Source organism: Triticum urartu, chromosome 6, assembly GCF_003073215.2.
Source record: "Triticum urartu cultivar G1812 chromosome 6, Tu2.1, whole genome shotgun sequence".
NCBI classification, from domain to species: domain Eukaryota; kingdom Viridiplantae; phylum Streptophyta; class Magnoliopsida; order Poales; family Poaceae; genus Triticum; species Triticum urartu.
The window spans coordinates 323575651-323647739 of NC_053027.1; the positions used below are offsets into that span (position 1 = coordinate 323575651).

The 72089-nt window shown below is 46.1% G+C and overlaps 1 protein-coding gene across 3 annotated transcripts in view; it reads left to right on the top strand.

The window, feature by feature from the left end:
* Positions 1 to 70073: 70073 nt before the first annotated feature.
* Positions 70074 to 72089, top strand: part of LOC125513375 — a 6312-nt gene continuing 4296 nt past the window's right edge. Inside the window, exons 1-2 of one of the 3 annotated variants that reach the window (XM_048678480.1) lie at positions 70074 to 70651; positions 70750 to 71108. In XM_048678480.1, coding sequence (XP_048534437.1) covers positions 70291 to 70651; positions 70750 to 70799 — 411 coding nt within the window. In that variant the 5' untranslated portion in view covers positions 70074 to 70290 and the 3' untranslated portion in view covers positions 70800 to 71108. Of the gene's footprint in view, positions 70652 to 70749; positions 71109 to 72089 lie in introns of those variants that run through there. The other 2 variants (XM_048678481.1, XR_007285882.1) reach the window with 2 other exon arrangements.

Here is a 72089-nt window from a genome sequence, read left to right on the forward strand (position 1 = left end):
TTAGGTGCTCCTTGTAGCTTAATTACCCTCTACGGTGATTGGAGTAGTTGTGGGCCGAATGCTACGAAAATATAATCTAAACCGACCAGAATAAATGCCTACACAAATTAATCCAAGGTTGGAGTGCCCCTTGCAATGTAAATAGCTCCGGCTTTGTGAGGGATGGAGAGGTAGTAGCTTCAACGCGTGGAAGATACGGTGTGAGAAAGTGAGGTCAATCGAGAGACATATAGATAGAGAGATAAAGTGAGTGTGGTCCGACATTCATTGAACAAATATATATGCTCTGGAGAGATATTGTCCGATTGAGCTTTTTGGCAAGGGTGAGGGCTGTAAGATAGAGCTTGAGAGATGATCCAGTCACAGACGTGTAGATATATTTTGTGCGTGAGAGGAAGCAAGGTCAACCGATCACATAGGGTCGCCGTGCGATCGAAAGAATGAGACGGGTTGGAGAGAGTGACCTAGATAGACGATGTGCGTGAGAGAGTATACAATGTGAATAGGTCGAATTGGGCTCAACATGGTGATATATCGTTTTTGTCCGAGAAAGAGCGAGGTCAATCGAGACATACGGAGAGAGAGAGAGAGAGAGAGATTGAGTGAGCGTGGCCCACCATGAGGTCGAAAGAGTGGTGGCGGCTTGGATGGACTGACCTAGATAGACAATTTGTGTGAGAGAGTATAGAGTGTGTCGATCGAGGCCTGAACGGGGAGATATATCATTTGTGTGTAAAAGAAAACGAGGTTAAACGAGACTCAGATAAAGAGAGCGAGATTGAGCGAGTGTGGACCGCCGTGTGGAAGAAAGAGTGAGACAGTCTCGAGGGAGTGACCTAGATATACAACGTGTGTGCGTGCGCATGCACGAGAGGTTGGGGGGCTAGATAGGCAATGCATGTATTTAGCGCGAGAGGGTGAGAGGGAGAGGGGGAGAGAGAGAGAGCTCGGCATGGGGTGCAATGGCAGGTGTGTGAGGTAAATACATTTGGTAATAGAGTGGAAAAAGGGGTTGTGTAGTTGAGAGACTAAGAGATCGAAACATGGAGAGAAAGAATGAACGTGTGTTGGAAACCGATAGCTTCCTAAGGTGGTTAGGAGAGGAAGATTGACCGATACAGGAAGTATGTAGGGTTTGTGCGGGGGGGCTAAAAACAACATTTGAATGTACATAGTACGAGACTTAATATCGATGTTTCAATTCGGTGTACATTGTAAGATTTGAACCGAGGACCAGGCATACGGGTAATTATTTCGAATTCATGCCATACTAAGTTTTGAAAAGTTGACATTGACTCAGTTTGTTGTGCTATTTTGTAGGTCATATGTTTGAATCCATCCAAAAGTTTTCTCACTACCATGGTGTTCATCATATACATATGAATTTGTATTTAAAAAGTAGCGTGGATACAGTGAAATGTGAAATCCATGTTAGAATTGGAGATCGCTACGTGACACACACTCTAATTCAAATAACTAACTACGTGACACACACTCTAATTCAAATAACTAATTATGTGACACACACTCTAATCCACATTAGCGTGGGTACCGTTTTGATTTTTTTTCAAATAACTCCTCATTAATTAATTTATAGTACTCCCTCTGTTCACTTTTATAAGACCTTGAAGACATTTTAGACAATGTGCAAAATAGTTCATTTTAAGTTGTCTGAAACGACTTACAAAAGTGAACGGATGGGGTATCTCGTTTCGAATGACTAATTATTGCAAGGAAAACACGGGCATGGTAATACATACAGATTCCTTTGCAAATGAAAGAAGATTCATTTGCATTCTCAAATGTAGGCGCACTAGGCAAACCAGGGTCATGTCGGGGTGGATGCTGCTTCGGTGCCTTAAAGGCAACTGCCTTTGGGTCACTGACATGTGGGCCAGCCACCTGTTGGGCCCATATGTCATGGACACAAAGGCAGGTACCTTAAGGCACCGAAGCATAGTCCTGTCGGGGGGTTGCGTGTGTCGGACGGACGCATAGCACCCAGCCACCCACCCCCCCTCCGCCCCAAAAAAGAACGACGACAATATAAGTTCACACTTCCACGTTTCAGATTGAAATATCTGGCGGCCCCAATTCCACCCCTGCAAAATCTCTCTTCTCCACCGTCCCCTTCCGCGCCCAGATTGCTCAAATCCCTAATTCGCTGCCAACCCTCGAATCGCCCCTCGTCTCGTCTCTTTCCCAACCGTTCCCCACCTCGGTGCTGGATGACGACGACGAAGACGACGGTCGCGCTTCACCACCGCACCGGAGCTACCTCATCTACGCCCTCGTCCACCGCACTGGGTGGTCCACTGACAATGTCGGCCGCCGCAACCGACGTGCCTCACAGACACCGAGTTCCACCGCATCAGGTGCGCTTCACCGACGCTATCTCCCAGCTCACCGGGGCTACTTCACCGAGCACATCGTCGCACCTCTGCCCCCCGAGGCCGTTGGGGCTTCACCAACGGTCTCGTCCACCGCATCGTAGCGCTCTGCTGCCACTCAAGATCTGCATCCGTGCGCGGCCAGCCAACGCCAGTGCATCACCCTCAACGGCTCTGAAGTGACCCGCACTCTAGCTAGGCAAGCATGCCCAAACGCCGGCCCGAACTAGGTATCCACACATCACTCCCTTGTGCACTGTTTCGACGATGTTTGGATATCCTTTCACTGCTCTCTTAGCTTACACGCCTATGCAACTCTAACCTTAACTCTTATTTCTTCTGGAGATATCATCTGAAACAAGCAAATCCATATTTTAGCAAAGCATGACGGTGCTACGGGATCTGGTACACATCCTGCACACCCGTATAACCTTGTAAGTATTTGTCCTCCAGTACAACATCAAGGTCGATTCCTCTTATTTGATCAACCATTCGCCGTGTCAAAAATGTAGAGGGGGGTGCAAGGAGCACAAGGCCTGCACATCCAAGCAAGTGGTAACATGGACTTGTACATGGAACATCCCAAGCACAAGCAGAGCTGCAGTGAGCCTGTACAACGAGCTAGCGTAAGTCCCTGCATTTCATTTAATTCGTACTGGCATTCGTGTATGATTTGTGTGCAGTGGCTGATCCACAAATTCAAGTTACCAGGGGCGAACATTTAACTTAAAAAATACGAAGGCACTTGCACTCCGGAAATCAACATAACTTGAGAAATGTGAAGCTACATGCACTTTGAAAACCAGCTAATGATCCAAAGTAGTTCAGATTATAAACACTAAATGATGCAAGCACCAAAAAACACAAAATGCAACATGGTGTACAAGGACTACAAACATGGTATGTACCTGCTTGAATTATTCGTTCTCTAGTTGAAAATATCGAAGTGTAATTGCACGTATAACCAGTGCGCAAACTGCATATCAATATATCTATCCTGCACAAGTCTGCCAATAGTTTCAAACAACAGATTAGAAAAGTATTTATGCTATGTTGTCATGATACGGGCACTTTCTGGTAGATGGCCTCGACGTTTCCTCAAGCTATGAAAATGCACTATAATTTGCTTGTCATCAATGCCTGCAAATCTCTGTCGCTCTCAACATAGTAGATCATCATTAGACACTAAATCCTTCAATGAGCTTGCAAAATGCTTACATTAGATCCCTCATTAGACACTATATGTTCATCACCAGGAGCATGTAAAATTTTTGCATCAAATCCTTCATTAGTAGTCTCTTCATTAGACACTTCAGGCTCAAGAACAACATGAGCTTGTATGTTTGCACCGAAAACTTGATTAGATACATCAGATTCAGTCAGTTCAGTATTGATTGGGGGATTTATAAAATAAGTAGAAATTGGTTTCATTTTCTCATAGATTCCCTACATACAAGCAGTTTTACAACACCGTCAGGTTTAACTATTGGCCAGAAATTGAAGAGTTGAATTAGATATAATCAGGGATGTGATGTACCTGCTCATTCCGCATGCTACTCTTGCAAGCTGCGACTGTCCGTTTGCGCAAGCTCGATGCCATGCCCATGCTGCCACCGCTGTCTCCCACGCAGGCTACACCTAGGGTTGGATCTTCATCTTCTTGTCCTTCCGTTCGCTTGAAGCCCGGCGACCGCCCTCCAACGAGGACGCGAGGAAGTGTTGTGTCGATCTGTCCAGTGGCGGCTAGGTTAGGAGCGAACCAGACTGGAGGCTGGAGCGAATGAATTGAGATTTTTCCTGTTGTCGATCGATATGGGAGGCGATCGTTTGGGCCACGAGCCTGCTATAGAGCCTGCCTTGCACTTATGTTATTGGCCCATCCAAATTGAAACATTTTTCTTCATTTTTTACATTGCCTGCTCGTGCGTTGGGACGAACAAAACTAGCATGGGCCAACCTGGACGACTCAAACTAGGTGCACACTTTCCAGCCACCTGAGGCGGCCGCCCATACCAGCTCCTATGGTGGCGTCGCCCCTTTTTGCGTGTATGATTGGATAGTGAAAAATATTCCAGTGGCGCTTTTGATTTACCCACAGAATGGTTGAATTGCTTGTTTCTATGAACTGAGTTCGCCAATAATGTGAAGGATGCCAGTCTTTTCATCCTATTGTAGATTGCTTAGATCTCGATATGCCAAAAGTAATCGCATGAAATATACAGTAAAAGCAAGTGTGATGTGTTTGGCTACAACTAGTCTGACTACACATCCTCATATAACATATCAAGGATGCACCATCTTACCAGATTAACCATTCGACTTACCCATGTAGTGTGGGAAGAAAGAAGTATTGGGACTGCGTATCCAAGCAATTGATGACATGGACTCCTTCGTACAACCTTGTAAGCAAAAAAGAAGTTGCAGTGTGCCTGTACAAAGAACTAGCGTAAGTTCAGTTACCTGCTTCTCGGAATTTTAGTTAGCCACTTATTGCAAAATTGTTCAATTACGTTGCTTGGCTTAATTTAGTTTGCTACTGATTACATAATGGCACATCCTGTTAATCATATTGTAGACTGCGCCTATATATGTGTTTGATACTTACTGTTAAGAATTACCTGTTTGCCTTTACTTAAATATCTACTTGTTTGTTTAACTGCTTTGCTGCTGCAACAGCGGGTTACAATGATGTTAATAACTACTTTTCAGCATCCAATTGAAACTCTTTAATTCCTTGTTTGTTTAACTGGTTTGCTGTTATAACTCCCAGTTGAGATGTTTTGCTAACTTCAACTTTTTTGAATCCAATCGGAACTTTAATGGCAAAACAGGTTAGCCCAAGATCAAAGAGCGAGGTCCCCATGGACGTTGCATCATCCCACAGCAGTGGCACCGGCCCAATCGTGCATTATGAATTGCCAACTACTGATGCTCTAGAGGCTAAACTAGTGGTAGAAAGAGATTCTGCTTCTGCACTTAGAGATGAAGTTGACATGTTGAGGAAGCAAACAGCACAATCACAAGTAGTACTCAAGACAACCATTAAATATTTGGTGGATTTAAAAACGAAGCAAGCTGAGACTGACCAGATTGTTAAGGTCCTGAAGGAAAAAAGGAAATTAAATTCCTACCTAGTAAATCATAGGTGAAATGTTCTTTCCATAGTTGAATAACCTTTGTGTTGTCTGTTCATGTAATCAATCAAACCATTTGTTTTAGAGATCATGTAATAATTGTTTTTTTTGTTTGTAATTTTATTTGAGCACAAGTCTGTATTAATTGATAAGACTCGGAGACATTTCATTTGGATTGCTGTGCCAGACCTACAAATATGCCAATCGGGCTGAATGTGCATTCAGCAATAGTAGTATAGATGGACCATAAGTGGCACGCATCGGAAAGGGCCAAGATGCTGGCGAAAAAAGGATGTTGTTGTAGCCAAAAAAAGTACAGCGGCCTGGCTTATGTATGTTAGTTGATATTATTGATCCATATACTCTATAAGTGTTTATATGTCTGTTAGTTCCGTACATTCTTGGTTGATTGACTCGGTATTTGAATCTTGATACATCACTTGTGTACATATCTAAATGGGAGTACACATTATGCTGTGTGTGGCATTTGAGTTGGACATGAAGTGTTCCAAATATTCGAATTCACCTTAAACTGGATTCTAGTTTCTGAATTTGAGTATCGGCATTTGTAAACCATATTCATATATGACACTGGAATACATCTTTGTCGTCCTTTTGAAGATATATAAAAACACATAGAATGATTTATAAAGATTCATATAGGAATACAAAATGGATTCGAATTTAGTTGCCAGGGTAAACGTGGATGCTTATTGTCCCAAAATTCGAAAGAAACAGCAAAATGTCCACTCCCACATCGGCTGCCCGAAGCCAAGTGTTTGGGAGATGGAAATTACTGTCTACCCATTACACGGACAATCCATCGGCCCGATTTCCACTGCTCTAAATAGGGGTAGGTTAGTAACTTCAATTAGACGTGACACGACCGCCTCTGAGCCCATTCCAACACGGTGGGCGTCAAACATGGGCGGCAAAACTCATTTGATTCAAGCTCGTCTAAAAGACCTCTGTTTCTCCCTCCATTCCCCATTCATACACGGTGGGCGGCAAAACACCCTCTCCTCGTCCGAAATAGACGTAGGCTAATATTTTAAATAGGGGCAGATGTGTAACTTCCATCAGACGTGACACGACCGCCCTACCTGTCAGCCCCGTTCATACACCGTGGGCGCCAACCGTGGGCGGCAAAACACCCTCTCCTCGCCCGAAATAGTTACCGGAAAATATTTGGGAGACGCGACATTACCGTCCTATCCCCAACCGACGAGACGTCCAAATTTGAAACGGGGGATAAGTTCGTAACTTTCCCATATTTCAGACAGGCGCATCCCAAAAACATGGTTCCCCGTACCTCTCCCTCCATTTTCCCATACATACACCGTCTGCGCTAGAACACCCCATTCCCACACCAGCCTCCGTCCGCCACCCCATCCATCGCCGCCGTCCTCCACCACATCCATCGCCGCCGTCCTCCACCATGCCGGAGCGCCTACCAAGACCGCGTCGTCCACTGCTACAGATGGACGTTTCTCATCCACGGCGACGGACCAATAGCCTTGCATCGCGTCCTCTCGCTTCATCGGCGCCGTCGTCCTCTTTGTCGGGGCCGCTCACACGACCTTCTTTTCCACCGCAACGGGACTTATCCCCCGATGCACCCGTCTACCGTCACAGATCTGCTTCAACGCCACCGACAGCCATCGCACCCCCGATGCCTACACGGCGCCGCAAGAGAGGTGGTACTTCATATCTCCTCAACTTTTTGATCTCAACCAGAAAATAGATGTTAACTTCGTTACTCTACTTTCTTTTCAGCTCTTAGAATTTAGTTCTTAGTTCGAAGCAAACAATGGATGCTAAATATCATTTCTCCGGTTTGCAGCTTCAAATCTGCCATGGCATAGCCATAATACGGTTTAATTGATCATGCTTAGGGTTTAATTGATCATGTTGGTTCCGTGGTGGTTTCTTTAATAGAAATCAGAGGGGAAACCCTCTTTTGCTAAAAAATATATATGCTTAGAGTTTCCCCCTTTTATGATCACTATACGATCAGAATACATGTTTCATGTCATAATAACACTGCTCCACCCATCAAGCTAAACAAGCTTAGTTGTTCAAATACGAATCTGATATTATTAAAACAGAGTTGTTTAATTGGTCAGCTAAATGTTCCTAAATTAGTTTCAAAAATGCATGTTCGTCGGTCGGGTGTGTATCTCTGTGTGTGGTCTGGTCAGCACGGTTCGGGAGGTGAACTTTGCATATGCAGGGGTTTATAGGGAGACACTCTCCAAGTTGAAACCGCAATGCATTCCATAGATAATCTGACTACTTTTTATGTTTTCATGAATCTCAGATTCTGAACAGCATCATAATGATTATGAGCTTGCGCGCATGAAAATAATAAAGCAGAACAATGCCATGGCTGTCAAACTTGGCATTAAGGGACTGAAATCAAGTCTGGATGCAATGCAATGCAAACACTCTCCACCTATAGATTCATGCTCAGAATATGATCCTAATAGTGATTCTGAGCTAGAGGGAGACCTAAGTCAATGTAGCTCCCTAGTGGAGGAGTCAGAGGAAGATGCCCTATCTTATTCACCCATCAAGGGACTTGCTCTAACTTTCCAAGGTTACATTGCTCGCACATATCTTGCAACTGATGCTTTGCATTGCTTCTACTTTGTTGAACTGCCATTAGCTTAGTTTACACATCGTGTATGTGAATACGCCCTGCCTATCCATTTTCAGTACATATTCCATCTGTCATCATACCATATTTATCCATTCAAATGTTGTTCTTGTGTATCAGACGTTCAAAAGGAAGAAGGCGATTGTTGATCGTGGAGGAGCACAAGAAAAGTATTTGGAAAAGGTAGTGGCACCTGATAAATCAAATAGCCCATTAGGTGTAGTTGCAATATCACCTGACCCGCAAAATACCCCAACTCTACCAGACTCTAGACCTACTACACTGGTCATTTCTGATGCCCCAACTCAGCAGACCCCAACTGCAGCCAACGGTATGATTATGCCAATTGACATAGCACCAGCTGTACGACGCAAAACCCCCATTCCAGCAAAGAGTACACCAAATATAGTTGCCAAATCCCTTTTCGAACCAGAGAGAGCCCCAATTGCAGCAAATAGGACCCCTGTTCCATTTCTTCCCAGTTTAGAAGATGAAACTTATGTTGTTGTCAGGAACTTTGTGCACATCTTTCCTTCATGGAAAGATTATACCGCAGACACAGAACAATTTCCAGTCTTCCTCCGCAACTTACGCGTTAAGTAATGTACTAATGTTATTCATGGTCATTACTGCATATGTTTCTGCTGACAGAAGACACAAGATTTCATTCTTTTAAATAGGCGAGGCGCAAACTGGATTGTGATGATGAGCAAGGGTTGGTTGCGCTTTTCAAGCACTCGTTGATGAAGTATCATTCCTACCTGAGGCAGGCGCACTTCGATGGCAAGCCTCTGAACGAAATTTCTGTAAAGTCTCCAGCGCTACATTTATCTGACGGTGACTAGAATAATCTTGTTACACATTGGTCTCAGCTGCAGCGTAAGGTACTGTCTATGATATCACATCACAATTTGAACTACATTCTGCATTTGCCTTAATGTCTCACTTGTATGAAAACTGTTAGCAGAAGAACATTTGTTCTCAAGGGACCACAGAATCTCGCAACTATACTGCACACTGCATTGCTCTTGTGAGTACCTCTTGCCCTGTATGACCATACTTACTTTCATACCTGTTTGATTATGTAGCATCACTGCACATGTTAGCCTCGTAATCGTCCATTTGGTGGACATTATAAGATCTGTATGGACTCTTACATAAATTCAGAATCAACCCAATGCTTTTGAAGAGGTTTAGCTCTGCAGTCCTCTTGTAAGGACTGAACGTGGTCTATCACTGTACTTACATTAATAGCTACTCCCTCCGTCCCATAATATAAGAATGTTTTGTACAATACACCAGTGTTCAAAACACTCTTGTATTATGGGAAGAGGGATTGGTTCATTTTGTAGCATTCTCCATCTTATCTCCCTCGCCCACCATTTACTAAAAAAGATCAGATCTATATTTAATCTTACCAACAAGTAGAATACACAGACAATGCCAGTGCAGAAGTGTAGCCCATTGCTCTTGTCAGTACATTTTGTCCTGTAACGCTTGTACTTCCAGGGATTGGTAGTTGATTATGTAGCATCAATCCGCATCTTATCTTCATTATCCTCTATCCCTTCCAGTATTATCATATCTATAATTACTCTCTACAAAATGTAGAGTACAGGCAATGCTTATGAAGAAGATTTTGTGCTAAAATTCTTGAGTTATCCTTCCCTTGCCATGGAGAAGGGCATTATAAAGCCGGTGTTAACTGCTAATGTAAGTCAGTCCTTCTAAAGCCTTTATCCTCAACTGCTGTTTAATTTGCTCATACTCCCTATCGTTTACTGCTGTTTAGTTTGCTGTTTCTACCAAAATGCATGTTCGTAAGAACCATAAGTTCTAAGTTTTACTTGTAAAACCAAATTCCTTATTCATACCATGCACATTACTTAATACTCCTTATATGTATGCTTGTTTTTCTGGATCTATAATCCAGTGTGTGGTGAAGCAGCCCATGTTTGCACCTTGTCATCTCATGTTTTATCTTACTGATGTGGCTGATGATATGAACAACATGCCATGCACATTATCCAAAATAGATACAATGATTTTCTTTGCCCTTCATCTATGCTTGTTATGTTGACATGGTAATCCAGTAGTGTGGTGAAGCTCCCCGCATTATGAACAATGCCAAATTATGCTATTGATATTTTGAACATACTCTTTATTTTCTAATTTGAAATTGGATAGAATTGACAGAACAGTTAGCATCTTTGTTTATACACGTGCAAAACCTATCATATCTCTGCTTTGTTTTAGGGTGATATGCCTGATGGCATGCACAAGTCTGCTGAAGGCTGTGAGATAAACCCAACATATATTGCAGCAAAGAAGGCAAAACATCTTGAATATAGCGAGACAACCCCAAAGTCTTGTCTTGATGCAGTGTTCAAGTTACTTGAGACTAACAGTCAGACAAGCTCACATAATTCGTTGTCTGAATCAGTTCGACTTCTTCAGTCCCAAGTTCTAGCAAAAAGGCATTCTGCAACTCAACTTCGACTTGAAGTCCTATCTCTAAGAAAGATTGCGGAGAACACCAATGAGAACCTCATCGCTAAACAGCTACACCTGGAAGCTATGACCGACATGCTAGGCCGGTCTCACAGCCTTGCTCAGTAGCTTGCGCAGCAGTTCCCCCGCAAGGCTAACCTTTCTTGAACTGTCTTGGAAGTGGTCTCGGTTCAGTATTATTTTGTTACGCTGCAATGGTGCCCAGTTGTTGTAATCTGCTTCTTTGTTGCGCTTTATGATCACTTGTGGCGAACTTTGATGCCCAGTGGATGTAATATACCTTAAATCCTTTATTGTGTAGTGTAGGTTTATTCTTAGTTACTATGCCGTAATTTCTTTATTGTATAGAGTAGGTTTGTTCTTAATTCCTACTAGTTACGCAGCAGCCCGAAATGAACCACGGCCCATGATTGTGCGAATCAAATCACGAGCTTTTAACAGGCCAAAATTGGTTGGGTCCTTGTTTGGTCCAATCAGATATCGGCTGTGAGCAGGCCGGATGCAAACCGGGCCGTAGTTAGGCCCAACTATATGATGGGCTTTTAATAGGCCAGATTAATATAGGGCCGAAATGTTAAACAGGCCCTTAACATGCCAAAACTAATATCAGGCCGAATTACTAAGTGGGCCTTTAGCAAGTGGGCCCAAAAGCATAGTGTCCAGTTGACGGGCCGAATCTGATATGGGCCATAATTGAGCCCAAAGCCTCTTAAAGGGCCAGACCTGATCTGGGCCGTAATTTGGCCCAGAACGTGGTAGGCTTTTAACGGGCCGGATCTCATATGGGCCACTATTAGGCCCGGAGCGTGGCAGGCCATTAATGGACCGAATCAAATATGGGCCGTCATTTGGCCCAAAACATGGCAGCCAGTTAATGGGCCGGCCTACTAGGGTCCTCAAAATCTTGTGGGCCTACAGCTGGGCCGGCCCATTAATGTCGGTGAAATCTCGTGGGCCTTTAGCTGGGCCGGCCCATTATGACCCGCAAGAATCTTGTGGGCCTTTACCTGGGCCGGCCCATTATGGCACAAAAAAATCTTGTGGGCCTTTACCTGGGCCGGCCCATTATGGCCCGCAAAATCTTGTGGGCCTTTAGCTGGGCCAGCCCATTATGGTCTGCAAAATTTCGTGGGCCTTTAGCTGGGCCGGCCCATTATGGTCCGTAAAATCTTGTGGGCCTCTAGTTGGGCCGGCCCATTTAAACTTGTTGGGCCATGCCACATGTCGATGTATCATAGGCGCCTTCTGTCCAGTGAGTGGATGACATCTGTCCCGACGATGAGCCAACACGTGTTTCCTCTAGCCAATGATGATTTTACACGTGGAAAATCCCCATTGGTCGGGGCTGTTAACGGGTTATCGGATCCAAAAACCGACCCGATAGCTTAACGGTGTTCCGTTATGGTGGATGCCACATGTCGGTCACCCTTGACGAAAGCACTTCTGTGACGCGCGATTTATCGTCATGGAAGTGGACACTTCCGTGATGATAATTTTGGTAATGTCATGGAACACTTCTACGACAGCACAGGTATGACTATCTTGATTCTGTCATAAATTTGTCATGGATGTACATGCATGACAAAAAAGCGACCTACTGTGACAAACACGTATCATCACGGAAGTGTATTTTTTTGTAGTGGTGTGGGGAGCTAGTGTACGATTTTTTACGCACGCGCCACATCAATGTTGTGAAATGGTATTCAAACATGCATGCACGCATCACCTCTATACATATGCATGTAGTGGTTGCCTTCGAACGGTACACTCCCTCGTGTGGTTATCGGTGACAAGCCTATATATTCGTGGGCCCGCGTGGACATCCATGATCACCTTGACCAACAACAAGATAGGTTACCATGGCAGATTCTTCATTTCGTTCGGGTTATCATAGTATAGGTCATGGTGAGATTCAGACCTTAAGTTTGAGCGCATATACTATGCACGCATGCATGCATGAATTCCTGTCGTTGGCTTGAAGTGTGGTGTAACATACATACGCATCGTCAACCTAACCCTCACTCAGTGTGGGGATTTCTAGTTCGAAATCACGATGCCAAATCAAAGTTGTTCCATTGTTACTCAAAAACACACCTCTCCATACATATGTTTGGGCCACATGCATGCAGTGTTTGTCTTCGGGGACTAGCTACTTGCGTGATTATTGGGGAGCTAGCCCATCTCCGGGGTCGCATGGACAGCCATCACTTTGACCAACAACAAGAGAGAGGTTGTACGACCAAGGTGGATTATTCTTGGTCCGTTTTACAATCCATCTTCGTGAGATATGCCTCTCTGGCCTGCCGACTGAAAGTGTGTGTGGGGGGGGGGGGGGGGGGGGGGTTGCTACTTCGCACTTTGCTAGGTGAACCTTGGTTGGGGGCGGGGAATGCATTCATAGCTTAGGATTCCCTTTGTGGCGACACGAGGGGGGCTGCTAGCTACTTCGCACTTTGCTAGGTGAACCTCGGTTGGGGGGCATGCATTCATAGCTTAGGATTCCCTTCATGCCGACATGAGGGAGGGGGGCTTCTAGCTACTCCTCGGTTGGGGGCATGCATTCATAGCTTAGGATTCCCTTCGTGCCGACACGAGGGAGGGGGCTGCTAGCTACTTCACACTTTACTAGGGTGAACCTCGGTTGGGGGGGCATGCATTCATAGCTTAGGATTCCCTTTGTGCCGACACGAGGGAGGTGCGTTGCTAGCTACTTCGCACTTTGCTAGGTGAACCTTGGTTGGGTGGCATGCATTCATAGCTTAGGATTCCCTTCGTGCTGAGGGAGGAGGGTGGCTGCTAGCTACTTCGCACTTTGCTAGGTGAACCTCGGTTGGGGGGAGGGGCATGCATTCATAGCTTAAGATTCCCTTCGTATCGACGCGAGGGGGGCAAGCAATACCGTGCGCTTTGCGAGATAGGTGCCACGTCGAAGTTGCATTTGGTATTTGAAAATCAAACCACCCTTTTCATACATAAATTTGGTCCACATGCAAGCGTGTTCATGTTCTGACCCTCTCCCGCGTCATTTATTGCCAAATTTATGAACATTAGACAAGTCGGATGACGCAACAGACACGGTTCACTCAAACTAAGCGTGTGCCACGCCGGTGCCCATGTCGCGCACACATTCGCACAGTACATTGGGCTCCATGAGGCTCCCCCTCTCAAAAATATCTGCCCGCCTCGAGAGTTTTTCTGTTTCATAACACACGGTTGTTATCTCCGGACCGTGTGCAATGTTTCTTGTTCCCAATCCCACCTGCATCCCTAGAAAATATATGCCCACCTCAAGGGTTTTTTTGTTTCATAACACACGATTGCTATCTCCAGACCGTGTGCGATGCACTATCATCAAAATTTTCAATAGCCCCGGCATTTCACTCCCGCGTTTGACTCCCATGTAGTAAAATTTCCAGTACCTGCGTCATTTCCTCAAACACCCCCCTCCACACACACACACACACACCAAAACCTCCTCGGGCGTGCGCACACACACCCCCTCCCTCGCTCGAAAGCCTAGCAAGGTCCCCCCCCCCCGCCGCCGCTGTCGCAAGGCCTCCATTGTCAACATCTACCAGTTTTCCCGTGCAGCTTACCCACCGATCTCCATACCCAGGTCGCCCTGAGTTTCTTAGATGACGCCTGCTAAACGCCCCCTTTCCCACAGATCCCCATCCCCCACTCCAGAGTGTCGCAACCTAAGCCCGGCTAGGCTTCCCATTGAGCTCGAGGAGCGACTGGCCCAAAAGAGGTGTACCGCGATCTCTTCGCCCGACGTCGCCGAGGAAGCTGACGACCATTACTGGCGTCAGGCAGTCAAGCAGCGGGCTAGAGTATGCGGGCATGTCTCGACCGCCGGCTACGACATCGAGGTCATCGACAGCGACGGCCTGAGACGGGCTATGTCACAGGTTAAGTGGCCCACCCCCAACCCCTCGGGTTCAACTGCCGTCGATCTCATCCATGGCCCCGCCGCTGATCTCCTCTGGCTCACTGTCAACAATTTGCCATCCAACATCGCCATCGAGTCCCTTTTGTCATTTCTGAAGGACACGTTCTGTGATGCTGTCTTGGGATCCACGGCTTCCAAGTCAGACCTCATCGACGGCGGCCACGAGGAGGGCACCCTCTTCGGCTCTTCCAAGGGGAAAGCGCCTGTCTGTGACATCAGGGAGGGCACCCTACATCCGTGATCTTCCAAGGGGAAGGAGCCCATCGATGACAACATGGCGCGCATCCAGGGTCCGTGCTCTTCCCACGAGAACGAGCCCATTTGAGACAAGTGAGGAAACCCATGATTTGTTTTGACGTGCCTCTTCACAGGAGGAAACCCATGATTTGTTTTGTCGAGTCCCTTTTGTAGTGTAGTGAGAATATGTCCAGTTTTAATTGCTATATCTGGTTGTTTGCAGTATGCCTTGTCTATTTCAGTTGTTCACAATGTGATGCTCTATATGTGGAATTATTTACTGTGCAGTACATTTCATCAATCTAGTTTTAAACATACCGATAGGAATGCATATATTTGCTTGCTGTTAAGCCTATTATAGCTAGCATATGCCTCTTTTAAAGTTATTTGATTGCTCGGTTGTTTGTAGTTAGCATATGTACATTTTCAAATGCTATCTTTGGTTGCTTGTAGTATGCCTTGTTGTCAGGACCCAGCTGCTCTGCACTACTTAACTGAAGAAATAGACAGAGACTCTGAACAAATCGACAGCGACACCGAATCGGTATCCAACTGGGTAACGAACGGTCGTGATGAAGCGAGTGGGCGATCGACGGCTACACTGTCCTCCTATTCACTCTCACGCCGTTGCTGCCACTCCCTGGAAGGCTACAGTAACGGAACGGCCGACGACGGCGACACCACCAACTCCGCCAGCTATTAAACTCCTCCTCCATGCTTCTAGAGTTATCTTTTCCCCTTTTCTACAAGTCATAATACCTAGCGTAGCTCTAGAACCCTAGACTACTTGTAGAATTATCAGATTTGATCCTCGATCTGTACCCTGTAACTGTGATTCTTCCGCTGAATTTATCAAATCAGGGCTAGTTTGAGTACTGTGAGCTGTTCTTGTAATTCTGTTCCTGTCAATTGGTATCTTGAGCTAGTGAATCCTCGGCGGCGTTTTGGATCTGATCATGATTTGGGGTTGGGATATCTCGTAAAATCCCCCAAGTCAGCGTCAGGTCCCGGCGGCAGTGCAAACACCAGGTCGGAGGTGGCCTAGAGTAGGCATCGTTCGGCTGCAAATTGGGGAGAAACTCGGTTGCGGTCGGAATAATTCCACCGTGGTAAAATTCCGTAGCGTATCCCTGGTTCGTGCAGCATCGGAGGCGTGAAGCTTTTGGGAGTGAGTGTGTGGTCACCGGCAAGGGTTTCAGACAAGTGCTGCTGTAAAATTCTGGAGTCGTGGTGACCGCCATGCCTACTCGGACGAAGCATATGGACGAGATATCTGATAAGATCGAGGCTCTGCAGACCAAGCTCTCGGTGCTTGGGCTGAAACAGGACAAGATGCAAGACCAAATCGACCAAGTCAACATGCGGTTGCAGACAGTTGAGTTCCTAGAAAAGCAATTGGGCAAAGTTGAACTCCTGGTCGAGAACAATTCGAAGGTACAGGAAGACATTTTTTCCATCTTGCGAGAGATGACATCTGGAAATCCCAACCCTCCCTCCCCTGATTCCCCGGGGTCTGTTACAGTGGTTCTGCAACCAGATCATTCCAAACACCTTCAACAAGACCAGGGAGCACAAACAACCAATCTTCAAGGGCAAAAAATTGTTACACCACTTGTGCAACAAAAGCAATTGCAGAACATTCCTCCTGACCGACCAGTAAACCAGCCAACACAGCTTCCAATCAGCAACACAATGCAGTACCAAACTGACAGAGCAACACAGTTTATGAAAAGCATCTCCAAGGGACCTAAACTGGATTTTCCTACCTTCAATGGAGACAATCCTCTCGGCTGGATTCGACAAGTTAACAAGTATTTCCAGCTTGCCCAAACTCCTATTGAATGCAAAGTGGATCTGGCCCTAACTTACATTATTGGGAGAGCTGACAACTGGGTCTGAAGTGCTCAAATGGACAACCACAAATTACCCTGGCCAGATTTTTGCAGAGCATTATGTGACAGATTTGCTGATTCTAGCATCTATGAAATCTTGGAGAAGTTCCACAATCTGAAACAAAATACACTCTCTATGGATGCATATACTGATAAGTTTGAGGAAATTATGGCAGTAGTCATAGAGGAACATCCATACCAGCAAGAGAACTATTACATAGTGAGTTTTGTCAATGGCTTAAAACCAAGCATCAGGTGCAACTTAAGACCATAAAGACCCACTACTCTGAACCAAGCATACTGGTTAGCAAGGGATTATGAGAGTGGATTACAAGCAAAATATCAATCTGATCTAAACCACCAAGACAAACATTTGCAAATTCATGTTGGGCATCAGAAAACTAGTGTACCACCTGCCCCTAATTTGCAGCTCCCTCCAGCAGCACCAGCTATCAAAAAACCTAGTATTTGTTGGAGATGCAATGGGCCTTGGATCCTTGGACACAAATGCAAACAAGCACCAGCACTTCATGTCATTACTGGTGACATTAGTATTGAAGAAGAAGCCCAACTAGCAGTTTTGGCTGCTGAAAGTCAATTTTCTGAAGATCCTTCTGGGTGTATGCACATATCTGCACAAGCAGTTTCAGGAAACACATCTGAGTCAACTTTAGCAGTGCACATTACAGTAGGGGCAGAAAAGGAGTAGCTCTGGTTGATACTGGAAGCACTAACACATTTATTGACATGAATTTTGCTCTAAAATCTGCTTGTCCACTGATCAACAACCCAAGTCAAACAGTAAAGGTAGCTGGTGGTGGATCTTTAACTACTGGAACACATGCCCCTGGCACAACCTTTAAGATTGACAGTGAAAATTTCACCAATGATCTGGTAGTTTTGGACCTACACGGATATTATGTGGTAATTGGGTGTGACATGCTCAAAAAGCATAATCCAATATCCTTGGATTTTGATGCAAGAACAGTCACCATAACAAAGGATAAGGTGAGACCAGTTACATTCTTTGATTGCACAATGTCATATACTCCCAAAATGATCTCAGCAGAGAAACTAGACAAGTTATGTCCTGAAGGAGCGGTAGGATTTGCTATGAGTTTAAACTTCATGGTAACTATTCCCAACACTTTGGGAATTTCTTCTCAACCAACCAAATAGATACAACAAGTACTGAAGCAGTATGATGCACTATTTGAAGAACCTAATACTCTCCCTCCTCCTAGAGAATGTGATCACTCTATCCCACTCAAGGAAAATTCAACACCTCCAAATGTCAGACCTTATAGAGTTCCTCACCTGTAGAAAAATGAGATGGAACAGCAGATCAAGCTCTTAATGTCCAGACACATAATCCAACACAGCATGAGCCCTTATGCATCTCCTGCAATACTAGTCAGAAAAAAGGGGGAACTTGGAGATTGTGCATTGATTACGGGAAACTAAATGCACAAACAATCAAAAACAAATTCCCTATACCTGTCATTGAGGACCTGTTGGATGAATAACATGGAGCAGCAGTTTTCAGTAAATTGGACTTAAAATCTGGCTATCACCAAATCAGAATGAAACCTGAGGATATCCATAAAATAGCATTCAGAACTTATTCAGGTCTTTATGAGTTCCTAGTTATGCCCTTTGGGCTAACTAATGCACCAGCTACTTTTCAGGCCCTAGACAGTTTGTCGTGGTATTTTTTGATGATATCTTAATATTTAGCAGAAATCAAGAAGAGCATCAACAACACCTCACTTTAGTCTTGGAAATACTAAAGGAAAACAACATTTTTTGAACAGATCTAAATGAATTTTTGGCACAATTACTGTGGAATATCTAGGGCACATATTGTCTGCAGAAGGTGTTGCAACAAACCCTAGAAAGATTGAGGCAGTGCAACAATGGAAGATACCAACAAACACCACTGAACTGAGAAGTTTCCTGGGTTTGGCTGGCTATTACAGAAGGTTTATAAAGGATTATAGTGTTATATGCAGGCCCCTACATGATCTTATCAAGAAGGACTCCTTTCTCTGGTCTGACAGTCAAACAGCTGTATTTGATAAGTTGAAATTCAGTTTAACCCATGCACCAGTACAAGCACTGCCAGACTTTACTATTCCATTTGAGCTGGAGTGTGATGCTTCTGGTACTGGCATTGGAGCTGTCCTGATGCAAAAGCACATGCCTATAGCTTACTACAGCAAATCCTTAGGCCCTAAAGCAGCTGCTCTGGCAACATATGAAAAAGAAGCAGTAGCTATTTTGGAATCACTCAAGAAATGGAGACATTACTTCTTGGGCTCTTCTCTGATAATAAAAATTGATCACCAAAGCCTGAAGTATATAACAGAGCAAAGGATTTCTGAAGGTATCCAGCACAAGTTGATGCTCAAGCTCCTAGAATTTACTTATATCATAGAATACAAAAAGGGGAAGGAAAACAAAGCTGCAGATGCACTCTCTAGAAAACCACAACTCATGGAGATCTCCATGGCAGTACCTAGTTGGACTGAGAAAATTGGAAGTTCTTACAACTCAGACAACAAGTGCAAACATCTAATAGCACAGTTAACTATAGGTAGTACTACACTTCCTCTGTATAGTTACACATCTGGTATACTCAGATATAAAGACAAAATTTATATTGGAACAGATACATAGTTTCAATAGCAATTAATATCAACACTCCATTCTTCTCCCATTGGGGGCCACTCAGGAGTGAGATCTACATATCACAGGATCACGAGGATCTTTTATTAGGCAAACATGAAAAGGGATATTGAAAAATTCATCCAAGAGAGCCCTATTTGTCAAAGAGTCAAGGGTGAACACTGCCACTACCCGGGATTACTCGATCCCCTCCCTATACTAGACATGGCATGGAGACATATTTCCATGGATTTTGTGGAAGGCCTTCCTAGATCTCAAGGCAATAATGTAATCTTGGTCGTGGTGGATCGATTCACCAAATACTCCCACTTTATTGCTCTGTCACACCCTTTCTCTGTCCACAATATACTTCAAGCATTCATTGACAACATATTCAAACTGCATGGGTTGCCAGTGTCAATAGTAACTAATAGAGATACTATATTCACCAGCAATTTTTGGCAGGCGCTGTTCAAATCCTTGGGAGTGAAACTTAACATGAGCACAGCTCATCATCCCCCGTCTGATGGCCAAATGGAGAGAGTGAACCAATGTCTGGAAGCATACCTGAGGTGCATGACTTTTAATGAACCAAAGAAATGGTATTCCTAGTTATCTATAGCCGAGTGATGGTTCAACACTTCCTACCACACTACTACCAAATACACCCCATTCCAATGCTTGTATGGATTCCCTCCCCCACTCTTTGGAGAAGTTTCAATCCCTGGTCCAAGTGATATGGATGCAGCTACTTTCTTGCAACAAAGAGAACAAATGCAACAACAACAACTGAACCCCAACTTATTGGTAGCTCAACAACGAATGAGGAAATATGCAGATCAGAATCGAACAGACAGGACATTCCAGGAAGGAGAAATGGTTTATCCGAAAATGCAACCCTATTGTCTCGCTGCCTTTGCTATACGCATGGGTCTTAAACTTGCAACCAAGTTCTATGGACCTTTCAGAATATTGGAAAAGATTGGCCATTCAGCTTACAAACTGCTCCTGCCAGAAGGTGTCCAAATCCACAATGTCTTTCATGTTAGCCAACTGAAACGACATTTGGGCCAGAATGATGTACTAGCTCCTGGACTGCCATTGGTGGATGAATCAGGAAGGATCAAAATAGCACCAGTGCTAGTTTTACAAACTCGAGCTATACCAAGACACCCTCATCTGGTCACACAATGGTTAGTACAGTGGCTCAATATGTCCCCTGAGGAGGCCACTTGGGAAGATGCAGATTTCATCAAACGCACGTTCCCTGATTTCTTCAATAGTACCATTCACTCCTGGTTTCCATCGAAAGATCCTCGAGGGCAAGGATCGTCTTCAGAGGGAGGCAATTGTCAGGACCTAGCTGCTCTGCACTACTTAACTGAAGAAATAGACAGAGACTCTGAAGAAATCGACAGCGACACCAAATCGGTATCCAACTGGGTAACGGACGGCCATGATGAACCGAGCGGGCAATCAACGGCTACATGTCCTCCTGTTCACTGTCATGCCATTGCCGCCACTCCCTGGAAGGCTACAGTAATGGAACGGCCGACAACGACGACACCACCAACTCCGCCGGCTATTAAACTCCTCCTCCATGCTTCTGGAGTTATCTTTTCCCCTTTTCTACAAGTTGTAATACCTAATGTAGCTCTAGAACCCTAGACTACTTGTAGAATTGTCGAATTTGATCCTCGATCTGTACCCTGTAATTGTGATTCTTCCGCTGAATTTATCAAATCGGGCTAGTTCGAGTACTGTGATTGTTCTTGTAATTTTGTTCCTGTCACTTGTTTATTCCAGTTATTCACAACGTGATGGTCTATATGTGCAAGTATGAACTGTGCAGTTCAATTTCATCAGTACCAGTTTCAACAATACCGCTATGAATGACTACATTTGGTTGGTGTGGGTGTCAAAATCGGTCGATCTCGGGTAGGGGGTCCCGAACTGTGCATCTGAGGATCGAAGGTTACAGGAAACAAGGGAGACACGATGTTTACCCAGGTTCGGGCCCTCTTAATAGAGGTAAAACCCTACATCCTGCTTGATTTTATTTGATGAGTATAGGGGTTACAAGAGTTGATCTACCTCAAGATTATAATAGCTAAACCCTAGATGTCTAGCCTATATGATTTGTGTTAGCCTCTACGGACTAAACCCTCCGGTTTATATAGACACCGGGGGGCTTAGGGTTGTACAAAGTCGGTTTACAGAGAAAGGAAACTACTCATCCAGGCGTTTAAGCTTGCCATCCACGCAAAGGAGAGTCCCACCCGGACACGGGGGAAGGTCTTCTATCTTGTATCTTCATGGCCCATCATTCCGGCCCAAGCTACACAGCTCGGACACCCGAGGACCCCATAATCCAGGACTCCCTCAGTAGCCCCCGAACTTGCCTGCAATGAGGATGTAATATTCGGCCCATGTCTCCGGCTTTGCAAGGCGGGTTCTTCATAATCTGGACCAATGATAATCTGGCGATAACCTCAAAGTCTTTTACGATTCCCCCCTGATGGTGCTTTGATTTTTGCGCGTCGGGTGAATACCAATGGTCCACGCATTTTCGCAAATAAGCCATCCACCACGCTCGGGCGGCACCTATATAAAGAGATATGGATCTCCTAAGGCCATCTCCCACCGCGCAGAAAAAAAACAACCAAGTCTAGCCACAAAACAAAGCTTCCATCATGGTCGGAACCCCAGGCTCCTCTTCGCGCCCCCATGGCCCTCAAGAGGGCGATTGGTAGAGTTGCTCCGTGCCTCATCTTCAACTAAGTCGGCTCCAGACGCAGGGCTACCTCCCCCTCGCATATCTAGTTCCCGTTCGAGCGGGATTATATTCAATTGGCAATGACGCGATGGCTAAGAACTTCCCCAACCCCAATAAGGAGGAGAGGGTGTGCTTCGTCCCGTTTTTGTTACGGGGCCTGGGATTTCCAATCCATCCCTTCCTCCGGGGGTTATTGGAATTTTATGACATCCAACTGCACAAACTCACCCCAGGCTCGATTCTGCACATCTCAGGCTTTGTTGCCCTCTGCGAGCTATTCCTAGGCATCGAGGCACATTTTGGATTATGGAGGAAATTCTTCTGCCTCGTTACCTGCCACAAAGGTGGTTCCATATTTGAAGTGGGTGGTGCTGAAGTATGGTGTATTGCTGAATCCGGATACCATGTAGGAACTCCTAAAGAAGCATACCCGCAGTGGTCTTCGGAGTGGTCCTATATGTATGATGTTCCGCTGCCGGATCCAGTCAGGCGCGGTCTCCCTGAATTTTCCAACGCTCCTCTAAAGAAGTGCCTCAGCTGGCGTCCTCGAAATCCCAAAGAAGAGGACAGTGCAGAGATACAGAGGTTGGTCAGCAAGGTCACGCTGCTAGCCCACTCCAAACTCTCAATAGTTGAAGTCATGGCGATCACAATAAAGAGGTGTGTGCGACCTCTTCAATCAAGAGTAACTCTTTTATGGTGTTACAACGGAGAAGACGACACATCTCGTTACAGACTGCAGGGTCCAGATAACGGGCTTCAATTTTGGCCGATCTGTACAAGGGCGAAAAAGAAGATTTTCTCCGGTTAAACTGTCGGGAGGCCTATTCCATGTAGACCCCTATCGAATGGGTAAGATCTCGATCGTCTGTGCTTATTTCACTGCATTGCAGACACTAATCGAATGTAATTTTTGTTGCCACCAACTAGTCATGGAGGAGGATGACTGAGGACGTCTACTGTCCTGCTCCCTAGCCGGAGGATCATAATCGTGATGAAGATCCTGGCTTTTGCGAGGTCCGGATATATATATACATATATATATATATATATAGAGAGAGAGAGAGAGAGAGAATTCAACGATGGGGTATTCTATCAGGCGAGCTTTGACGGTTCGGAAGTGGCCATCATCGCCGACTACCCTTGCCTTTACCCATTCTGCATCGTGAGTATCCGGAGGCTTCCTAAGAAATCCTCATTTGTATCCTTACCCATTGTACCGATCTGGATTTTAACAGGATCGGCGCTCCAGGGACTGTATCTCCTTGAGGGCGGCCCCACGCAAGGCCATCGTTCAAAACGAAAAGGGACCGAGAGTACTGCGGAGAGCTCATAGTCTTCCAAGAGGTATGTATACTTAATGCATGCCTAGGCATGAGTCTGGATTGTTAAGAGTCTCCCCTTTTGTGTTTTATTTTTAGGAGGAGTACGCGGCAAACGGTAGGAAAACGCCCAATTAGCCAAATGTCCACTAATCTGGTGCCGGACTCATCAGCTAAGATGCAAGCCAATGCCACGCCCGTTCCGTCTCCTCAAGAGGATTCGGATGACGTGTCGGTCACGAATTCCAAAGTGGAGAGCATGATGAATCACCCTCATTTAAAGGAAGCTCTGCGTGCTCCGGCCTTGTCCGAACAAGAATTCACCACACTGAGTTTGACATATGCATATATCCGAGCCACTCGAGACGGCCTTGCCGGAGTTATTCAGTTGTTCTCAAAGAATATACAGGTAAATTTTGACACAATTTTGCATGGTCGTATGCCAGTAGCCCCCGAGACTTGAAACGGTGAAGCAAACCGATTTATGGATCGATAACTTGTGCAGGTTCTGCAAGAAAAGAACACTATGCTGGCTCATGAGCTGAACACAAACCAGACGCAACTGATTACAGTTACCGCCGAACTAGCGGTTTTGAAAGAGACCGCAATGGGCGCGTCTAGGGAGAGAAAACTTGAGGAGGAAAAGGACAAACAATCCGAAGAGATAGAGAGCTTGAGGGCTCAGCTATCAGCCGCTCAGAAGAAAAATGAAAAGCTAAGGGAGGCATATTCGGTATGTCTTCCCCTCGTGTTTAGGACCACCATAGGTACTTCACGTTTAATCCATAATGCGGAATATCATGAATTTGTTGTGGCGGGTCTATTAACTGGTCGACCAGAGGAGGAAGTGTCCGGGTTTCAAGGCGACGTGCTAAAGGAGTTATCCGCCGTGCATGCTCGGGCTCGGAAGGCCATGAGGAGTATGGTGAAGGCGTTATGGCCATCTGATACCCCTCCAGAAAGTATGAAAGCCCTGGCAAACCTATTCAAAGGTGCTCGGCGCCGAATCGAGCTATGAAAGAAGTATGCCTGCCGTGAAGGCACATGAGAAGCCTGGGCCATGGTGAAGACACACTTCTCGAAACTGGATCCGAATCATATGGCCCGAGTAGGACCACAGGAACCAGATGGGAAGGAAATCCCGTTAAATTTAGTCTATGATCAAGTAATGATCGCTGCAAAATATTCGCAGGAAGACTGCAAATTAGACAGCCTTATAGACGACATAGAGAAGGAATAGGTTTTTAACTTAATGTATCAATGCACATTTATGATCAACCTATGGTTTGATCCGAACATGTGAAATGATTTTGCCATCGCAGACTTTCGGCTTTAACCTCCAAACCAATAATGGTGAAGTGTTTCCAGATACGTAGGATAAGAGGAAGTATCCTTCTGGAAACCAGGCAACCCAGTCATAGTGCTCAAACAGACAAAAATTTCGAGTTCGGGATGTATGTTATATTACGTATGTAAGAAACATCTTCCAAGGAAAATAGTTACGTTAAAGGTTCCTTTCCTTGGGTCGGCATATTATGATTACACGTGCCGGGTCATGTGGTTCGTAGTACGGAAAAACCGTCTCTAAATGCTTTAAAGATGGTTGCAATACAGCAACAATCTATCGTTTTAGTGCCGACCAATTATTCCCTTAAGAACGCTAGCTTTCGGCTTCACCCGTATGAGGTACATGCCCGGATGACCCGGTTGTAACAATCACAGAGGTGCTCCGTTTATGCCCTAGCTGAACAATCAGGAACGTAGGGCACAAGCACAAGAGCAAGGCAACCCAGCTTGGCAAAAAACTTAAGTCATAGAGGTGCATATAATGGCAAGAAAGGATGTATATCCGCAAATGACACATGTATTTTGAGCTCTAGGCTTGATATAATAATAAGCTTCTATTTATAGAAGCCCCCAGTCGTGGCGGGGTATATACATTTAAGGATATGTACCCCTCAAGTGTTCGGCCTATCCGAACACACCATGGGAAACATATAAAAAAGAAAAAAAGAAAAAATTTGAAAAGGAGACAAGAGAATGAATAAGAAGCATGGCCATACTTATGCGTAGAATCTTCGGAGTCGAGCAGCATTCCAAGGGTTCGGTTCTAAGCGATTATCCGATGCATTGCGAAGGCAGTAGGCTCCTCCCGTCAGAACTTCATCTATAATGAAGGGACCTTCCCATTTTGGTTTGAGCTTGTCCTTTTTCTTCTCTGGGAGATGTAAAACGAGCTCACCAACGTTGTAAGGCTTTGCCCGCACTTCTCTACTTTGGTATCTTCGAGCTTGTTGTTGATAAAATGCGGAACGGGCTTTGGCGACATCGCGCTCCTCCTCCAGGCCATCTAAGTCCTCCTGCCGATCGAGCTCCGCCTCTCTCTCCTCATACATGTGCACTACACCATGAATAATGTCGCACGGCAAGACAGCCTCTGCGCCCTACACCATGAAGAATGGTGTGCATCCGGTCGTGCGGTTAGGTGTGGTCCGCAGCCCTCGGAGTACGGAATCGAGTTCCTTGACCCAGTGTTTATCTGACTCCTTTAGGGATCACACTAGTCTGGGTTTGATACTGCTCATTATCAGGCCATTGGCCCGCTCGACTTGACCGTTTGTTTGAGGGTGATATACGGAGGCGTAATCGAGCTTGATGCCCAGGTTAGCACACCAATTTTTACCTCATCGGCTGTGAAATTAGAGCCGTTGTCAGTGATAATGTTGTGCGGGACACCATAACGGTGTACGACGCTGGATATAAAGTCTATCACCGGTCCGGCTTCAGCTGTTTTTACTGGTTTGGCCTCTATCCACTTATTGAATTTATTCACCATGACCAGTAAGTATTTCTTCTTATGGCTTCCCCCTTTAAGGGGTTCGACCATATCTAGCCCCCAGACCGCAAAAGGCCAGGTCATGGGGATAGTTCTTAGGGCAGTGGGCGGCTGATGACCCACAAGTGTAGGGGATCTATCGTAGCCTTTTCGATAAGTAAGAGTGTCGAACCCAACGAGGAGCAGAAGGAAATGATAAGCAGTTTTCAGCAAGGTATTCTCTGCAAGCACTGAAATTATCGGTAACAGATAGTTTTGTGATAAGGTAATTTGTAACGGGTAACAAGTAATAAAAGTAAACAAGGTGCAGCAAGATGGCCCAATCCTTGTTGTAGCAAAGGACAAGCCTGGACAAACTCTTATATAAAGGAATGATTTCCTGAGGAAACATGGGAATTATCGTCAAGCTAGTTTTCATCACGTTCATATGATTCACGTTAGGTACTTTGATAATTTGATATGTGGGTGGATCAGTGCTTGGATACTGCCCTTACTTGGACAAGCATCCCACTTATGATTAACCCCTATTGCAAGCATCCACAACTACAACAGAAGTATTAAGGTAAACCTAACCATAGCATGAAACATATGGATCCAAATCAGCCCCTTACGAAGCAACTCATAAACTAGGGTTTAAGCTTTTGTCACTCTAGCAACCCATCATCTACTTATTACATCCCAATGCCTCCCTCTAGGCCCAAAAAATGGTGAAGTGTCAGGTAGTCGGCGTTCACATGACACCACTAGAGGAATGAAAACATACATCTCATCAAAATATCGAACGAATACCAAATTCACATGACTACTTATAGCAAGACTTCTCCCATGTCCTCAGGAACAAACGTAACTACTCACAAATCATATTCATGTTCATAAGCAGAGGGGTATTAATATGCATAATGGATCTGAACATATGATCTTCCACCAAGTAAACCAACTAGCATCAACTACAAGGAGCAATCAACACTACTAGCAACCCACAGGTACCAATCTGAGGCTTTGGGACAAAGATTGGATTCAAGAGATGAACTAGGGTTTGAGATGGGATGGTGCTGGTGGAGATGTTGATGGAGATTGACCCCCTCCCGATGAGAGGATCGTTGGTGAATACGATGGTGACGATTTCCCCCTCCCGGAGGGAAGTTTCCTCAGCAGAACAGCTCCGCCGGAGCCCTAGATTGATTCCACCAAGGTTCCGCCTCGTGGCGGCGGACTTTCGTCCCGAAAGCTTGCTTATGATTTTTTTCCTCGACGAAACACTCCATATAGCCAAAGATGGGCATCAGAGGACCACCAGGGGGGCCACGAGGCAGGGGGCGCGCCCAGGGGGGTAGGGCGCACCCCCACCCTCGTGGACGGTGGGTGGCCCCCTTCTGGTACTTCTTTCGCCCAATATTGTTTATATATTCTGAAACGTGCACCCGTGAAGTTTCAGGACTTTTGGAGTTGTGCGGAATAGGTCTCTAATATTTGCTCCTTTTCTAGCCCAGAATTCCAACTGCCGGCATTCCCCCTCTTCATGTAAACCTTGTAAAATAAGAGAGAATAGGCATAAGTATTGTGATATAATGTGTAATAACAGCCCATAATGCAATAAATATTGATATAGAAGCATGATGCAAAATGGACGTATCAACTCCCCCAAGCTTAGACCTCGCTTGTCCTCAAGCGAAAGCCGATATCGAAAAATATGTCCACATGCTTAGAGACAGAGATGTCTATAAAATAAAATACGGACATGAGGGCAATGATCATTATTATAACTGCATCATACATATATATTGCCATATGATCTCTCATGCTAAAGTAACAATTCAATCATAGTTTAAATTATGAATCATAAACTTCATTGAAAACTAACAAACTATAATCTCAGTCATTGAGGTAATTGCAATTTATCATAACATAGGAAAGAGTCAATAAGAGCTTTTCAGCAAGTCCACATACTCAACCATCTTTTAGTCTTTCACAATTGCTAACACTCAAGCGATATTTATGGTTATGAAGTTTTAGTAGGACACAGAGAAAGATAGGGGCTTATAGTTTTGCCTCCCAACCTTTTACCTCAAGGGTAATGTCAACAATAATAGTTCATGAAAACTCACATCCAATTAGCTATAAATATCTGGATCTTTCCAACACATTGTGCTTGCCAAAGGATAAAATGTAAAAAGGAAAGGTGAAGATCACCGCGACTCTTTGCATGAAGTATAAGACAAGAACAAAAGATAGGCACTTTGCAGAGCGAAGCAGAGGTTGTCATGTGCTTTTATGGTTGGATGCACAAAATCTTAATGTGAAAGAACGTCTGAGGGAGTCCTGGATTAGGGGTCTTCGGACAGCCGGACTATATCCATTGGCCGGACTGTAGGACTATGAAGATACGAGATTGAAGACTTTGTCCCGTGTCCGGGTGGGACTCTACTTGGCGTGGAAGGCAAGCTAGGCAATACGGATATGTATATCTCCTCCTTTGTAACCGACCTTGTGTAACCCTAGCCCCCTCCGGTGTCTACATAAACCGGAGGGTTTTAGTCCGTAGGACAACAGACAATCATACCATAGGCTAGCTTCTAGGGTTTAGCCTCTCCGATCTCATGGTAGATCAACTCTTGTACTACTCATATTATCAAGAATAATCAAGCAGGACGTAAGGTTTTACCTCCATCAAGAGGGCCGGAACCTGGTAAAAACATCGTGTCCCCTGCCTCCTGTTACCATCCGCCTTAGATGCATAGTTCGGGACCCCCTACCCGAGATCCGCCGGTTTTGACACCGACATTGGTGCTTTCATTGAGAGTTCCTCTGTGTCGTCGCCGTTAGGCTTGATGGCTCCTACGATCATCAATAGCGATGCAGTCCAGGGTGAGACTTTTCTCCCCGGACAGATCTTTGTGTTCGGCGGCTTCGCACTGCGGGCCAACTCGCTTGGCCATCTAGAGCAGATCGAAAGTTACGCCCCTGGCCACCAGGTCAGGTTTGGAAGCTTAAACTACACGACCGATATCCGTGGAGACTTGATCTTCGACGGATTTGAGCCCCTGCCCTATGCGCCACGCGGTCACGATGAGTACGATTTAGCTCTGCCATCGGACAGTGTTCAGGAGATCGCACCGGCAGCCGCTCCGACCCTCAATTCGGAGCCAGTTGCGCCATCCATGGACGGGTGGATAGACCTCGCCACGGAGGCCATCTCCTCAGCGGCGATCGACCTTACCCCTCACGAGAGCCGTGTCGCCAAACTATCGGATCCTTCTCTGGCCACGGACTCTGAACCGCCTGCGCCCGTCCCTATCGAATCCGATTGGGCACCGATCATGGAGTTTACCTCCGCGGATATTTTTCAGCACTCGCCCTTCGGCGACATACTGAACTCATTAAGGTCTCTCTCCTTGTCAGGAGGATCCTGGACGAACTATGACCGTCAAGATTGGGATGCGGATGAAGAACAAATTCGCTGCCCACCCACCACCCACTTAGTAGCCACTGTCGACGACTTAACCGACATGCTCGACTTCGACTCCGAATACATCGACGGTATGGACGACGATGCAGGAAACGAAGAGGAACCACTGCCCACAGGGCACTGGACAGCCACCTCATCATACGATATATACATGGTGGACACACCCAAAGAAGGCAATGGCGACGAGACAACGGAGGATGACCCCTCCAAGAAGAAACCCAAGCGCCAGTGTCAGCGGCGCCGCTCTAAGTCCCGCCAAGGCAAAAGTGGTGATACCGAATAGGAGATAATAGCACTCTGGACAGTGCCAAAGACGGCAACAATCCCCTCCAGCAAGATTTAGGGCAGGAGGATGGAGAAGCCGGCCCTCCCGAGAGAGCGGCAGATGGAGAGGCGGAGGATGATAATTACATGCCTCCCTCCGAAGACGAGGCAAGCCTTGACGATGACAAATTCGTCGTGCCTGAGGATCCCGTCGAACAAGAGTGCTTCAAGCATCGGCTTATAACCACGGCAAATAGCCTTAAGAAAAAGCAACAATAGCTTCAAGCTGGTCAAGATTTGCTAGTTGATAGATGGACCGAAGTCCTTGCGGCCGAGGAATATAAACTCGAACGTCCCTCCAAGAGTTACCCAAAGCATAGGTTGCTACCCTGACTGGAGGAGGAAGCACTCAAACCCACATCTCCAGCATATGATGCGGCTGACCGGCCACCTCGTGGCCGTGACAGAGAGGCATTTCAGCCAAAAGCTCAGCCTGCACTCCGATGCCACTCACACAAAAACGTCAAGGCATGGGGAAATACGCCAGACCTGCGAGACATATTGGAGGACAAAGCAAAACATGCAAGATCGATCTACGGATCACGAGCGCGCACCACTATGCGAGACGATAATCGTCACGCCGGATACAGTAAAAGTAAGTCCGGCCGGGCCGAACACAGCGAGCAAGACTCGTTCGAGCTGCGTCATGACATAGCCCAGTACAGAGGCGCCGCACACCCCCTATGCTTCACAGACGAAGTAATGGATCATCAAATCCCAGAGGGTTTCAAACCCGTAAATATAGAATCATACGACGGCACAACAGATCTTGCGGTATGGATCGAGGATTTCCTCCTGCATATCCACATGGCCCGCGGTGATGATCTACACGCCATTACATACCTCCCACTCAAAATCAAAGGACCAGCTCAGCATTGGCTCAATAGCTTGCCAGCAGAGTCCATTGGCTGTTGGGAGGATCTGGAAGCCGCATTCCTTGACAACTTCTAGGGCACTTATGTGCGACCACCAGATGCCGATGACTTGAGCCACATAATTCAGCAGCCAGAGGAATCGGCCAGGCAATTCTGGACATGGTCCTAACAAAGAAAAATCAGATCATTGACTGTCCGGATGGAGAGGCCCTAGCAGCTTTTAAGCACAACATCCGCGATGAGTGGCTCGCCCGGCACCTTGGTCAGGAAAAGCCGAAATCTATGGCAGCCCTCGCGACACTCATGACCCGCTTTTGTGTGGGAGAAGACAGCTGGCTGGCTCGCAGCAATAACATATCAAAGAACCATGGTACTTCAGATACCAAGGATGGCAATGGCAGGTCACGTCGCAACAAACATGAGCGCCGCATTAACAGTGATAATACTGAGGATATGGCAGTCAATGCCGGATTCAAAGGCTCTAAACCCGGTCAGCGGAAAAAGGCATTCAAAAGAAGCACTCCGAGCCCGTCCAGTTTGGACCGTATACTCGACCGCTCGTGTCAAATACATGGCACCCCCGACAAGCCAGCCAACCACACCAACAGGGATTGTTGGGTGTTCAAGCAGGCCGGCAAGTTAAATGTCGAAAACAAAGACAAGGGGTCACATAGCGATGATGAGGAGGAGCCCCGGTAGCCGAACACCAGAGGACAGAAGAGGTTCCCCCCACAAGTGCGGATGGTGAACATGATCTACGCAACCCACATCCCCAAGAGGGAGCGGAAACGTGCGCTAAGGGACGTATATGCGTTGGAGCCAGTCGCCCCAAAGTTCAACCCATGGTCCTCCTGTCCGATCACCTTCGATCGCAGGGACCACCCCACTAGTATTCGTCATGGCGGATTCGCCACACTGGTCCTAGACCCAATCATTGACGGATTTCACCTCACTTGAGTCCTTATGGATGGCGGCAGTAGCCTGAACCTGCTTTATCAGGACATAGTGCGCAAAATGGGCATAGACCCCTCAAGGATCAAACTCACAAAAACGACCTTCAAAGGCGTCATACCAGGTGTAGAGGCCCATTGCATAGGCTCAGTCACACTGGAAGTGGTCTTCGGATCCCCGGATAACTTCCGAAGCGAAGAGTTAATCTTCGATATAGTCTCGTTCCGCAGTGGCTATCATGCACTGCTCGGGAGAACCGCATTTGCGAGATTCAACGCGGTACCTCATTATGCATACCTGAAGCTCAAGATGCCAGGACCCCGGGGGGTCATCACAGTTAATGGAAACACAGAGCGCTCTCTCCGCACGGAGGAACACACTGCGGCCCTCTCAGCAGAAGCGCAAAGCAGCCTCTTAAGGCAATCCACTAGTTCGGCGATTCAAGACCCGGACACCTTCAAGCGCGCCAGGAGTAATCGACAACAAGACCTCCTGGCACATTCCAAGCTTGCATAGCAATGCGGCCCCCACCCCAGTACCAGCCAAACGGCTAACTCCGTGCCCGCGTACATAATTACGCATACAAAATACCATGGGCACAGATGGGGAGGGGGACACGACTACGGCATGCCCCAAAACACAGCTCAACCGCACTAGGGGCTCCTTGTTTTGTCATTTTTCTCTTTCAGTACTTTAATCTTTGGAAACCCTGTCCGGCAGCACGATTGTCGGACACATGATGTAGCAACCAAGGAGGCAGAAAGCTACGTCGCACCACGGAACTCCCAGGTGGATTACGATAACGAGTGAAATACTTGCTTTAATACCATTCCTCAACTTGCCCTTGGAGGGGACATGTCAAATAGTCCTATTTTTTTCTTATCACACTACTTGTATCATTCTGCTTTAACGCACCTTTTTGAATAAACAATGCATAGCACTAAGACTATTATTGCATTCTTTCTTTTTTATATATGTTCATCCATGACATCCAGCACCCGTACACTCTGGTACGGCCAATACGCTAGGGGCTTAAGCATACCCCATAATACGGCGTGAGAAGTCTGAACACTTTCGACAGTGCGGCACCCCGAACTTATAGCATTATATGCATCAGCTCCGAATCATGTCTTGGGTCAATAGTTGGGTTTGCCCGGCTCCCATGTTTTGGTACCTTACGTTCCGCTATATCGGCTAAGGTAGCACTGGGAGAACTACTGCGATTGTGCCCTAGTTCTGCTGGGCTAAGCACCTCAGTAGAGAAAGCTAAAACTGACTGTCATGATAAGGCGAGAGACTGGTCGCTGTTCGAGAGGTTTTGAGTCCCTAAAGACTTATGCCGCTTAGAGCGAGGAGTCGGCTCCGTCCGGCTTAAGGCGTGTATAGCGCCCCGAATTCGGCCTCCCGAATACCAGGGGCTTCGCCGAAATTTAAAATTACAGAATTCTATGGCTAAGTGAGAGTGATAAAGCATTATAGTCTGATTGCCTTGTTCATTGTGCTAAGCACCTCCCTCGAAGGACCCAAAAATGGGAACAAGAGTGCTCAGGTTTATCCCGAACACCCCAGCACTCGTGGCATGGGGGTAGAAGCCGACGACTAGCAATCTCTCAGATTTGATAAACAGCCGAACTGAAGGTAATATTTTAAATTGAAACAAGCGTTGCATAGCGCTTATAAATAAGTTTTCATCACACAGGATCACACAAGCAAATTCATTCAAATATTACATCTTTCGTACACTCGTCCGCTACGAGACGGGCACCCTTCAGGACACCCTCATAGTACATCTCGGGGTGGCGATGCTCCTTGCCCGCCGGCGGCCCTTCCTTCACCAGCTTCACGGCGTCCATCTTGGCCCATTGCACCTTCACACGGGCGAAAGCCCGGCGTGCACCTTCGATGCAGACGGACCGCTTGATGACTTCCAGCCGTGGGCAGGCATCCACAAGCCGCCTCACCAGGCCGAAGTAGCTGTTGGGAAGGGCGTCGCCAGGCCACATCCGGACTATAAAGCCCTTCATGGCCTGTTCGGCCGCCTTGTGCAGCTCGACCAGTTGCTTCAGCTGGTCGCTCATAGGCATTGGGTGTTCGGTCCCAGTATACAGAGACCAGAACAGCTTCTCCGTCGAGCTTCCCTCCTCGGCCTGGTAGAACTTGGCGGCATCCGACACACTGCGGGGCAAATCTGCGAATGCTCCTGGAGAGCTCTAGACTTGGGTAAGTAACAAGTAATTTACTTTCACATGCTTGCTTTGCATATTGAATGCCTTACCCGCCGCTATCTTCCTCATCGCCTCAGTCTCCTGGAGGGCCTTTTGGGCTTCGGCCTTGGCATTCTTTGTGCTCTCGAGGGTCGTGGTAAGCTCGGACTCTCGCATCTTTGAGTCAAGCTCCAAAGCTTCGTGCTTCGTCACGAGAGCCTGGAGCTCTTGCTGCACCTCGCCCACCTGGGCCTCTTGTTTCTCCCGCTCGGTGTGCTCCTTGGCCGCTTTATCTTCGGCCTCGGACAACGCTTGCTTTAGGGTCTCCACTTCGGTCGTGGCCCCTGGCAAATTCATGATGCTCCTGTCACTTTGCAATCGCATCTTATATATATATATAGACAAGGTATTACTTACCTTTGTTCTCCTCGAGCTGCCTCTTTGCAAGGCCGAGCTCCTTCTGGGACCCTTCGAGGTCCTGCTTCAGTGCGGTAACCTCCGCAGTCAGTGCGGCAGAGGCCAGCAGCGAAGCCTGCATACGCATATAGACATACTTATGTTAGACTCCTGAGATATTGTTTGATCCTCTATTCGGCTTTTCTTTGTGAACACTAAACAGAGCATCAGGGGCTACTATCTATGCGGTAATATTTTTCCTATATACTTACCTCAAAGCCTGTTAGAAGGCTGGTACAGGCTTTAGTCAGTCCGCTCTTGACGGACTGAACCTTCTTGATCACCGCACTCATAATAGTGCAGTGCTCTTCGTCGATGGAAGCGCCGCGAAGCGCTCCCAGCAGGTTGTCCGGTGCCTCTGGATGGACAGAGGTCACCGGCACGGGCGTCTTACCCCTTTTGGAAGGGGGCCGCCTGCCCGAGTCCGGAACCGCCAGAGGTTCCAGCGCGGTGTCCGGCTGAGTGCCGAACTTGGAGCCCCCGGGAGCCTTGCTCCCTTTGCTCCTGGAGTCCGGAAGGTCGCCTTGACGCGCCTCCGGGACTGCCTATCCCCGGCTCGGTGCCCCTTGGGACAATACCTCGGTATTGTCCATAGGGAAAGGGGAGGAGGCGGTCGAAAGTGGATTGCTATCCATATCCGACGAATCCAAGGAGCCGCCCAACGAAGATACGTCGATGCGGGCTTGGGGCGGTCTGCATAATTATATCCAGTGTTAGGAGAAGCAGTGCGACGACGGTATGCTATGAGTTACTCTGGTATCTGAACACTTACGATTTCGCCAGGGGCTTGGCCCTGAGCAGCCACTCGTCTTCGCCGTCGGCGGCAGTGGTGGAGCAGTCCGGAAGGAGAGTCCTTCCCTTCTTGGACCCTTCGGCCTCCCCGGTTGGGGAGGCCTTCCTTTTCTTGTCTCCCCTGGCTGGAGGGGGAGCATCTTCATCTTCCTCCTCCTCATTGTCATGGAGGAGTGCGTCACGGAGTTATCAGACGATGAGTCAGATAACACCTAGCGCCGGGAACTCTTTCGGGTTCCCTTGGTCTTCTCCGGCACCTTATAAGGAGCCGGAGTCAGCATCTCCGTCAGGAGAGCGTCCGCGGTGTCTTCAGGCAGGGGGGCCAGACAGTTAGTCCACTCCGATGCCTCCACCCAGTCCTGTTAAAGGCATGAGAGCTCAGACCCCGCGCATGGTTAAGCTATGGGAAGTAAATATCCTACCAGATGTACAGGACTTACCGGATTCGCAGGGCGCTTTGCGCTTAGCCCACGGTCCTCGGTGAGAGAGGGAGGGACCTCGGCACCCTTGAACAGCACCCTCCAGACGTCTTTGTGCGTCGTGTCGAAGAGCTCGCTTAGAGTCTGGTGCCGGGCCGGGTCGAACTCCCATAAGTTAAAATCCCGTTGTTGACACGGGAGGATCCGGTGGAAGAGCATGACCTGGACTATGTTGACAAGCTTGAGCTTCTTGCTTGTCATATTCCGGATACACTTCTAGAGTCCGTCCAGCTCCACCGATGAACCCCAGGACAGGCCCTTCTCCTGCCAGGAAGTGAGCCACGTGGGGATTCCGGATCGAAACTCGGGGGCCGCCACCTAGTTGGTGTCGCGCGGCTCGATGACGTAGAACCACCCCGATTGCCACCCCTTTACGGTCTCCACGAAGGAGCCCTCGGGCCATGCAACGTTGGGCATCTTGCCCACCATGGCTCCGCCGCATTCCGCTTATTGGCCGCCCACCACCTTCGGCTTAATGTTGAAGGTCTTCAGCCACAGGCCGAAGTGGGGCCGGATGCGGAGGAAAGCCACGCACATGACGATGAACGCCGAGATGTTGAGGATGAAATTCGGGGCCAGATCATGAAAGTCCAGCCCATAGTAGAACATGAGGCCGCGGACAAATGGATGGAGGGGAAACCCCAGTCCGCGGACGAAATGGGGGAGGAAGACCACCCTCTCGTGAGGTTCCGGGGTAGGGATGACCTGCCCCGCAGCTGGTAGCCGGTGCGCGATGTCCGCGGCTAAATATTCGGCTCCACGGAACTTTTTGATGTGCCCCTCCATGATGGAGGAGGCCATCCACTTGCCTCCCGCTCCAGACATGTTCTGGAGAGAGTTGAGGAGGAGGATGCGGACTTGGGCGCTGGAGCTCGAGTGCGCGAGAATGGATGAGCAAGGAGGAAGAAGGCATGGGTAGGAAAGGGTGAGATTTTTTCCCTTTATAAGGGCGGACTAAATTATGCGCCCCCACTTGCCTGGTAAAACTCGCTTATCCCCCAAGCGTCGTAATTGATGGCGCGGTTGGGTTACCCATGTTTGTATTGATGAGAATCCTGTAATAAGGGGAACACGATCTCTGCTTTGACAAGACGTGTCAAGAAACCGCCTCGCGTTATGTGCGGGGCTGGTTAAAGAAAAACGGTTCGAATAAATTACCGGGCCATGACGTGATGTCGTGCTGCCAAAACGTGTCAGCAGATTAGATTTGTGGAAATATTATTCTCTCTACGGTGGTATGTGGAACTTGTTTTGCAGGGTCGGACACTATCCTTGTACTCAAATTCTTCCGTGGTGTATTCGGAGGAGGAACCCGCCTTGCAATGCCGAAGACAACACTGTGCGCCGGACTCATCATCATTGAAGCCTGGTTCAGGGGCTACTAAGGGAGTCCTGGATTAGGGGGTCTCTAGACAGCCGGACTATATCCATTGGCTGGACTGTAGGACTATGAAGATACGAGATTGAAGACTTCGTCCCATGTCCGGGTGGGACTCTACTTGGCATGGAAGGCAAGCTAGGCAATATGGATATGTATAACTTCTCCTTTGTAACCGACCTTGTGTAACCCTCTCCCCCTCCGGTGTCTATATAAACCGGAGGGTTTTAGTCCGTAGGACAACAGACAATCATACCATAGGCTAGCTTCTAGGGTTTAGCCTCTCTGATCTCGTGGTAGATCAACTCTTGTACTACTCATATTATCAAGAATAATCAAGCAGGACGTAGGGTTTTACCTCCATCAAGAGGGCCCGAACCTGGGTAAAACATCGTGTCCCCTGCCTCCTGTCACCATCCGCCTTAGACGCACAGTTCGGGACCCCCTACCCGAGATCCTCCGGTTTTGACACCGACAACGTCACTTTATATTGCCACTTGTGATATGGACCTTTATTATGCAGTCTGTCGCTTTTATTTCTTCCACATCACAAGATCGTATAAAGCTTATTTTCTCCACACTAATAAATCATACATATTTAGAGAGCAATTTTTATTGCTTGCAACGATGACAACTTACTTGAAGGATCTTACTCAATCCATAGGTAGATATGGTGGACTCTCATGGCAAAACTGGGTTTAAGGATATTTGGAAGCACAAGTAGTATCTCTACTTGGTGCAAAGAATTTGGCTAGCATGAGAGGGAAAGGCAAGCTCAACATGTTGGATGATCCAAGACAATATAATTTATTTCAAATGTAAGAAAACATAACCCATTACGTTGTCTTCCTTGTCCAACCTCAACTCTTTAGCATGTCATATTTTAATGAGTGCTCACAATCATAAAAGATGTCCAAGATAGTATATTTATATGTGAAAACCTCTCTTTCTTTATTACTTCCTATTAATTGCAACTATGACCAAAACTATGTTTGTCAACTCTCAACAACTTTTATTCATCATACTCTTTATATGTGAAGTCATTACTCTCCATAAGGTCCATATGATCTCTTTATTTCTTTTTATTTTATTTTATTCCCTCAAGATCATAGCAAGATAATCAAGCCCTTGACTCAACACTAATCTTTATTATATATAGCTCACGGACTCAATTACATAGAAGGATCATAAAGCAAAACTCAAAACTGGATCATACTAAAACTTTATTCTACTAGATCAAGATATAACCAAAAGGATCGAACTAAGAAAAACGGTAAAGATAGAAGTGATGGTGATACGATACCGGGGCACTCCCCCAAGCTTGGCATTTGCCAAGGGGAGTGCCCATACCCATGTGTTTATGTCTCCTTATTTGTTGGTGAAGAAGGTGTTGGTGATGATGGATAATTGCACATCGAGCGTAGGAGATCCTCCAATTTGCAAATAATGCCCTTGAGTGCGATGATATGCTCCTTCAACAAAATATTTTCACTTGTGAGATACTTGTTTTGAATGCGAGCTAACACAATCATCTTGAAAGCTTCAATATCCGTTGGGGTAAAGAGATTGTGATGAGGTTGAAGGATGTCTTCTTCTACTACCATCGGAACTTGATCCCCCACGGCCTTCTTGATCCCATCATCCTTGTTGATCTCTCTGGGCTCTTCTCTCTTCAGCTCTATCTTCATTAGCCAAGCATCGTTGCCCTCATTGTTGGAAGACGAAGGAGAAGACATGATGCTTGGCCTTGACAACCCTGACAGAAAACAGCTCAAAACAAAAATAGAGGATATTTGCGTGATGCGGTGGTCAAAACCTTCGGGAGATTATATAATGATTTTTTACTGACGAAAAGAAGTATCGTGCAAGAAAATGGAGTCCAGGGAGCACACGAGGTGCCCACAAGGCAGGGGGCGCGCCCAGTGGGGTAGTGCGCGCCTTCCACCCTCGTGGAAGCCTCGTGTCCTTTCCGGACTACTTCTTGTTTTCCTATTTTATTAAATATTCCAAAACGGAGAAAAATTGCCATTAGAACTGTTTTGGAGTCGGTTTACGTACCGTACCACATACCTATTAGTTTTTGGGGTCTGAAATGTTCTAGAAAGTGTCCCTTATGTATTCCTCTGGCATTACGGTTTCAATAACATTAGTTTCAACATTTATAGGATTACCTGAGATATAATGTTTGATTCTTTGACCGTTCACCACCCTCGGATTAGTGCCTTCGAAGTTGTTGATTTTTATGGCACCGGAATGATAGACCTCCTCGATGACGTAAGGACCTTCCCATTTAGAGAGGAGTTTTCCTGCAAAAAATCTTAAATGAGAGTTGTATAACAATACATAATCACCTACATTAAACTCATGTTTTTGTATCCTTTTGTCATGCCATCTTTTAACTTTTTCTTTAAACAGTTTGGCATTCTCATAAGCCTGGGTTCTCCATTCATCAAGTGAGCTAATGTCAAAAAGCCTCTTCTCACCGGCAAGTTTGAAGTCATAGTTGAGCTCTTTAATGGCCCAATATGCCTTATGTTCTAGTTCAAGAGGTAAGTGACATGCCTTTCCATAAACCATTTTATACGGAGACATACCCATAGGATTTTTGTATGCAGTTCTATAGGCCCATAATGCATCATCAAGTTTCTTGGACCAATTCTTCCTAGATCTATTAACAGTCTTTTGCAAGATTAATTTAAGCTCTCTATTACTCAATTCTACTTGACCACTAGATTGTGGGTGATAAGGAGATGCAATTCTATGGTTAACATCATACTTAGCAAGCATTTTATGAAAAGCACCATGAATAAAATGTGAACCACCATCATTCATTAAGTATCTAGGGACACCAAACCTCGGAAAAATAACTTCTTTAAGCATCTTAATAGAGGTGTTATGATCAGCACTACTAGTTGGAATAGCTTCTACCCACTTAGTAACGTAATCAACAGCAACTAAAATATGTGTGTACCCATTAGAGGAAGGAAACGGTCCCATATAATCAAGGCCCCAAACATCAAATGGTTCAATAACAAGTGAATAATTCATAGGCATTTCTTGACGTCTACTAATATTACCAATTCTTTTACATTCATCACAAGACAAAACATTACGGGCATCCTTGAAGAGAGTAGGCCAATAAAAAACGGATTGCAATACCTTATGTGCAGTTCTATCTCCAGCATGTTGTCCACCGTAAGCCTCGTAGTGACACTTGCATAGGATCTATTCTTGTTCATGCTCAGGTACACAACGTCTAATAACACCATCTACTCCTTATTTATAAAGATGTGGGTCATCCCAGAAGTAATGCCTTAAATCATAGAAGAACTTTTTCTTTTGATAGTATGTGAAACTAGGTGGTATAAACTTAGCAACAATATAATTAGCATAATCATCATACCATGGAGCAGTACGTGAAGCATTTATCACAGCTAATTGTTCATCAGGAAAGCTATCATTAATAGGTAGTGGGTCATCAAGAACATTCTCTAACCTAGACAAGTTGTCTGCAACGGGGTTCTCAGCTCCCTTTCTATCAATAATATTCAAATCAAATTCTTGTAGCAAGAGAGCCCATCTAATAAGTCTAGGTTTAGCATCTTTCTTTTCCATAAAATATTTAATAGCAGCATGATCAGTGTGAACAGTTACTTTAGAATCAACAATATAAGGTCTGAACTTATCACAAGCAAACACAACTGCTAAAAATTCTTTTTTAGTAGTAGCATAATTTATTTGAGCATTGTCTAGAGTCTTACTAGCATATTGAATAACATTTAATTTCTTATCAACTCTTTGTCCTAGAACAGCCCCTATAGCATAATCACTAGCATCACACATAATTTCAAATGGTAAATTCCAATCAAGAGGTTGAACAATAGGTGCAGAAATCAAAGCTTTCTTAAGTATTTCAAATGCTTCTACACAATCATCATCAAAGACAAAAGGAACATCTTTTTGTAAGAGAATAGTCAGAGGCCTAGAAATTTTAGAGAAGTCCTTAATGAACCTCCTATAAAAACTAGCATGACCAAGGAAACTTCTTAAACCTTTGATGTCCTTAGGACACGGCATCTTTTCAATAGCATCAACTTTAGCTTTATCAACTTCAATACCTCTTTCAGAAATTTTATGCCCCAAGACAATACCTTCATTAACCATAAAGTGGCACTTCTCCCAATTCAAGACAAGATTAGTTTCTTCGCATCTCTGCAAAACTCGATCAAGGTTGCTTAAGCAATCATCAAAAGAAGTTCTGTAAACGGAGAAATCATCCATGAAAACCTCAACAATCTTTTCACAAAAGTCAGAGAATATAGCAGTCATACATCTTTGAAAAGTAGCAGGTGCATCGCATAAACCAAAAGGCATACGTTTATAAGCAAAGGTACCGAAAGGGCAAGTAAAAGTTGTATTTTCTTGATCCTCTTTTGACACAGGTATTTGATAGAAACCAGAATAAACATCTAGAAAGCGAAAATGCGTATGTTTGGGTAATCTTTCTAGCATTTGATCAATAAAAGGTAAAGGGTAATGATCCTTTTTAGTAGCTTTATTTAATTTGCGGAAATCAATTACCATTCTATAACCTGTAACAATTCTTTGTGGGATCAATTCATCTTTATCATTAGGAACAACAGTAATAGCTCCCTTCTTAGGGACACAATGGACAGGACTTACCCACTGACTATCAGCAATGGGATAAATTAAACCTGCCTCCAGAAGCTTTAGTATTTCTTTTCTTACCACTTCTTCCATCTTAGGATTCAACCGTCATTGGTGATCAACAACCGGTTTCGCGTCTTTCTCCAATTTTATTTTGTGCTGGCAGAGAGTGGGACTAATGCCCTTAAGATCATCAAGAGTATATCCAATAGAAGCATGGTGCTTCTTCAGAGTTTTCAATAATTTCTTTTCTTCATGCTCTGAAAGGTTAGCACTAATAATAACAGGATATATCTCTTTCTCATCAAGATAAGCATATTTAAGAGTATCAGGTAAAGTTTAAGCTCAAACACAGGATCACCCTTGGGTGGAGGAGGATCCCCTAGGATTTCAACAGGCAAATTGTGTTTCAAAATAGGTCCCTGTTTAAAGAATACTTCATCTATTTCCCTTCTTTCATTCATAAACATATCATTTTCATGGTCTAGCAAATATTGTTCTAAAGGATCACTAGGAGGCACGGCAATAGAAGCAAGACCAATAATTTCATATTTACTAGGCAATTCTTTATCATGGGGTTGTCTACAAAATTTAGCAAAATTAAATTCATGTGACATATCCCCTAAACCAACAGAAACAATATCCTTATTGCAATCTATCTTAGCATTAACAGTATTCAAGAAGGGTCTACCATATATAATGGGACAAAAGTTATCTTGTGGGGAACCAAGAACAAGAAAATCAGCAGGATATTTAACCTTCCTACACAAGACTTCAACATCTCTAACAATCCCAACTGGTCAAATAGTATCTCTATTGGCAAGCTTAATGGTAACATCAATTTCCTTTATCTCAGCAGGTAAAATGGCATGCATAATTTCTTTATATAAGGAATGAGGTATTGCACTTGCACTAGCACCCATATCACATAAGCCATGATAGCAATGATCTCCTGTTTTAACAGAAATAACAGGCATGCCTACAACAGGTCTATGTTTATTTTTGTATCGGGCCTAGCAATTCTAGCAGCTTCATCACAGAAGTAAATAACATGCCCATCAATATTATCGGCCAAGACATCTTTAACCATAGCAACACTAGGTTCAACTTTAATTTGCTCAGAGGGATTAGGTATTCTAGTATTACTCTTACGAACCACTGTTGAAGCTTTAGCATGATCCTTTATTCTAACAGGGAAAGGTGGTTTCTCAATATAAGCAGTAGGAACAACATGATCATTATAAGTGATGGTCTTTTCTTCAACTTTAATAGGTTCAACTACTTTTACTTGAATGGGAGGATTATATTTAAACCACTTCTCCTTAGGGAGATCAACATGAGTAGCAAAGGATTCATAGAAAGAAGCTCTATCTCAGAGTCAAGTCCATATTTAGTGCTAAATTCACGGAAAACATCGGTATCCATAAAAGATTTAACACAATCAAACTTAGGTGTTATACCTAACTCCTTACCTTCGTCGAGGTCCCAATCTTCAGAGTTGCATTTAATTCTTTCCAATAAATCCCATTTGAATTCAATAGTCTTCATCATAAAAGAACCAGTACAAGAAGTATCGAGCATGGAGCGATTATCGAGAGAAAGCCGAGCATAAAAAATTTGAATAATAATTTCTCTTGAGAGCTCATGATTGGGGCATGAATATAACATTGACTTAAGCCTCCCCCAAGCTTGAGCGATGCTTTCTCCTTCGCGATGCCAAAAATTGTATATATAATTACGATCACGATGAACAAGATGCACAGGATAAAACTTCTGATGAAATTCCAATTTCAATCGGTTGTAGTTCCATGATCCCATATCATCACATAGCCTAAACCATGTCAATGCCTCTCCCTTCAAAGATAAAGGGAAGACCTTCTTCTTGATAACATCCTCAGGCATACATGCAAGCTTAAATAATCCACAAACTTCATCCACATAGATTAGGTGCAAATCGGGATGTAATGTTCCATCACCTGTAAAAGGATTAGCTAGCAGTTTCTCTATCATACCTGAAGGAATTTCAAACTAAATATTTTCAGTAGGTTTAGTAGGTTGAGGAGCAACTCTTTGCTTTACTGGTCGGCGTGAAGATACCCCGAACAAGCCCCTCAAAGGATTATGTTCCATAGTAACAAGTGATAGTAAATTTCACCACACTATATAAATTTTTCCATACCAAATTCCACCTACCAAAGGCGCTTAACTCCCCGGCAACGGCGCCAGAAAAGAGTCTTGATGACCCACAAGTTTAGGGGATCTATCGTAGACTTTTCGATAAGAGTGTCGAACCCAATGAGGAGCAGAAGGAAATGATAAGCAGTTTTCAGCAAGGTACTCTCTGCAAGCACTGAAATTATCGGTAATAGATAGTTTTGTGATAAGGTAATTTGTAACAGGTAACAAGTAATAAAAGTAAACAAGGTGCAGCAAGATGGCCCAATCCTTGTTGTAGCAAAGGACAAGCCTATACAAACTCTTATATAAAGGAAAGAGCTCCCGAGGACACATGGGAATTATCGTCAAGCTAGTTTTCATCACGTTCATATGATTTGCGTTCAGTACTTTCATAATTTGATATGTTGGTGGACCGGTGCTTGGGTACTGACCTTACTTGGACAAGCATCCCACTTATGATTAACCCCTATTGCAAGCATCTGCAACTACAATATAAGTATTAAGGTAAACCTAACTATAGCATGAAACATATGGATCCAAATCGGCCCCTTACGAAGCAACTCATAAACTAGGGTTTAAGCTTATGTCACTCTAGCAACCCATCATCTACTTATTACTTCCCAATGCCTCCCTCTAGGCCCAAACAATGGTGAAGTGTCATGTAGTCGACGTTCACATGACACCACTAGAGGAATGACAACATACATCTCATCAAAATATCGAACAAATACCAAATTCACATGACTACTTATAGCAAGACTTCTCCCATGTCCTCAGGAACAAACGTAACTACTCACAAATCATATTCATGTTCATAATCAGAGGGGTATTAAAATGAATAATGGATCTGAACATATGATCTTCCACCAAATAAACCAACTAGCATCAACTACAAGGAGTAATCAACGGTACTAGCAACCCACAAGTACCAATCTGAGGCTTTGGGACAAAGATTGGATACAAGATATGAACTAGGGTTTGAGATGAGATGGTGATGGGGAAGATGTTGATGGAGATTGACCCCCTCCCGATGAGAGGATCATTGGTGATGACGATGGTGATGATTTCCCCCTCCCGGAGGGAGGTTTCCCCGGCAGAACAGCTCCGTCGGAGCCCTAGATTGGTTCCGCCAAGGTTCCGCCTCGTGGCGGCGGAGTGACGTCCCGAAAGCTTGCTTATGATTTTTTTCCTCGATGAAAGACTCCATATAGCCAAAGATGGGCATCAGAGGGCCACCAGGGGGCCCACGAGGCAGGGGGCGCACCCAGGGGGTAGGGCGCGCCCCCCACCCTCATGGACGGTGGGTGGCCCCCCTCTGGTACTTCTTTCGCCCAATATTTTATATATATTCTAAAACGTGCACCCGTGAAGTTTCAGGACTTTTGGAGTTGTTCAAAATAGGTCTCTAATATTTGCTCCTTTTCTAGCCCAAAATTCCAGCTGCCGGCATTCCCTCTCTTCATGTAAACCTAGTAAAATAAGAGAGAATAGGCATAAGTATTGTGATATAATGTGTAATAACAGCCCATAATGCAATAAATATTGATACAGAAGCATGATGCAAAATGGACGTATCAGCGGCATATGGCTTTGATTGGCAAAGAGATGGCAACCTACATAGCGTTGTACAAGGGCCTGTGCATCTGCTCGGGCCGTGGGCTAGAAGAAGTGTGACGCCCCCGATTTGACCATACACTAATCATACACGCAAATGTGTACGATCAAGATCAGGGACTCACGGGAAGATATCACAACACAACTCTAGACACAAATTAAAATAATGCAAGCTTTATATTACAAGCCAGGGGCCACGAAGGCTCGAATACAAATGCTCGATCATAGATGAGTTAGCGGAAGCAACAATACCTGAGTACAGACATAAGTTAAACAAGTTTGCCTTAAGAAGGCTAGCACAAACTGGGATACAGATCGAAGAGGCGCAGGCCTCCTACCTGGGATCCTCCCAAACTACTCCTGGTCGTTGTCAGTGGCCTGCACGTAGTAGTAGGCACCTCCAGTGTAGTAGGAGTCATCATCGACGGTGGCGTTTGGCTCCTGGGCTCCCTCGTCTCGTCGCAGCAATCGGGTATAGGAAGGGGGGAAAGGGGGAGCAAAGCAACCGTGAGTACTCATCCAAAGTACTCGCAAGCAAGGAGCTACACTACATATGTATGCATTGGTATCAAATGGAAAAGGGGTATCATATGTGGACTGAACTGCAGAATGCCAGAATAAGAGGGGGATAGCTAGTCCTCTCGAATACTATGCTTCTGGTAACCTCCATCTTGCAGCAGAAGAAGAGAGTAGATGGTAAGTTCACCAAGTAACATCGCATAGCATAATCCTAACCGATGATCCTCCCCTCGTTGCCCTGTGAGAGAGCGATCACCGGTTGTATCGGGCACTTGGAAGGGTGTGTTTTATGAAGTATCCGGTTCTAGTTGTCATAAGGTCAAGGTACAACTCCAAGTCGTCCTGTTACCGAAAATCACGGCTATTCGAATAGATTAACTTCCCTGCAGGGGTGCACCACATTTCCCAACACGCTCGATCCCCTTTGTCCGGACACACTTGTCTGGGTCATGCCCGGCCTCAGAAGATCAACACGTCGCAGCCCTACCTAGGCACAACAGAGAGGTCAGCACGCCGGTCTAAATCCTATGCGCGCAGGGGTCTGGGCCCATCGCCCATTGCACACCTGCACATTGTGTGGGCGGCCGGAGAGCAGACCTAGCAACCTCCATTACAAAGGAAGTTACGTTACGCGGTCCAACCCGACGCGCGCCGCTCATTCCCTGACATCACGAAGGCTTCGGCTGATACCATGACGTCGAGTGCCCATAACTATTCCCGCGTAGTTGGTTAGTGCGTATAGGCCAGTAGCCAGACTCACATCAAATACCCAGATCTCGTTAAGTGTGTTATTTTGGAGTAACCGCGAATGTCGACCAGGGCCAGGCCCACCTCTCACCTGGGTGGTCTCAACCTGCCTTGTCGCTCCACCACAAAGTAACAGTCGGGGGCCGTCGGGAACCCAGGCCCACCACTACCTGGATGGAACCACCTGCCCCTTCAGCCCCCCACATCGGAATCACTTGCGGGTACTCAACGAGCCGGCCCGACTTTAGTCACCACCTGTATAGCATGTATATATGTATGTATATACCCGTGACCACCTCCTGAGTGAACACGGCCCGATAGTATAGCATGGCAGACGGACAAGAATGTAGGGCCACTGATGAAGTACTAGCAACCTATACTAGGCATGTAGGATTATAGGTAAGGTATCAACAGTTGTAGCAACAGTGACAGGCTATGCATCAGGATAGGATTAACGAAAGGCAGTAACAAGCTACACTACTCTAATGCAAGCAGTATAGAGAAGAGTAGACAATATCTGGTGATCAAGGGGGGGCTTGCCTGGTTGCTCTGGCAAGAGAGAGGGGTCGTCAACACCGTAGTCGAACTGGGGGGTTGCCGGCAGTCTCGGGGTCTACCGAAAAGAAGTAACGGAGGGGGAATACAATAAATAATAGAGCAATCAAAGTAACACAAAACGTAATTTGGCAATGCGCGGTGCTAGAGGTGACCTAACACAGTACTAGGTGATACCGGCGAAGGGGGTAACATCCGGGGAAGTATTCCCGGTGTTTCGCGTTTTCGGACAAATAAACCGGAGGGGGAAAGTTGCGTGTTCGCTATGCTAGGGATGTGTGGCGGACGAACGGGCTGCGGATCTGGATTCATCTCGTCGTTCTGAGCAACTTTCATGTACAAAGTTTTTCCATCCGAGCTACGGTTTATTTTATATTAATTTTAAAAGATTTAAATCATTTTTAGGATTTATTTAATTATTTTAAATCAACTTTATCCAGAACAGTGCACGCTGACGTCAGCATGACGTCAGCAGTCAACGTTGACCGTTGACCTGGTCAACCTGACAGGTGGGTCCCACCTGTCAGCGACACATTTTAATTAACCTAACCAGGATTAATTAGAGGTGGGCCCACTAGTAAGTGACTACTTAATTAGTTAATTAGCTAATTAGGTTCATTAGGTAACTAATGTTTAATTTGTTTAATTAAACAGGATTAATTAAGTTAATTAATTAATTAATTGTTTTTATTATTATACATTTTTTATATATTTTTCTTCTTTTTTTAAAATCGTTCCAGGGCGTGGGGCCCCCTTGTCATAGGCCCTGGGGGGCATAGCGGTTTTGGGCGCGGTGTAGGCACGCGCCCGTCAGGGCGACCTCGGGTGAGCGGGCGACGGTTATGGGCGTGCGGGTGCGCGCCCGAGTCTACCCGGGAAGGGGACTCCGGCCAGGGTGGGGGCGCGACCGCGACGGCGGGCGCCGGCTGTGACGGAATGGCGCGGGGCCGGCGAGGCGAAGGAGGCGCGCGGCGGCACGCACGAGTTGCAGCGGTGGAGGTAGTGGCGGGGTCGCACGGGCGAAGCGGGGCAAAAGCGCTGGCGGGATGGGCGCTGGTAGCACGCGGGCAGAGCGGCGCGTGCAGCGCGCGGCCAGGCCGAGCAGGAGGGGGGTGGCGGAGCTGAGGCAACAAGGCGGCAGCACAGGCCATGGCGGGGCAGGGAGGGGCAGAGCCGGAGCGGGGGTTCACGGGCGCGTGGGCCGACGAGGTGACAGCAGCGTCGACGAGTTGGAACAACGCGCGTGGGCGAGCAGCGGGGCCGCGAGCGGGGCGCCGGTCCAGGCTCGGCGCGGGGAGGAGGAGAGAAGTGGTCGGGGGCCTCACCGACGGTCGTGGGTCAAGGCAGTGGGCTCGGGGAGGAGGACGGCGAAGGGGCGACGTCCGGGTCACCGGCGAGGCGACGGGGTCGAGGGCGCGGCGCAGGAACGGCGGCCTCGGCACGAGACGAGGAGGAGGCTGAGGCACGCGGGGCGATGGCGGCGTCGGCGGAGACGTCAGGCAGCGGTGGTCAGCGACGGGGAGGGCGGCGGTAGCCGGGGAGTGACGGTGTTGGGGGCGGCGGCGGCCGGGGAGTGACGGCGTTGGGGGCGGCGGCGACCGGGCGTTGGCCCGATCTCGATCCCGTTCGGGATGGGGAAAAGGGGATTGTGGGGAGTGGGTGTGAGTGTGTGGAGTAGTGGGCTAGGGTTAATGTGGTGGGGGGGTATAGGCAGGGGTGGGGGTGGTCGGTTGGGCCTTTGCCCAGTTGGGCCGGCCAGCTGGGCCATCTGGCCCAGTGAGGGGGGTCCTTTTCCTCTCTTCGGTTTCTTTTACTTTTTATTTATTTTTCTAATTTTGTTTTCTTTTAGTTCCCATTTATCTTAGTTTTAGTAAAATACCAAAGCGGCACCTAAGTAGATGCTACAAATTATGCCACTTTCATAATAGTTTAATACTTATAACAATTTAGTTTTGAAATTGTTTATTATTTTAAAAGCGTTTAAATAATTGTACTTGCTACCGTTTTATTTATTTTATAGAATTTAAACATTTTATAAAAGTGTGGTTTCTTCACCAGTATTATCCATGATTTATTTGTCACATTGAGAACATTTTAGTTTTGACTTTTGAAAACTTTAATTATTTGACTTGAATTCAAATTCAAGTTTGAATCGATTTTGAACTAACGCGAGATTAACAATAGTAACCATGGTGACAGGCATCATTAACATGTGATTACTGTAGTCTAATTATCCGGGCGTCACAATTCTCCTCCACTACAAGAAATCTCGTCCCGAGATTTAAGAGGTAGTGAAAGGGGGAAAGGTTTTGGTTACGAATCTTCGTGAAGAAGTTGATCCCTGTCGCTGATGTCTTCATTTTCCTACTTCAGGTCATCTTGATGAAGTCGCATCCTTTCTTCGGGGTGTGTCTCGTACTTACGAATAGGTAAGGGGCAGTTTGACAATGATAGAATGCTATAAGGGTTAACCATTGGGGGTTATCCCATGAATGGACATAGGGGTATCTCTCGAGTTGGTCAAATGAAACACATCGAGAGCCAAGCAATAAGTTATAGTAAGAAGTATCAAGCGGAAAAGGCAATCGTTCGATGCCCAATTATAAGGTGAAAGGGTTTCAGGGCATAAGAATAAGTATGCGTCTGATACCAGAATTGATGATTTCTCCGACGGTGGCTCATGAATCCCATATGAGGCCACACACGAGGAATAACTTTGGGAACAGGGGGTACAGGAGAGTCGGGTTTCGATCCTGTGGAACTATGGGTTATGGGCCCACCAGGTGGGTTCAAAGTAGAAAGGGGGCTGACATCTTGCAGGGTCATGATAGCAAGGCATGTCAGAGGGTAGCCTGTCAATTATGTTGGTAACAACATCGATACCAAGTGTGAGGGATGAAAAGAACCATTTTCCTGCTCATTGAACGAGGCAGACCAATAGGCAAAGTTCTCGTCCATCGGTGGTTACCGGAATGCTATCGACAAATGCAACAGGGTCTTACTAACACGGTTGTACACCAAGGTGTTTACATAAGTAGAAGAATATTACTGCTTAGATCATATGGATCACAAGGAAGGTTAAACAATTCAATGGAAAGGAAAATGTGATCATCGGATCAAATAGAACAATGGAAAGGAAAATGTGTTTGACACATATACCAGGGGTATACCCTTCCCAAGGACAAGCAGAGCATGATATTCATGGCAGGATATAAAGTAGAAATCCCTTTAGGAAAGGGGAGAGAAATTTCATGACATTACCCATACAATGGTCTTTGGATAATTTATCAAGAAACATTTAGCATTGTGCTACAAATATTCTTATTAAAAACCGGAGTACCACAGACATGCTTCGAGATAGCATTGACATGATCTCCAAGCAAAGGACGGACTTTGGATACACGAAGGATTTTGCAGGAACAAGTTGTAGAATAAGTCTTACAGTTTCCTCATGGAAGAAAGGATAGCCTTGCTGAAAAGGAAACTATAACAATAGGTGCTCCGGCTAGGTGTGCTAGGCATGACATCATCTTGTCAGGTCAAAGACCAATGTTATAACTCTTGGGAATATGTTCCAACCATCATATATGTCTGAGATTCAGATCTGATTGGTGTCAGGATACCTCAGACTCAGGATGCCTGAGAAGAAAAGGTGCAACACAAATTGATGAGATGATATAGTAAGATTCTCAGGAAATGAACTGTGGAAGCAAGTTCCGAAACAAAAAGTTCATCATTAATCAAAGGAGAGGATGAGGAGGCGGTTGATGGATTCAGCAACATTTCATCGAGATTTTCAAAAGATGGATTTCCACAATTAGGTGAGCAAGGATATAACATTTGTCAGATCAAATGATATAATGAGGTATGCTCGAGGAAAACATACACATTTAAACATTGGTTGAAAGGTGCGCCCGAAATATGGGCATAGGTAGCCTGATCAATTGTTAGAATGGTGATTCAATAACCGATAGGCTAAGAATGAACTGCCGATCATTAACGTCAAAACAATAGGGTTGCTAGAAGTGCAGAATCCAAACAGCACCATTCACTTATTGGTATTCCAGTTAGAAACAACAAGAGGACCAAGAAAAGAATGGTGATGGCGAGAAGCATCACTATACCAAGAATTCTTAAGAGGTGGAGCAATCCTCACAACATTCTTGATATAGAAGACAGTAATACTACAAGGTAGAACATAACCTAAGCTAGATAGCAAGGAAATCAAGGTACAACACAAAAAAATGAACAAGTTTGTGTTGGGGGGAAGGCAAGAATGTTGCCGATGATAACACAAATCATCGAGGGGCAAGGATGGTATTCCTCATCATGAATTTGATTGATATTCTAGAAGAGCTCGGAAGGCTGATGATGATCTGACACATTAGTCGAGAGATTTCATGAAGATGTAACCGACCGGTGATGACATCAAGTCCCAGGAATGATGAAGCGAAAAGTTATTGGAACCAAGGTACGACACAAACTTGAAATCAAGCTTGTTGTTCAAGGCGAAATGATATGATGAGGAAAGCCGACATAAGCTTAGCTCATCGTCGAAAATTGTGCTTCGGAAAGAAGGACCAGATAGCACAGTTAAAAAGTTGCACGATAATGATATAGCCGATAAGGCTAGGAATGACTTGAAGGACTAAACTCATAAGCCACGAAAATTACTTTAAGAGTTATCATACTGGAATGCGGAATTGGTTCACATATCGGTGTTCTTGAGCGACTAACAACTCAGAACCCATGAAAAATTGGAATCGGTGAGAAATAATAGTTGATGAAGAACTCATAAGATGCAACACAGTTCTTAGATATTCTCGAGATACCAGAGGGTAATACTCGACAGTAGATCAAAGTAGAGGTTGGACTGGTGTATTGATTAGCAAAAGACAAGTGCTTTAACTTGTCCGAGAAATGGTATTAAGGAGAAAATATGGTCGGAACCATGATTGCGAAGGACCAAACATAGATACAGGATGAACTTATAACAAGGGGATCATTATCATTTACAATGAGCTTCGATGATAAGTTCCACATCGGGTCCATGGGCATGAACACAGGGGCTCAAGGTCGACTCCCACTTCTTCAATGCATAACCTTTAATTTTACTTTCCGCTTTTGATGAGGCTATAGTGTAGAAATTTTATCTGACGAAACAACAGAAGAGTATGAATCACGAAAACTTTCGGCTTCATACAGTTTGGGGAAGGCATAGGTTCAACCCATCGAGGCATCTTAGGAGCATATACCACAATTTCAGGAATAAATATCACAAGCTCGATAGTAGAGCATGCTGGAGAAAGCAGAGGATACAATTTACCAAAGGCATTATGTATCCGAGGAAAGGCTCACAAGCTTATAGAATATGAAGGACATTGTCGGATAAAATCCAACAAAGGATCTGGTGGTCCACAAGGGATCTGATGTGAGCATCGGTACTCAACCAAAGGAAGAAGGAATGCAAGGAGATCAGCTTATAGAAACAACTGACTAACTCAAAGTTCAAATGCCAAGGAATTATCAATTCCAAGACAATAGATCAGAAGCAATGCTCTGATTAGGGATGGACAAGTTGAATAGCCTTAGGGGTACAATCGATGGCAAAATTTAATTGGTCGAGATCCAGCTCATGTTTAGAATGACGTCTGAGCCAGAAGGAAAAAACGGAGGATCTGATTAAGGAATGCGAGCATTCGCAGCATATTGATTCGATAGACTCAAACTGATAATGACTAAGGATGTCAATAAGATTACCGGACTTATGAGCTTAATCATAATGCAAGCAAGCAAGAATTTCAAGAGCAGTAGGCTGTTGAGGATTTTCGGGGATCGAATAGTATTTCGAAGACTTTTGTGAAATACATGAATCAACCGGGGATGAGAGGATACTCGATAAGTGCAAGAAATTATCCATAAGGGTATGTCTGCAGCACAGAGCTGCAAAGCAGTGGGCACAAAGGATTCTCGAATTATAGAAGAAATTTTCAGGGTATCAAGCAGTAACAGGGGCAACTAGGAACAAAGGTAAGAACGACAAGTGTAAGCAGTTATCCATAATGATTTATCGGTGGTCGGGAATAGCAAAAGTGGTGGGCACAGGGTCTCGAGAGAATAACGGAGAGTATCTTCGGAATCTTCTGGTGGAGCAGGCCATCATCTGGAATGAAGGGGCTCTTCGGGAGAAAGTATTTACGAGAACCTAGAGTTAGAGTTAGCAAAATCATTTAACCCAAATAGAAGAGATATCAGAATCCCAGAGTATAGACGAGGAGTAAAACATCCTAATACCACCCAAATGGCAACGTGGTCTCGTAAGGCACACAGCCATGTTAGTAAAAGTTTTTCAGTGACTAGACTCAACTTCAGCCAAGGAGTTTGGAAGGGGGATTCCTACAGGCAGTCGGCTCTGATACCAACTTGTTATGCCCCCGATTTGACCGTACACTAATCATACACGCAAATGTGTACGATCAAGATCAGGGACTCATGGGAAGATATCACAACACAACTCTAGACACAAATTAAAATAATGCAAGCTTTATATTACAAGCCAGGGGCCTCGAAGGCTCGAATACAAATGCTCGATCATAGACAAGTCAGCGGAAGCAACATTACCTGAGTACAGACATAAGTTAAACAAGTTTGCCTTAAGAAGGCTAGCACAAACTGGGATACAGATCGAAGAGGCGCAGGCCTCCTGTCTGGGATCCTCCCAAACTACTCCTGGTCATCGTCAGCGGCATGCACGTAGTAGTAGGCACCTCTAGTGTAGTAGGAGTCGTCGTCGACGGTGGCGTCTGGCTCCTAGGCTCCCTCGTCTGGTCGCAGCAATCGGGTATAGGAAGGGGGAAAAGGGGGAGCAAAGCAACCGTGAGTACTCATCCAAAGTACTCGCAAGCAAGGAGCTACACTACATATGTATGCATTGGTATCAAATGGAAAAGGGCTATCATATGTGGACTGAACTGCAGAATGCCAGAATAAGAGGGGGATAACTAGTCCTATCGAAGACTACGCTTCTGGTAACCTCCATCTTGCAGCAGAAGAAGAGAGTAGATGGTAAGTTCACCAAGTAACATCGCATAGCATAATCCTAACCAATGATCCTCCCCTCGTCGCCCAGTGAGAGAGCGATCGCCGGTTGTATCTGGCACTTGGAAGGGTGTGTTTTATTAAGTATCCAGTTCTAGTTGTCATAAGGTCAAGGTACAACTCCAAGTCGTCATGTTACCAAAGATCACGTCTATTCGAATAGGTTAACTTCCCTGCAGGGGTGCACCACATTTCCCAACACGCTCGATCCCCTTTGTCCGGACACACTTGTCTGGGTCATGCCCGGCCTCGGAAGATCAACACGTCGCAGCCCTACCTAGGCACAACAGAGAGGTTAGCATGCCGGTCTAGATCCTATGCGCGCAGGGGTCTGGGCCCATCGCCCATTGCACACCTCCACGTTGCGTGGGCGGCCGGAGAGCAGACCTAGCAACCGCCATTACAAAGGAAGTTACATTACGCGGTCCAACCCGGCGCGCGCCGCTCAGTCGCTGACGTCACGAAGGCTTCGGGTGATACCACGACGTCGAGTGCCCATAACTATTCCCGCGTAGTTGGTTAGTGTGTATAGGCCAGTAGCCAGACTCAGATCAAATACCCAGATCTCGTTAAGCGTGTTATTTTGGAGTAACCGCGAACACCGACCAGGGCCAGGCCCACCTCTCACCTGGGTGGTCTCAACCTGCCCTGTCGCTCCGCCACAAAGTAACAGTCGGGGGCCGTCGGGAATCCAGACCCACCACTACCTGGATGGAACCACCTGCCCCTTCAGCCCCCACATCGGAATCACTTGCGGGTACTCAACGAGCTGACCCAACTTTAGTCACCGCCTGTATAGCATGTATATATGTATGTATATACCCGTGACCACCTCCCGAGTGATCACGGCCCGATAGTATAGCATGGCAGATGGACAAGAATGTAGGGCCACTGATGAAGTACTAGCAACCTATACTAGGCATGTAGGATTGCAGGTAAGGTATCAACAGTTGTAGCAACAATGACAGGCTATGCATCAGGATAGGATTAACGGAAAGCAGTAACATGCTACACTACTCTAATGCAAGCAGTATAGAGAAGAGTAGGCGATATCTGGTGATCGAGGGGGGGCTTGCCTGGTTGCTCTGGCAAGAGAGAGGGGTCGCCAACACCGTAGTCGAACTGGGGGGTCGCCGGCAGTCTCGGGGTCTACCAGAAAGAAGTAACGGAGGGGGAATACAATAAATAACAGAGCAATCAAAGTAACACAAAACGCAATGTGGCAATGCGCGGTGCTAGAGGTGATCTAACACAGTACTAGGTGATACCGGCGAAGGGGGGAAACATCCGGGAAAGTATTCCCGGTGTTTCGCATTTTCGGACAGATGAACCAGAGGGGGAAAGTTGCGTGTTCGCTATGCTAGGGATGTGTGGCGGACGAACGAGCTGCGTATCCAGATTCGTCTCGTCGTTCTGAGCAACTTCCATGTACAAAGTTTTTCCATCTGAGATACGATTATTTTATATTAATTTTAAAAGATTTAAATCATTTTTAGGATTTATTTAATTATTTTAAATCAACATTATCCAGAACAGTGCACGCTGACGTCAGCATGACATCAGCAGTCAACGTTGACCGTTGACCTGGTCAACCTGACAGGTGGGTCCCACCTGTCAGCGACACATTTTAATTAACCTAACAAGGATTAATTAGGGGTGGGCCCCACTAGTAAGTGACTACTTAATTAGCTAATTAGGTTAATTAGGTAACTAATGTTTAATTAGTTTAATTAAACAGGATTGATTAAGTTAATTAATTAATTAACTAAATATTTTTATTATTATACATTTTTTATTTTTTTTTTCTTTTTTTTAAATCGTTCCAGGGCGTGGGGCCCCCTTGTCATACACCCTGGGGGCATAGCGGTTTTGGGCGCGGGTGTAGGCACGCGCCCGTCAGGGCGACCCTGGGTGAGCGGGCGATGGTTACGGGCGTGCGGGTGCGTGCCCGAGTCTACCCGGGAAGGGGATTCCGGCCAGGGTGGGGGGCGCGACCGCGGCGGCGGGCGCCGGCTGTGGCGGAACGGCGCGGGGCCGGCGGGGCGAAGGAGGCGCGCGACGGCACGCACGAGCTGCATCGGTGGAGGTGGTGGCGGGGTCGCGCTGGCGAAGCGGGGCAAAGGCGCTGGCGGGATGGGCGCTGGTAGCACGCGGGCAGAGCGGCGCGCGCAGCGCGCGGCCAGGCCGAGCAGGAGGGGCGGCGGAGCTGAGGCAACAAGGCGGTAGCACAGGCCATGGCGGGGCAGGGAGGGGCAGAGCCGAGCGGGGGTTCATGGGCGCGCGGGCCGACGAGGTGACAGCAGCGTCGACGAGTCGAAACAACGCGCGTGGGCGAGCAGCGGGGCCGCGAGCGGGGCGCCTGTCCAGGCTCGGCGCGGGGAGGAGGATAGAAGTGGCCGGGGGCCTCACCGACGGTCGTGGATCAAGGCAGCGGGCTCGGGGAGGAGGACGACAAAGGGGCGACGTCCGGGTCGCCGGCGAGGCGACGGGGTCAAGGGCACGGCGCAGGAACGGCGGGCTCGGCACGGGACAAGGAGGAGGCCGAGGCACACGGGGTGATGGCGGCGTCGGCGGAGACGTCAGGCGGCGGTGGTCGGCGACGGGGAGGGCGGCGGCGACCGGGGAGTGACGGTGTTGGGGGCGGCGGCGACCGGGGAGTGATAGCATTGGGGGCGGCAGCGACCGGGCGTTGGCCCGATCTCGATCCCATTCGGGATGGGGAAAAGGGGATCGTGGGGAGTGGGGTGCGAGTGGTGGAGTAATGCGCTAGGGTTAACGTGGTGGGGGGTATAGGCAGGGGTGGGGTGGTCGGTTGGGCCTTTGCCTAGTTGGGCCGGCCAGCTGGGCCATCTGGCCCAGTGAGGGGGGTCATTTTCCTCTGTTCGGTTTCTTTTACTTTTTATTTATTTTTCTAATTTTGTTTTCTTTTAGTTTCCATTTATCTTAGTTTTAGTAAAATACCAAAGTGGCACCTAAGTAGATGCTACAAATTATGCCACTGCCAAAATAGTTTAATACTTATAACAATTTAGTTTTGAAATTATTTATTATTTTAAAAGCGTTTAAATAATTTTACTTGCTACCGTTTTATTCATTTTATAGAATTTAAACATTTTATAAAAGTGTGGTTTCTTCACCAGCATTATCCATGATTTATTTGTCACATTGAGAACATTTTAGTTTTGACTTTTGAAAACTTTAATTATTTGACTTGAATTCAAATTCGAGTTTGAATCGGTTTTGAACTAACGCGAGATTAACAATACTAACCGTGGTGACATGGCATCATTAACATGTGATTACTGTATCCTAATTATCCGGGCGTCACAAGAAACCTGTACGGAAGGCTTTGCTTACAAGGGACCGAGCTGCGGCGTGATGGCCACCGAGGACAGCATGTATTTCGGCAAGAGTTGCCGCCCCTCTTCTTCGGAGATACATCGTTGAAGAACTCATGTAGTGCTTTTCTTGTAGAGTTATCCTTCGTGAACTTTTTAGGCCTTGGAGCGTCGAACTATGCGACAGGCCTCGTTCTGATCATTAGGTAGCTCCTGCCTATTAAAGTAGGCCAAGAAGGGTTCGGTCCATGGAGCAATAACTGCCATGATAACATGAGCGGAAGGCGTTGGCTTAGTGCCTGAGCCCCCGATGATATCTGAATCATGTTCGGTATCTGGGGGTGTGATCGGCGCCGGACTGGTATTTCAGCTCTCGTCTTGCCATACCACAGATGGCTTGAAAAGCCTTTCCAAAAAGGTGTTAGGCGGGACGGGCTCGCGTTTAGCGCCCATTCGAGCAAGGATGTTTGTTGCTTGATTACTATCTCGAGCCACATGATGAAACTCGAGCCCCTCAAATCCAGCTGATATTTTAGTACGGCGTTGTGGTAGGCCGCCATCTTTGGATCCTTTGCGTCGAATTCACCATTTATTTGAGATATCGCGAGGTTCGAATCCCCACGCACCTCAAGGTGTTGTATACCCATAGAAACGACCATCCGGAGTCCATGCAGGAGGGCTTCATATTCAGCCATGTTATTGGAGTCCATATACATGATTTGTAATACATAACGGATTGTGTCCCTGTAGGGGATGTTAGGATGATGCCAGCTCCCAATCCGGCTAAAATTTTGGAGACGTCGAAGTACATCACCCAGTTGGAGTATGTGTTGTACTCTTTGGGGAGTTCGGCTTCTGTCCATTCGGCGACAGAGTCGGCCAACACCTGAGATTTAATAGCTTGGCGTGGCTTGTATGTTATTTCAAATGGTAGGAGCTCGATAGCCCACTTGACAATGCGGCCAGTGGCGTCTCGGTTGTTTATGATGTCATTAAGTGGTACTTCATAGGCCACCATGATCGAGCATTCTTGAAAGTAGTGCCGCAGATTTTGAGATGCCATGAAGACCGCATACGCTATCTTTTGATAATGCGGGTATTAGGATTTGCATGGTGTAAGGACCGCCGATACATAGTATACTGGTTTTTGGAGTGGGAATTTGTGTCCCTCTTCCTCTCGTTCGACAACGAGCACAGCGCTCACTACCTGGTGAGTTGCTGATATGTATAATAGCATAGGTTCGCCGATGTTTGATGCGGCAAGGATTGGGTTATTTGCTCATAGAGTTTTTTATTTCTTCCAACCCGGTCGTTGCCGCATCCATCCACCGAAGTGATCGGTACGTCGGAGCAGGCGATAAAGTGGTAGTACCTTTTCTCCCAATCTGGAGATAAAGCGGCTCAAGGCTGCCACACACCTAGCTAGTTTTTTGGACCTGCTTTAGGTCTATTGGCGTTGCCAATTGCGACAAAGCTCGGATTTTGGCTGGATTTGCTTCGATTCCTCTATTGGAGACAATGAAACCGAGCAGCTTTCCGGCCAAGACACTGAAAACGCATTTTTCCGGATTGAGCCGTATGTCGTATGTTCGGAGGTTAGCGAATGTGAGGCGCAAGTCGTCCACCAATGATTCGACATGTTTAATTTTGATGACTACATCATCTACATATGCCTCCACTATCTTGCCAATTTGTTTTTCCAGTCATGTTTGAATCATGCCTTGGTAGGTGGCGCTGGCGTTTTTGAGTCCGGAAGGCATAGTGTTGAAGCAGAAAGGCCCATACGGGGTGATGAATGCCGTTGCGGCTTGATCGGATCACCTCATCTTAATTTTATGGTATCCGGAGTATGCGTCGAGGAAGCACGGTGAATCATGTCCTGCAGTTGCATCAATGATTTGGTCAATGCGGGGCAGTGGGAAGGGGTCCTTAGGGCAAGCCTTGTTCAGGTCTTTGAAATCAACACAAAGGCGCCAGGATTTATCCTTCTTTGGCACCATGACCAGGTTTGCTAGCCAGTCCAGGTGTTTGATCTCTTTGATGAATCCGGCTTCAAGTGATTTGGCTAGCTCTTCCCCCATTGCTTGTCGCTTGGGTTCAGAAAATCACCGCAGCATTTGCTTGACTGGTTTAAAGCCTTTTATTATATTGAGGCTGTGTTCGGCCAATCTGCGTGGGATTCCTAGCATATCCGAACGATGCCAGGAAAAGATGTCCCAACTTTCGAGCAACAACGCTCTTAAGGCGGCGGCGGTCGTTGGATCCAGTTGTGCTCCAATGACTGCAGTTTTATTAGGATCCGTTGGGTGTACTTGAAATTTGACTATTTCGTCTGCTGGTTTAAAGGAAGTGGATTTGGGCCTCTTGTCAAGGATTACATCATCCTTGTCCACTGTAGAGCGCAGAGTAGTCAGTTCTTCGGCTGCCAGGGCCTCGGATAGCGCCTCGAGGGCTAGGGATGCGGTTTTGTTTTCGGTGCGGAGTGCTATATCCGGATCACTGGTGATAGTGATAACTCCGTTGGGCCCTGGCATTTTGAGCTTCATGTACCTGTAATGGGGTATATCTTGAAAGCGGATGAATGCTTCTCGCCCTAATAAGGCGTGATATCCGTTGTGGAAAGGTGCCACGTGGAAGAGCAACTCTTCGGACCTATAGTTTCCGGCATGCTGAATACGACGTCGAGTTTGATCCTCCCCGAGCTTATTGCTTCTCGACTAGGGATGATGCCTCGGAAAGTGGTGCCGCTTTGCTCAATGCGACTTTTGTCCATCTGCATTTTTTGGAGTGTATCTTTGTAGATGAGGTTTAATCCGCTGCCACCATCCATGAGTACTTTTGTGAGCCAAAAGCCATCTACTATTGGGTTTAAGACCAAAGCAGCTGGTGCTCGGACTGATCTGGCCCTTGGCTCATCATCGGCGGTGAAGGTTATCGCCATGTCATTCCAAGGATTTACTGCGGCTACCTGGTTGACTTCGTCAAGGTCGCGCAGCGCCCTCTTGTGCCAGTTGTTGGAAGAAAAGGTCTCGAAGACCGTAAACACATTGAGATCGGCATTTTCCGAAGAGTGCCTCTCTAGAGGAATGCTGGTGAGGCTCGCCTCACCGCTCTTAGCCACCTGCCGGAGTACCCAGCATGCCCGAAGGCTATGTGTTGGCTCAGTATTCAGCGTTGTATGTATCTGACAAGGTTTATCGAGCAGGTCGTCGAGGACAATTTTTTGTCCCGTAAAGGGCTTCACTTTTTGTCCATGGGATGATAATCAGGTGCCCCGTAGGCATGCATCCTTTTTGTCCGTCCGGTGGGCTGCTTGAAGGACGGATGTTCCCACCGAGCTGTTTGTGCCTTCTAGGTGCTTTCCATCACACTGTACTTCTGTACGATGTGTGCCAAATCTGCAAAGAGCAGTGTGCGGCGGCGGTTGAGGGCGTTAAGGATTCCCTCATCCGTGCAATTGCGGCGAAATATTGAAACCGCGTCGTCGTCACAGAAGTCCTTGGTCTTGTTTTTGACAAGGAGGAACCTGGCCCAAAAGTGGTGGACTGTTTCCTCAGGTTGCTGCCGCACGTACATTAGGTCGCATATGTTTGGAGGACCTGAATTGTTTGGGGAATATTACATGTAGTGGGTCAGTGGGCTAAAATCCAAATCCTGACCCATTATTGCATCCGGAATTTGAAGAACTTGCGAAGTCACCGATCCAGGGTCCGGAGCATCCTGGCAGTCTTCAGGCTCAATGCCCGGTTCTATGTTCGGAGGACATGTGGTCTCTTCCCGAAGATGGGTATCCGGCTCGTAGGACTCCGAAATTCGAACATAGCTTGTTCTTAACTTAGGGGGGAAGTATCATCGGCGTGTTCCTCCACGACCGCTACCATATGAGTGATCGGCGGGGACCTAATTTCCCTCTAATCGGGTTTAAGCCCAATCCGATCGTAGTCTGTTGCTACTCCCAGGGCGGCGATGCGATCAAGTAGTTCGTTTAAAGATGAAACATCTGCTGGATCCATCTTTTCGGGGTGTTCGTGGCCGACGCAAAGATGATGTTTAGCGATCTTGAGGGCTGCCCTTGACTTAAAGGTCGTACAAGCGCCCATGGTGAAACCGCCGAGGTGGAGGAGCTGTCCCGGAGCTAGGGTTTCTCCAGAGGTAATGTTGTCTTTAATGACAAGGCGAGCCATCGATCCCACCGTCGACGGCACAGTGGAACTCTCAATGAAAGCACCAATGTCGGTGTCAAAACCAGCCGATCTCGGGTAGGGGGTCTCGAACTGTGCGTCTGAGGATTGAAGGTTACAGGAAACAAGGGAGGCACGATGTTTACCCAGGTTCGGGCCCTCTTAATGGAGGTAAAACCCTACGTCCTGCTTGATTGTATTTGATGAGTATAGGGGTTACAAGTGTTGATCTACCTCAAGATCGTAATAACTAAACCCTAGATGTCTGGCCTATATGATTTATGTTAGCCTCTACGGACTAAACCCTCCGGTTTATATAGACACTAGGGGGCTTAGGGTTGTACAAAGTCGGTTTACAAAGAAAGGAAACTACTCATCTGGGCGTTTAAGCTTGCCATCCACGCAAAGTATAGTCCCACCCGAACATGGGGGAAGGTCTTCTATCTTGTATCTTCATGGACCATCAGTCCGGCCCAAGCTACACAGCTCGGACACCCGAGGCCCCCATAATCCAGGACTCCCTCAGTTGTTGCATCTTGTAGTTAACACGCCTTTCCATTTTTATTTAACAATAACCAATGTACTTAGACCGGCACAATACCAGTTTGAATGACTATGTTTGCTTGTTGTTAAATGTTAGGCCTGTTGCAGTTAACACACCTTTCCACTTGTTTTGCTTTACTAGCATGCTTAAACCTGCACACTGAAGCTATCTTTTGGAGATTATTTTGTCTTCCATGGATATTTTTGGTTGATGTTTAGCCTGTTGTGCTTAACATGTTTCTCGATGTACCTACACAGGACAATTTTGGGAACGAGTGTTGTTTTCCATCAAGGTTAGTTTCATCCCATGGCTTATATTTGCTCACTGTTCAGGATATCGGTAGCTGGTACCATATAGGTCGGGGGCTGATAAGGGACTAATCGGTGAATCGGACTTTTAACTGAATATATTTGCAACCCATTTATCTTAGGTTAACTAGGGCCATATGTAATATATCTGAGGCTACATAGCAACATGCACTGTACTCAATGTCTAAATATGCAATCCTAGGCTACATAGCAACAAGGAAGAGTGTTACATTAATGTTCTAATTATGTCTAGATATACGTAGAAGAGCAGCAGCAACGGCAACAACAACAACACAGCCCTGTTTGGACACTCAACTTAGATAGAGGTTAGAGTTAGTTTCTAGGTCATGACTAACCCTGAACTAACTCCATCCAAAGAGTTGTTTGGATGGCAGGGTTAGATTGACAATAAATGCACTAGGAGAACTAGCTCCAATTAGCACCTCTTGGGTTGCAGAGTTTTTTTGGGTGGGTTATAGATGCAACTAGCTCAAACAAGCCCTCATGTTTAGATATACTTTAGGGCTATTTGAGCCCGAACTAGGTCAAACTAACTGTAACCCATGGATACAACAGCAATTAATCAGCCGATAATTTGTAAGAATGCACTAAACTCCTTCTGGCCCATAATATAATATGTTAATTCATCTAATATGTGAGTATATTCGATGTTATAAGATACTCCCTCCGTTCCTAAATATTTGTCTTTTTAGAGATTTCAAATGGACTACCACATACGGATGTATATAGACATATTTTAGAGTGCAGATTCACTCATTTTGCTCCGTATGTAGTCACTTGTTGAAATTGCTAGAAAGACAAATATTTAGGAACGGAGGGAGTATTATAAAAGAGTGTTGTACTACATCATTGTGCAATTGCTGTTTAGCTTCTAATATTGACTTGGTGCTTTTAGGTACATATGTCATTGGTAAAGATCCGCGCTTCGACCCTTTCTGCATATGGGGCAATGAGATATCAATGAACCAGCATCAAATGAGGAAGCTAATAAAGATTGTTAGTAAAATGGGTCCAAAGATGGCAATTAAACTATTTGTTTACACTTTATCCAAGACAACAGCGAACTGCAGGATGGTAAGTAAGAACTCTGCAGCCTTCTTTTTACTGCCCATAATGCGTTGTGTTAGATGACAATGTCTAAATCTTTTGCTTTGCAGTGGTTGCCAAAGCAGTTTACTCAAGATTACCTCTCAAACTACATGATTGGTGGGCATGCAAAGGTTAAAGTATTTCTACCAGAACACGATGATTATCTAGATGTTTTCATGAAGACCGTGAAGGATGGGCGGTCGGCCATCACAAGGGGTTGGACTAGAGTCGTGCGTGCCTTCTGCATGGAGGAGGGCACAATATGGGCATTCTGCTTCACCTTGTTCAGCAACCAGAATGTATTTCGCCTCTTTCTTTATCGTCTTTAATAATACAAGTATACAACCGTGGATCATCATTCTTTATTTGGTTCTTATGTAATTCTTGAACATATGCACCTATGAATCGAATAATGCATTGGTTGTTTGAACCTGATGAATATGAATAAAGCTGTAGCATACATTCAAATTCAAATTCAAATCCGGTACAATTTAAAATAGCAGCAATTAAATTACGGTGAAATTACGCTCTCCAGGTTGTTACGGCACACACGATTGGTAAAATACAAACGTTTGCGATATAAACCATAATCCGAGATGGTTCACAGAGAGGAAACGTGTGCAAGCATGCACACAGTTATCGTTTGCAAACGGTGCAGGCAAACTAAACATTTGTGTTAGTTGCCTTATCGTACACAATTCGTAACCATGAAGTGTTTCTGATGAAGTATGCATCATAAACGTTGCACCACATAATAGCGTGTGGGATAGTTGTCGTGTACGACGATGTTATGATGGTCCGATGTTTCGTAATCCTGTCCGACACTCGTATGACGATTAGCTAATCTTCTTAATAATGAACCGTTTGTGATGGGTTGCGCATCATACACGTTCTATAATAGTGAACCATTTGTGATGGGCCGCGCATCGTAAATGTAGCACCACAGAATACCGACTGTGATGGCAATGCGAGCAAAAACAAGTAGGAGTACTGTAGGGTCCCTATCCCCGACAGTTTCTCGGTCGTGTGGGAAGGACCCCCCCTATCGCCGTCACTCGCTAGGAAACGGTTCCAAATGCCGTCGCGGGAAGGGGTTAAAAACCGTTTGCATAGCACCGACGCGTACTAGTGATCTGTCATTGATGGCTGATTGCACCTGTGAATGGAACACATTAAAATCACTAGTAGCATGAGAAAAATAATTATGCCATTTACAATAATCTCTTCTACCCAATTCTTCCTGAGATGGAATCACATGCCCTCCTTTTATTTTGATTAACTTCCCTTGCAACAACATATCAAAAATCTTGTCACACTTACTAATATCAAAAGTATATTTGATTTCCTCTCTTTTATCTGCCCTGGGTTTCAGGGCAGCACATCGAAAGGTTTGACTTAGGTGCTCAAACCCACTCGGCCATACATATATCAACATCGTCTTCACTAGTCGAATCACTATCATGCTCTATGACATTAACCGTAGATTTTCCTTGTCTCTATTCTTATTATCTCTAAACCGGTTGTATGGTTTAACTTCTTTAGCACGGTTTTCCTACGCCCAAACCTTTTGTAAAACTTGTTTAATATCTAAAATTGTTGCCATTCTAATTTATCTCTAATATGAGCAAGCAAACTAGAAAAAGCAAGATCAACTAAATCTTTATCGGCAATGATCAAACTAAAGCACCAGTTTTTGACATCTCTAATTCTTTTAATATAATCATAAACAAATTCATTTTTCTTTTGCTTAATCATTATCAAATCTTAAACTCTAAGTTCAGTTTCACTACCATCAAAGTACTCAAGAAATTTCTACTTCAATTTGGCCCATGTTGCAATAGAATTAGGAGCAAGTGACGTAAACCAAGTAAATGCAGTACCATAAAAGACAAATGAAATAATTTCACTCTATAAATATGTGATGTGCCAGCTTCACTGCATTGTGCTAAAAATTGTCCTACATGCTCAAAGGTAGACCCAGCATCTTCCTTAGTAAACTTAACAAAATCTGGAATTCTAAAACCATGAGGGTAAGGCGCTATGTCAAAGTGTATTCGGGTAGGGGTTTTGATATGCATGTGCTCTATCATAGGTTCCAAGCCAAATTCTCTAAGTATATTAGCAAGTTAACCCTTAAAAATTTCAGTAGGTTGCGGAGAACTAGCTTGTGGCATAGATGCACCATAGATACGTGGCGGTAACTCTAACAAAGAAGTTTGAGCATGGTACATTTGTTGTGGAGAACCATTAAAACATGCATCTGGCACCGGCATGTAAGGAACCATTAAAAATTGATTCGCAGAGCAGCATTGAACTTTCTTGGAGGTTAGCCGACTATTTTTCAGTGCAGAATAGCAAAGGTGAGCCAAACTCTATGGTTGCTAGGGCTGGGTAGAAAGCTACGATCTAGGTGCTGGAAAGAAAAGAATGTAGGAGAAAAAGTAACAGAAGGTTGTAAAAGGATCGGTTGGTTCCTTTTTCTAATGGGCCAAGTACCCCATATACATAAAGGCATGCATGGTCTTTGGCTGAATCAGAGTAGGGCTCCTTTTGCATGTATAGAAGGCAGCCCGTGTTTTGCTTCTTCTGCGAGCAGGTCAATATATAATATTTTCTAATCTCTAATTAGTTCGGCCAACACCCAAAACACATGGGACTGTAGCCCAACCCTATACTAGTACGTACTAGCTTATATTTGGGTTTGCTCCAGACAAACAACTACCTCATGCAGAACCTTCTCGATCTCAAATACTCTCCAGGCCATATTTCTTCCTCGCCCCTCTCATGTCTAAGAAAGAAATCCATCATGGAACCATGCCGCATTTATCCTCCGCACTGGACATATTTTTGATATGCACTTTGAGCTGAACTTCAATTCCAACATTTATTAAATTTTTAAAACTAACAAGCCAAATTACATCATCAACACATGCTTGATGTTATACCGCACTTCAAAATTAGCTATCTTGCAGCGGGTAGGAGTCTGTTTGATTTGCAAGAGCAGTCAATTGATACATATGGATGTGCAAGCATGTCAGCATCTAGACCATAAATTTCTACTAGGTCCTGAAGAGCATCACGTGTGCTACTTTCTGGCATAAACCTTGATCATAACGCTCATAAAAAATAAATAAAGACTATTTAGAGAAATGGATGCAGGTTATGAATTGTCTTTTCATTTAAGGCGGTCCCATCTCGCATCCCTCTCGCGTCGCCTCCCCTGCGGGCAGCTCGAGAGGGCTCAGCCGCCGCCTAGTAACTCTCGAGCGCCCTTCTCCCCCCTCCGCTGCTGCCGATGGTCGGCGCCGGGCAAAGCCCGTGCGTGCGACGGCAGCGGCGGAGGGTCTCTCCTCCTTCTCCCGGATCCGCGACAGTGGGGCGTCCTTATTCGCAGGGTGCGGTCCTCCCGTCGGTGTGGCGGATCCCGAAGGCGGCGGGCTCGCGGCGGTGCACGGGCGCCCAGATCCATGGGTGTGGGACTCCCTGCAGCGTGCGGGCTCCCGGCGGCGGCGGGATCGGTCGACGGCGGGCTTGGGCGATGGTGCCGGATCTCCTCGCTCGTGGCGGATCTCGCCACTCCGGCCATCATGGAGGAACCTGGACCTGGGGCGGCGGCCCCGTTAGGCTTGGCGACGGCGCCCTTGGCTGGCGACGTTCGCGGGGGGTGGATGGACAACGTCTTGATCGCGTGGGCGGTGAGTTGCCGGTGGATCTCCTCCACGCTGCAGGCTCTCTCCCGCTGCACTTGGTGGCTTACGATCGCGGTCATCGGCCTCGGTGCGTTCGCGGGGGCTAGTAGAGGTGCCATCGGACCGAAGGAAACTCTGGATGACTCGTTCATCCCGACGGTGGCGACGACTAGGGTCACCGTTCTCCTCCTTGCAGGCGCCGTCGAGGTCCATGCCCTCCACCCCGACCCCATGCCCGGGTGAAAACCCAAAATCTCCTCAGATTGGGCAGCGGCGGCACTGCGTTTGTCGTACCCTTCTTGGAGGCGCCGCCTGGGGCATTTGGGTGCTCGGTTAGAGGAACTACAGGCGGAGGGGATGCGACCAGTGGCAACTGGTGGTGTTCGCGACGAAGGAGCGGCGTGGCATCTGGCACGTCGACAATGGCACGTCGACAATGGCAGGTCTCAGCAGCATGGAGTAGCAGGGTCTCGCCGGTGGGCGTGTGATGATGGACGAGCGCAGGATGGTCTGGCGTCGCGGTGGTGTCGACGACAGCCAGACCAGGCAAGGTAGATCCAGCAGTACAACACTGGATATGGATTGGTGGCAGGTAGCAGGTGGCTACGGCGGGCTCATACCCGGCAGGTGTCCTGGTTGAGGAGTGCGCCGGACTGGTGGGTGCCCCATACCTGGCAGAAGTCCTGATTGGGACCTCAAGTCTTAGGTGTTATGTTTGGCTGCGAGGTCTGTTTGGTATTAGGCCCGGGCTATCAACATTCCTTAGTCAATTGGATAGGAGTAGCGACAGATGTTGCCTAGACGGTGACTTTACTCTTACTATTGTATGACTTTGTAAAGTCTTGTGTGAATTATTAATAAAGTGGCTGCAGGCATCATTCAGATGCAGAGGCCGGGGGTCCTTCTCTTTTTCTATTTTTTTTAGAGAAATGGATATATCAAACGGTACAAAAATATAGTTTGTATAGAAATAGTGGATGTTGGAATTACCATAACAATGCAAAACATGAGAGGGGGGGGGGGAGAGGGATAGGGAGAGAGAGGGGAGGAGGGGGGAGAGATGCATCATCTATAAAGGTGATAAGTTTGGATTCAGAAGTAAAAATACCTGATACTCATGAGAACTCTAAAGCTACTATATGTTAAATATGATTGGTGTTGAACAAATAGAGTATGTATGGTCCCCGAGCACTTACCTAGTGAATTTCAAATTTTGTAATTTTCCAAATATATTCACAGATTTTAAAAACATTCATGAATTTAAACAATGTTTATAAATTTAAAAATTCTTCATGAATATGAAAAAATATTCATTAATTCTAAAACTTAAACAGTGTTTATAAATTTATAATTGTTCATGAGTTTTTAAAAACGGTCATAAATTTTGAAAAGTTCATTATTTTTTCTTTGTAATTCAAAAAATTGTTCAAAATATGAAATAAATATATGTATTTTAAAAATGTTCACAATTTTGAAGAAAACATTTTTGAATTTAAAAAATGTTCAAGAATTTAAATTATGTTCCTGAATTTAATAATATTCATGAATTTGGAAAAGAAAATCATGAAATAAAAGATAAAAATAAAGAAAACATAAAACCTGTTAGAGAAAAAAAAACTATCAAATGAAACCTTCCCAAAATTGGAAGGACTAGCCTACATGGCCAACCCAAGAGCGCCCGCAGGTGTCCGCGTTTGCTCAATCTCGATCGCCTCAGCGGTATGCATGGAATTTAATTACCAGAAAGCAAAATATAATTAATTCCAAAACCAAAGAACGACGTGGCAAAGCTGGCTTCATCTTCTAGTATAGATATAGATCGATGTACTCCCAAGACGGCCTTCAACGCAGCCAGTTCAATACCAATTGTGCTGCTAGGCGTATATCTTGAAAGCTTTGAGATTTCCCATCTTACTCCCCGTATCCGGCTATCCCACAATTATCCGTGTGCAGAGTTGAAACTAGAAGACTTGACACCTATTGTCTCTCACAAGTCATCACAACAGTAACATGACTGCATGACCAATCATGTTGTTAGAGATACGACAGGCAAATTATCAGCGATCAAGAGCATAGTGAAGAACATGTGACACGGGAGACGGAGGTTCAGACTACGACCAGGCCCCGACGCAAGCCTCAGCGGCCCACTAGGCTTGCTGGGCCTGAATGGGCTACATAACTATAACGAGTACTTAAGCAAGTGGGTGTGCGTGAGTAAGGGTAGGCTGGCAGGACGGCTAGAGGCCGGGGGCACGGCTTGTGCGTGTATCTTCAGAGACTCTCGATCCCCAAATTATAGCTCGAATTACTTATAATCGGCCATGATTGATGAATAGCGAGGTGTAGTGTTAACAATCTGGCATCAGAGCCGTTTGATCCGTCGGCCCTTCCGACTCACCACCGGCACACGAGGTTCGCCAATCGGCAGCGTGCGACGGCGATGGACCGCATCCCGCCGGAGACCAAGGCCATCTATGACCTTCTGCGCGCCGACTTCGACAAGGTCGACCGCGAGCGCGATGATTCCACAACCCAGGCCATCGCGCGGCTTAACGCCAAGCTCGACCTCCTTTCCGGTCGCCTGGATGAGGTTAAGGTTTCGATCGGAGTCGACCTCGACGAACTGCGGCAAGGGCTTGACAAGCCGGCTCCACCGACGCCACCAATCGCTGATCCCTGCGGTGCGCCTGAAACGCTGACCTGGGTGCAGGGCAACAATTCATCGGGTCCTGAGGGGCATTGCCTCGACTCTAAAAATCGGGGGTCAGCCCAGCGGGTGTACGTACCGCCACCAATCAGAGGTATGCATCTCGAACAAGCGCTACAACGTGCTCCTTTTGCTCCCGTGGATTCGACGCAAAATGCTACTGATGTGTACGACGTTGGTCCTTGAATTGAGATGCCGCATTTCGATGGATCCAACCCGAAACTGTGGCAGACCCATTGTGAGGACTATTTCAGGTTTTGAGGCACACCGCAGGGTCAGTGGATTTCTCTGGCTACTTCGTTGTTTGAATCATCAGCTGTGAGATGGCTTGCGTCAGTTCGCCGTAGGGCACCGAACGCCACCTGGGATGAACTCTGCAGACTGCTTCACAACAGGTTTGGTCGTAACTTGCATTAGACTGTCCTACGAATTTTTTTCCACATCTCTCAGACCGGAACAGTGGAAGATTATGTTGAACAGTTTTCTGAGTTGTTTCATCAGTTATCTGCTTATGAGAGTGCCCCAAATACAGTGCATATGTGACTTTTTTATGGAAGGATTGAAACGTGCAATCAGGTTGGCTGTCGGCATTCAGCAACCAGCCGATTTGGACACAGCTTATCACTTAGCTATTTTGCACGAAGAGTTGGGCTCAAGTTCAGTCAGCCCTTCCCTTGCTAGCATCGGTCGTAGAGCTTCAGCATTACCTTTACCATCCCCACCTCAGGTCTTATCTACCAACACAGTCTCTGCTCGTTTGACTGATGATAAGAAAACAACTGAAACATTCAGAAGAGCTGCTACGGATGATAGGTGGAGTGCCTTGCATGCTTACATGAGAGCCAAGGGATTATGTTACGTCTGTGGTGAGCGATGGAGCAAGGACCATGTATGTAAACAAGAGGTACAACTTCATGTGGTACAGGAGATGTGGGATTATGTGCATCATCTCCCAGCTGATTTTGCAGACTATCCTGAGACTGATATTGCTTCTGAAGCAAATGCCATGTTCCTGTCTGCAGCTGCACTAGGTGACATTCCTGAAGCTCCAGTTATGACAATGAAAATGAAGATTCAATTACAAGGCAGAACTTTAATGTTTTTGGTGGATTCTGGCAGTATTAACACTTTTCTGAACTGTACTGTGGCTGAGTTACTATCTGGAGTATCTAACATGCCTGTTTCTATGGTCAGGGTCGCAAATGGTAAACTGATTCCATGCTCTCAGCAGATTTTACAGGGTAAATGGTCCTGTGGTGGCCACAAATTTGTTAGTAATTTCAGGATTTTTCCACTGGGCTCATATGATGGAATTTTTGGCATTGACTGGTTAGCTACCCATAGCCCTATGCAGGTGGATTGGTCTGCCCACTGGCTTGCCTTTCAGCATGAAGGTGCTTTGGCTACATTGCTAGGAGAAAATGCTACTCCTCCTGTTTGTACTTTGTTGAGTATACATGCAGTAATTACACCTGCAGATGGCACACCATCTAATGTCCCTCCTGAGATTCAAGCTCTGTTGGAAAAGTTTG